Source organism: Trachurus trachurus, assembly GCF_905171665.1.
Source record: "Trachurus trachurus genome assembly, chromosome: 24".
NCBI classification, from domain to species: Eukaryota; Metazoa; Chordata; class Actinopteri; order Carangiformes; family Carangidae; genus Trachurus; species Trachurus trachurus.
Genome location: NC_139910.1, coordinates 15,950,236 through 16,022,324, shown reverse-complemented (window position 1 = coordinate 16,022,324; position 72,089 = coordinate 15,950,236). Strand labels below are relative to the sequence as shown.

At 41.1% G+C, this 72,089-nt stretch overlaps 3 protein-coding genes across 6 annotated transcripts; 2 read left to right on the top strand and 1 right to left on the bottom strand.

The window, feature by feature from the left end:
- Positions 1-6,950: 6,950 nt before the first annotated feature.
- On the top strand, positions 6,951-18,193 carry jdp2b (Jun dimerization protein 2b). Of its 4 annotated transcripts, XM_084000522.1 has the most exons (6): positions 6,951-7,132; positions 8,404-8,456; positions 11,116-11,199; positions 16,015-16,232; positions 16,859-16,963; positions 17,260-18,193. In XM_084000522.1, exons 4-6 carry the CDS (start codon positions 16,038-16,040, stop codon positions 17,449-17,451), a joined length of 492 nt encoding a protein of 163 aa, XP_083856648.1. In that variant the 5' UTR covers positions 6,951-7,132; positions 8,404-8,456; positions 11,116-11,199; positions 16,015-16,037; the 3' UTR covers positions 17,452-18,193. The 4 variants fall into 4 exon arrangements, with proteins under 4 accessions (XP_083856648.1, XP_083856647.1, XP_083856646.1 ...); XM_084000521.1 differs by lacking the exon at positions 11,116-11,199 and having other exon boundaries at positions 6,953-7,132; XM_084000520.1 differs by having other exon boundaries at positions 6,953-7,132; positions 8,404-16,232.
- Positions 18,194-19,877: 1,684 nt separating this feature from the next.
- LOC311007179 (uncharacterized protein) lies at positions 19,878-22,833 on the top strand (the record flags this gene model as incomplete). The annotated part of the gene is made up of 12 exons (XM_084000267.1): positions 19,878-20,013; positions 20,286-20,461; positions 20,582-20,689; positions 20,851-20,944; positions 21,067-21,116; positions 21,231-21,312; positions 21,590-21,675; positions 21,773-21,967; positions 22,071-22,166; positions 22,251-22,379; positions 22,506-22,610; positions 22,744-22,833. The coding sequence occupies 12 exons, from the start codon at positions 19,878-19,880 to the stop codon at positions 22,831-22,833; spliced, it is 1,347 nt and encodes a 448-aa protein (XP_083856393.1).
- A 3,930-nt stretch (positions 22,834-26,763) lies between these two features.
- ylpm1 (YLP motif containing 1) lies at positions 26,764-67,422 on the bottom strand. The gene is made up of 36 exons (XM_084000266.1): positions 66,515-67,422; positions 65,544-65,765; positions 64,459-64,647; positions 62,973-63,487; positions 59,884-62,508; positions 59,648-59,771; positions 59,229-59,376; positions 59,045-59,134; positions 58,773-58,947; positions 58,337-58,527; positions 57,801-57,955; positions 57,647-57,709; positions 57,333-57,452; positions 57,063-57,239; positions 56,890-56,973; positions 56,709-56,792; positions 56,538-56,612; positions 45,680-45,731; positions 45,113-45,240; positions 44,765-44,907; positions 37,443-37,591; positions 33,897-34,078; positions 31,448-31,481; positions 31,115-31,157; positions 30,690-30,754; positions 30,521-30,595; positions 30,344-30,399; positions 30,085-30,193; positions 29,461-29,598; positions 29,292-29,365; positions 29,099-29,196; positions 28,776-28,906; positions 28,609-28,682; positions 28,436-28,519; positions 27,816-27,983; positions 26,764-27,719 (listed from the first exon to the last, which is right to left on the bottom strand). Exons 1-36 carry the CDS (start codon positions 67,151-67,153, stop codon positions 27,585-27,587), a joined length of 7,614 nt encoding a protein of 2,537 aa, XP_083856392.1. The 5' UTR covers positions 67,154-67,422; the 3' UTR covers positions 26,764-27,584.
- Between the last annotated feature and the right edge of the window lie 4,667 nt (positions 67,423-72,089).

The window sequence follows — 72,089 nt, the reverse complement described above, 5'->3', positions numbered from 1 at the left end:
ATGCACTTAATGTGACCGCATTCAGCCCAAGGGATTACGTAAGACATTTACGTATGACAGAAAACCTATTGTTTGACACGCAATTAAAACACACAATGCGTCTCAGTGCGTGACTCTGGCTCTGACAGAAGTGTAGTCTCTTTCAGTCCTCAATAGGGGGAGCTGCAGAATGAGCAAGAGACAGCACCAACACACCAGAGTCCACAGGTTTTCACTCTCAGTGGGTCCCTATAGCTATGTATCCACTATCAGGCCTTTACAAATAACAGAACCAACAACTACACACATCTGTAACGGTTATTAGGTTCATGTGCAAGTGTTTGAGAAAGTGCACAGTGTGAAATCTCAGTCCTCTCCCCTCAAGACGCTGTAATCAGTGTGTGTAGCTCTGGGCTTCATTAACACACTTGGCTCCATAGGTTTACTTAATTTTTACTCACTGTCAATGTGAATTAAGTTTACAACAAGGGCTCATCTCTGTTGGACTGTATGAGTGGCATAATAAACCAAGATGACAGCATGCAGCCACTGCTATCTAAACTGACTGATTTGTCCTAATAAAGACAGTAATTCCAAATAATGACTAAATTATTGACTAAATTATATGATTATATTAAATATTGCTGTGGGCTGAATAAGTTGCCGTATTACTTGAGAAACATTATACATTACAATCTTAAAACTACTGAACAATAAGGCTTATACAATAAGACAGACTACTTGGTGTTTGTGTGACAAAACGTCTGTGTGTCTGAAATCCACTGCCAAACTAACTACAAACCAAAATCGAATCATTCAGCTCTGAATTGCTTCAATATTAGAATATAAATATGTTGTCAAAAATGTTATTATAATGCTGATAACATCAAATTTCAAAAATAAACTTTGATTTTGAAACCTTTTGAAAGGCCAATGAATGTTGGAGTACTTTGTTCCCTTCACTGCTACGCCACTGTTTCCAATCAGCCGTGTGTGTATGCGAGATGTCTTGGTGCTCAGCTATTTTCGAGCGATGATGGATAGGCCTGTCAACAGCTCTGATGCGTTCTGACTCATTCTCTGTCCACTCCACTTGTTCTGTCGGATTCTGTGTCCAACAGCGTGATGCCTCTCACCTCCATAGCCTGTTTCAGAGTTGCAAAATATCACATACTGAGAGTTGTTCACAACCAACCATCAAGCCACAAACCCGCTGTCCAAGATGTGAACTTCTTATTTTACAGTGGGGATAGAGACCTCCGCCCGCTGTTACTCAGCTGCATGGGGAAGTATTAATTCTCATTTTTTACTTTGAGAACAAAATAGAAACAATTCTGCCAAAATCATAGTTGATACAGTGGCTCAATTGTGACTTTGGAGGTTAAAAGCATTGAATAACAAGCGTGTCCTTATGCAATATTTCAGTGTCGTGGCTTTCCAGGAAGCTCATCATCAGCATATTTGGGTTGTTTAATCCCTGAACATTTGAGTTCCCCTTTTCTTTTGTCTCAATTAATTTTAAGGTTGTTAAATCATTTTATTACACTCGTATCATGTATTGACCCTCAAAAGTAACTTTGGTAACTTGGAATGGTAAAAATATTGTCATTATTATAACATTGTTGGATAATCATTACTGATGCATTAGTGTCAATGCTGAATAATTTTAGTTATTTGGTACTAGGTTAATACATTTACAGGATTTCATCGACTGATGTTTTGCATGAAAATTCAAAACAAAGAAAATAAGCAATACAGTGCAAAGTTTCATAAAGCAGAAATAGTGAAGTGAAATATAAGTGTATAAACACTATATACTGTAGGTAAATGCAGGTTACACAGGTGTTTTCAATGACTGACTGATTAAGGCTCCCCTCATGTACGTAGGTCCAGACTGCTTGATTGACAGCTCCTTTATTCTCCCTGTTGCTCTAGTTGCACCTGTTTCACCTTAATCTTCATTATTATTACCTCATAAAGTTTTGGGGGAAGTTACACAAGTCAGCAGAACTGTCAGAGAACACCTGTGTGAGTAACATTAGTAACATTTAGACTGAGGCCACTTAACTGAATTCAATCTGAATTTATTTCATAAACCTGTTTCCTCATGTCCTCAGTGAAAGAGGCCTATAGTTTCACTTTACACTTGGTGCATGAAGGCTGTTTTTAATTGGATGAACTTAAATTATGACTCCTAAAATCTAAAATCCCAGTCTAAGCATTAATACTTTTTTGTTTTACCACTCCTTTTTGAAGTTTGTATTTCTGTATCTCTTTGTCACCTTGAGGTAATGTGAATTCTGTTGTGAAGCACTGGCTTGATATTGCTAATTAATAAAATACATAACTTGGAGAGGGTGGAAGGGCAGTCTCCCTGCTTACTGCAGTATTTCAGATTAAAGTTACTCCCAGCATCATCAGCATCCTGTTATATGTCTCACATTCTCCAGTTACAGATCTCTATTCTTCTGTTATTTGTTGTTTGGTCACTGTTTCCACCTCTGTTATCTCATCCTCATACACCTCCTGACCACTCTGTTTCCTGCTGGCTGTGATATTCCCAAGGAAGTGCTATATTTACATGGATAAATCAATGTCATAGGGGTTTGGAAAGGCTGGGTCACCTGACATGAGAACAACCTTGTGGCAGTGTTAAAAAAAAATGGTACTGAAATGAAACGAACGGTATCCAACTGGAGATGGCACCTCCAGTGATAAGGTAGGAACAAAAAAAGATCTTGTGTTTCATTTTGAAAAGACTCTCCTGTTTTTCCAATATAACCATACCATTAAATTAACATTTCTAAAATTGCAATGATTTCATTTCCATGTGCAGCTGCAATGTACTTTTTATAGAGTTTGATGCATCAAATGGTGAATCCATTTCTCATGGCATTAAGACAGTAACACTGGAAGCTTTTACTGAAATGGAAATGAGGGTGGGGTCAGGGTACTGGCTTCATAGATGACAGCTTTTTTGCTGTGAGAGGGAGATGAAGATGAAGATGAAGATGAAGAGGGTTTAAAGTCAGCCACAGCACGCAAGTGGTGCACTAAGTGATTAGGAGTCTGCCTCAGCCTCAATCCATTAAAGAGAGCTTGTCCTGTACATCTGTCATGTTCATGTAAATAACTGGATAGGAAAAACTGTTTTGGTTAACAGCCTGATCACATTAATCATGTAGGGTATCTAATGCATGTTATCATTTTCGTGTATTGGTGGTATTTATGCATGAATCTTTTCTATACTGAATCTGCAAATAATAGCCTGAAAAAACAACATTTGTTGATGCTTGCTGAATAAATCACAAAAAATATGTTTTTCCATCTAGTCCTGAAGTGTTTTAGTCATTAAAAACACTCATTCTATAGTCATACACTATTTCAAAATCTAATACCCAAATGGCAAAATGCAGGGAACCAATCATCAAAGTTTTAAATAAACAGACCTAAAATGTGGATGTTAAACGCGTTACTCCACGTATTTTGACGTGATCTACAACTGTCTGGGACTAATTGGGAAGATGAAAAAAGGAAGGAAGGAAACTTATAAAATAGAGCATTCTCAAAAATACAGTTTGTCCATAAGCTCCGCAGTGTGGTGGATGATGAGTCAGGATTGTGTCCGGAGGTGTCTGGTACACTGGGTATTTCCCAGAGATGCGATGGATAATATTGCGACAGTACACATTAAGTTAAAATCAACAGGTTTGAGTCAGGTTGATCTTTTGAATAAGATAAGAAAACATGACGTGTGTCACATATCATTCAACCAAGAAGATAAAGCTCATGTCAATGCACCAAATGTTCTCCTGAACACAAGTTGCTAAAAAGATAAATAAAACAGAGAAAAGCAGTTATTTCTGGTGCAAAAAACAGTTACATTGTTTTTACCTTGACTCCTGACGCCCACACACCAAGAACCGTGCATGAGTTTGGAAAAGATGCAAACCACAAACTGCTCTCCCTCTCCATTCATCATTTGGGCAGCTGTTAGAAACACAAGATTAAGTTTTAATGCAAAGACTTTCTGCAGGATTGGAAGAAACCAAAACAAACTTGATATATATGTTGAGATGGGACTCTGAACTTCCAAACAGATCAAACCAACTTCGAGCTTTAAACACTTTGTCTTTGCCACATTGTGAATCAGACCCTGATTTTCCATAACAGCAATGTTTCTACTTGTCTTTGTGTATCCTTGCACGTTCACAACTTGTTTCTCTAATGTTAAAAAGCAACTTTTTTGTAAAACAAATTAACATGCCCTGCATACTTGGTCTGAATATCCAGACGGGTGTATTTTTTTTTCACTGTGTCATTATCATGGCTTATTGTTCTTGGCAGGGACAATTCCCTCTTAAAGGCTTAAAGTGCCAAATGGGCCTGCACCATGTGTGTTGATGTACTGAGTGACATCTCTGGCTGCCTTTGTGCAGGCCCAGAGGAAGTCAGCTGAAAGTCTACACCTGGAAGGGGAAAACCAATGTCTTGTCTTGAACATCGATGGCCAAACACTCTCCGGTTTTATGAAATCTGTCTGCTTGTCGGTTCAGTTCTGCTTTATTATGTCTCCCCTAAAATTTGTCATCTATGTTAAGAGTGACTGTGACGCACTGCCTGCACCCCCCCTCCCTCTCCCCCTTCTCCCTTCCCTTTTCCCTCCCCTCCCCGACCTCCCCTCTTATGCGAGACATAAATCACAGCAGAACCAAATTAGAATCTAAAAAAAGGAACACAGTGGGGTATTTTTGTGAGCCTTTAATAACTCGGCTGCTTGTTCTAGATGGAACAGTTGAGATGGTATTGTGTAACAGCAAACTGCTTCAGATAAGTCAAATAATACAAAAAAACCTTAATAAAAGGTATTAAAATAATGCTAAAACATACTATTTTATTACATTTGGGGATAATACGCCAAAATCTACATTTGTGGATATTATATTGCAGCTCAGTTGTACTTGGGTAGGCTATTTTGTGAAAGATGTAGACCTTGGCACGATTTATTTGACTATACGATAACCGATGCATTCAGAACCCTAAATGTTACAACCAAAATTTGATTTAAATAAATACACAACTCATTATATTACAGAGCTTTTGGTCTTTTTAAGAGTATAACTGCACGTACCTATAAAGTGCAGGGTTTTAGTTTTCTTGCAGCAGTCCAGAGGGGTGTAGTTAGATCCGTCCACACTAGAGGGAAGCAGCAGGAAGAATGAGGATGAAGTTTTTTCTGGAAGTTTCTGGAGGCACCATCTGAAATACTTAGACATGATTTGGTGCACATGTGTTGTAGTTCTGTTTTTTTTCTCATTCAATGACAGCTTAATTAAGGTGCATTTGAGGAAAATAAAATAGGGTTTTAAAACAGCCAAAGCCACATGTGTGAATATTCTAAAAGATTTACTGCAACAAACTTCCTCTACCAGCTGAAATAATAAGATTTCAGCAGCTCGTCTCCTTCAAACATGTGTAACAGCTGTGATGAATCTGTGCAAAAGACATCTGAAGATAAAAGGACAAATGACAATGGGGCACTGAGTAAAAGGGTGCAATAAATGTATTTAAATGAATTCTTAACTGTAATAATAATAATATGGTTTTAAATTCCACTTTTTTCCTCAAGAAAAACAGGAACTGATGACTTATCTTTGTTTGGAAAAAAGGGAACAGGCAGCAATTTGATGTAAGAGGAACAATCTGACACTGCTGTCATACTATAGGACTTTAGTGAAATGGATAACATGCTTATTCTTTGGTTTTACAGTTATTTAACATGTTAGCCATCTTCTGAAAGCAATCAGGCACTAAACCACATCCTTCCTTGTACTTAAATAATCACAAGTAGTCTGATCTGAGGGAGGAACACATAACGGCATGTGCTCCAGAGGAAGGTAACCCAGTGCTACACAGCACCGATTTGGGGGTACAGGAATGAGAGGTCACTAGATAAACACAGGTGAACTAGATATTTCTGTTACAAAAAAAAGAAAAAAGAACCTGACCTCCTTGGACCTTTTAAACACTACAGATGAAAGCAGGGGTCACTGGAACAGGCTGATTTGTTTAAAGGCCCCACAAGCCAAACACATGGATGGATACTGTCACATTTAAGTATTCAAATTACCTGCCCCTATTGACCTTTGTCGGACTTGATTGTCACCACCACCACTACTACGACAATAATAATAATACATTTTGTCTATAACAACATCTATTGCACATCTGTCCGTCCTGGGTGAGGGATCCCTCTGTTGCTCACCCTGAGGTTTCTCCGATTTTTCCCTGTTAAAAGGGTTTTCTATGGAGTTTTTCCTCAGTCGATGTGAGGGTCTAAGGGCAGAGGATGTTGTTGTGATGCCATGTTAAGCCCTTTGAGACAAACTGTTTGTAAAAACGGGCTATACAAATAAAATTGCCTTGCCTTGCCATTTTATTTCATACTGTAGGCGCCTTTCTGTCACTCAAGGACACCTTGCAATGAATAAAAGAAAGCGCAAAATAAACAATAAAAACCACAAGAGGTAGGCTACACAAGATTAAAAACAGGTTCAAATCAGAGGGAAAGGGCAATCTGAAACCAGTGGTTTGTGAGAGTGAGTTTGTAGAGGGGACAGACAGTCAAATGAATGGAGGAGGATGTTGTAAGGGTGCGAGATGTATTATAGGTTATGACAATTTATAACCAGACTGATAACTTTAAGCCTTTTATTGTTGTCAATGGTTCAACTTTGTCACCTCCGCCTACTGCAGCTAAAGTGAGTGTGTTTATAGCCACTTATTTATTTATTGACTCGTTTGTGTCTGAAGGCGTGTGTTTCCCATGTTTGTCTGTCTGTCCCTCAGCTAAAAACTTTCCTCTCCTCCAGTCTGTGTATGTTTTTTTTTTTTCTCTTTTCTTTTTGGTTGCTAGGGGTGGAGCAAACAAACCTCTGTGTGTGTGTCTTCAGCAGCAGCACCTCCTCTTACATTATTTTCATCCATGCTTACGTCTGGGACAGCAGTTCCGCATTCCCCAGCCCTCACAGACAAGCTCGGTACTTAAACGGGCTGATGCAACGACTTCAGCTAGTCCCCTAAAACCGACATCCGACTCCTGACTCCCCGCCATTATTATTATTACTACTGCGGCTTTTTGGACGCACAACAGGTAAGTCCGACTGTCACACACCGAGCAGAGCAGTGCTGTTGTTTTCTATTGTATGCTAAGTTGTTAGCTTCACGTCGGCTTAGGCTTTAAATATTTGCATATTTTTAATACTTTTTTTTTTTACTCACCACGTTGTAGGGACTCACACCAACACGTTTGGTTTAACGAGTTTCAGTGCGGCATTTAGCGTCAATTAACGAGCTTCTTGTATCACTCCGCGGTTGTTTTAAAGTGTCCGACGTTTAAATTAGTTTTAAAGTTTTCCGTCAATTTGTTGCTGCTGCTGCTGCCACCAACGACCGTTAAGTTCGTTGTTGTTGCAAGTGTTGTAGCAACGGTCGCCTCTCGCGCCGGCTTGTTATTTACAGAGCCGCTTTACAGCTCTCAGACAGACACTTTACACCAGTCAGACAGTGTCGGAATCGAACCGGAGGTATTTATTTCATCTCGGGATTCTTCACGTCGGCGTTGCTAAACAGGAGAAGTGTCGGTTATAGCCTTGTGGAGACGGTTATGTAACGCCACACTCGCAGCACATCCATCGTGGGGCTTCCTATAAGCTAACGTCAGTGAGTGTGGTGCACGAGAGAGAGAACAAGGAGCTGCGCGAGCTTCTGCCGTTTCACACACAGGAGGGATCGTTCTGATTTACACTGGAACGTTCTGCATTAAAACTTGAACGTTCAGAATTAAACTGGACTCAACAGCTGTAGCATGCTGTCAATAAATCGACCTGTACGACTACAACAACATCCGCCTCAGTATAAATCTCAACTTCAAAGACCACACTCGTGCAACTGCCAGAGAGATAACACGCTGAGAGTGGCAGATTTGCAAAATCACTGATAGAAGATAATAATAATAATGATAATAATAATAATAAAGGATGGATTCAAGACATAGCAATGATTTGGACTGCTGCTAAAGGCTTAAGTTTATTTATTTATTTATGTAAATCATGGATTCATGTTTTTTTGGGGGGATCAATCAACTAATATTTTATCCTAAAAACTGCATTCCAGAGCTTAAGGTTATAGTTTTCATTTTGAAAAAACAAAAACAAAAGAAGTATCAAATACTCACATTTATTTGTGAAACAGGAACCAGTGAATGTTTGGTACTTCTGCTTAATAATCAATAAATTAATGAACTGTCAACAGTTTTTGGATCATTTCCTCTCCATCAATCAACTGACTAATGTTTCAGCTCTAATACCAACAATAATACTTCTTCTGTGACTAACAATATTTTATGTTATTACCTCCCTATAGCGTCCAAACCCAGTTGCATCATTGACAGAAGACGACTGACAAGTTTTCTCTGAGTAAGTATAAGTACTGTATGCATGTAAAGCAGTTTTAGAATTAAGTAAGCAGGGAGGCTGGAGTATCACCTCCTGCTGCACTTAAAAAAAATCTTTTCTTGGCATTAGCTAGTTCATTTTGAAACATAAGCGATGTAAATGAAGTGTGAAGTGTATTTGGCAGCATGTTAGTGCTGCAAGAATGTGCACTCCGATTGGCTTATATCTGTAGTCTTTGCTTTGGCCCATGATATTTCTCATGCTCAGTATGTTTAACTGCATTTTTATAGATACTGGATTAAGGAACCTCTTTGTTTCTGTGTGTGTGTGTGTGTGTGTGTGTGTGTGTGTGTGTGTGTGTGTGTGTGTGTGTGTGTGTGTGTGTGTGTGCACGCCGGCCTCCCATGTGAATTTGCATACTACCAGATAAATGGACACCAGTACAGTACACGGTGTCGTTGTCACAGCAATGGTTTGTTTCAGCCGCGTTGTTGTGATGAGCCAGTAAATATCACTTCGGGGTCTTTTAAAAGATTTACACTTTACTGTGTAACAGTAACTCTATCTAGCCCACAGATAGGTCCAGTTATCTGACCTTGTTGACCCGGAGGTTTAAGGCCAATCATGGAATGGGAACTATGACTGGCAGAGGTGGATCGTGTGTGTGTGTGTGTTTGTGACTTGCAAGTTCATGGGTTCAGTGTTTTCCTATATAGTGAGGGCACGCTGCTCAGCTGGTGCAGTGCTTGCCCATGCAGCAGCGTGCCACACGGGGGAAACTATTTGTGTGTTCTTTATATATGCGTTTCCTCTGTGTCTTGATCTGTGTTTGCGTGTGTCTAAGCGAACAAGCGTGTGTTGCAGAGGGTTTAAATGCCCCAGCGCCTGCCCGGGCACATCCGTAGGATGGTTTCCGCATAAATGGAACGCTGCAGTGGATTAATGGGGAAGGGCTGGCGAGCCGACAAGCAGTGCAGGGCCGACAGGGCTGTGAGGCTGGACGTGGGCGCACAGGGTTTATTTTAAGTAGAAATGCCTTCCAGTGCGTCTCCGGAGAGCTGAAATTGCCAAGCTGCACCCCACTACACTGAATAGACAGCAGACGCATTGCAGGCGAGCAAGCCAACTATGCAACAGCCAGGCTCAATGATACTAATACTAATGCTGGGGGGAGCAGCTATTCACTGCTGTGGGTATCACATTATCAGTATCACATTGTAGTTCCCATAAGCCTTTCCACATGGTTTGTAAAAACAGTGTGTCAAGACAGACTAGATGTACACGGTGGAAGCAAACACCCAAATGTCCAAAGGTGTAAGTGAGAGAAGAGCCATGACAGCCTGTTTTTTTTTTTGTAAGAAGAAAAGCGCACAGTAACAGCTCCCTCCTAAAAGGGCTACAGATACTTTATGAATTCCAGATTTCTTGCGGACCTGAAGCCTGTTTTCTCTGTTGACACAGAAAACAGTGTTGTCACTAAATGTCGACCTAAGCGCTGACCTTTCCCTCACAGCCTCCGAGAACAACAGAGTGATTGAACACATTGTACAGTGTGTAGACACTGGGGCTTGTTTGATCAGAGCAAGCGTCTGCTTGACGTAGGACAGATGAGGAAATATCAGAGTGCAAAGTATGAAACAGCATTAAAGTGACAACCACACGTTACATAATAACGGCGATTGCTTCAGCAAGGGGCATTAAATCTAATTTTCTGTGCACGGTTGACCAATTTTTTTCATTGTCAGGGATTGCACATACAGTACCATGCCTCGGATTTGTCATAGACGCGAACCCCATACATTTGAAATAGCCTTTGTCTGCATTCTGCATTTTGATTCATTTAATCCATGTCTGAGACAAGCCAAAGCTCTGCGCCCTGCAAGGTCTAATCCTGACTTACAATGTGGAGAAAAATAGTAACATTATAATAATTCAACCAGGACCACCCAGATGCAGAATATAGTTGTGTGACTGTCTGAATGGCATGAAGCAAGCCAAGTGGGAATCCAGCCAATGATCACATAGTAATGTTTGCATGAAGGCAGCCACAGTCCTCATGCTTTGTGCATATCTGCAGGTGCTTCGTGTTTGAATTTGCCTGAAAAATGTCTCATTCTTGTGCTGAAGTCAACAATAAAATGTAATCGTTCAACTTCCCGCTCTCTTGTGTAATTTCCTTGCGAACAAAAGATAACCCCAGCATGCACTGCACTCCAGCTTTTTGCTCACTGCTGCCGCATCCAGACAGCGATTGTGAGCAGAAAACGAAGCTTGAACATCACCATCATCGACAATATTGTGAGGTTAAATGTTCCTAATTGTGTTGAATTGCTGTGTGAAGGTTTTGCTATTTTCACAAGAGGAATTTAAAAAAAAGAAGAAAAAGTCTCCCTCGGTGTATGGGAGATGTTGAAAACCATAAGAACAGCCAAAAGAGAAATGAAAGCTGAAATGAACAGAGATCCCATTTTCTGTTGTGATAATCACTTCCACTCCCACATACGATCACTCTTGAGTTTGATGGCCAGAGATGACCGCAGCATGATCCAAACAACAGCCTTTATCATCACGGTGGCTCCTCTCTGCCCCTCCCCGTGTCCTGTCTTGTCCCTCCAATGAAAATATAATGAGAGGTCGGAAGAATGTTGATATTGTATATTTGGACTGTCCTGTCCTCAAGGAAAGTTGGTGCCAACATCCCTGGTTTCCTCTGAGAATTGCGAAAGGGCTGTAACTCAACACACGGCCTGACTGAATGCAGACGGTAATGATGATCGCTGAGACCTTGGCCAGAGATTGAGAGAGTGTGCCTTGGCCCGAGCCTCCCTGCACATTGTTCACTTTCAGCGCTCGTGTAGAGGCTGGAGCTGTAGAAGCTATTTGCAAGAGTTTTGCAAGATGCTGGTGTGTGGGCTGTGCGATGTCTTATTAGTCCAAAATTAGACTTAAATGAAGTACACTGACAAAAAGCGGTCAAATAGCATCTTGGAAAGTGTGCAAGTCTTTCCCGTAACACTATGATCCAGTGATTTAAAAGTTGAGCAGTCTTGGCATCACAAAAATTTCTACTTTTAAGACTTAGGGAAAGATAAATTGGCCAACAAATACTTCTGACTCCTGCTTTCAGTCACCAAAACTACTGTGCTGGTCAAATTTATAGCTGTAAGTGGTCTCCTTCTTAAAAAGCAACAGTATATAAAGATAATGAGTAGCCTTTGAAATGCCCCTGTAACCCCCCCACCCCCGCCCCCTCCCATACCTCTCCATCACCGTCTCTATAGGGGTTGAGAATAATAGGGCCTCCAGTCGTGCTGCTGGCGTTTGGTAAGGGGCTGAATTCCTCAGCACAGCTAATTGCTCTCAGGAATGACTCAGGAAATGGACACATTTGGTCGAGCTGAGGACAGATACAGTATGTGAGCGAAGAAACCGGCGGATTGTGCATATGTGTGTGTGTATATATAGGCTACACTGACATGCTGGCATGTTCACGTATAGGAACCGTCACTCTCTTGACACGCTCTCTTCACAAACACCTCCAGCTATCCACAGCTCACATGCCGTTAGATTAGTTTTGGGCCGACGCCAGAACCTGCGTAGAGCACGGTCCTATATTTCATAAGTAATACATGACATTTCGGCTCCCCGCCCTTGGCTTCAGCCCGTCTCCTCTCAGTTTGCCCTGAGAGGTTGCGGTGCCCACACTGCTTCTGGGTTGTGTAGGTGTCTTTGTTTGAGGCCAGTGTGGGCCTAAAAGCTGTGGCACTGGCTTTTCTGCTCGACTGCAAAAGCACAGTTACCGCGTTGCATCATCAAACGCTGACCACTAATCCTCCGCCACAGGCTGCTGCTGACAGAAAAAAAAGGAGCAAAATACCCCTGTTTTGAAAAAAAGAAATGTAAAAAATCATTTTGACTCATGCATTTGAGTATAATTACACCCTGCGACGCATGCATCAGCAAACTTTCCCCTGTGTTGTAGAGATGAGACCTCTTCGGGGTTTCATGTCTCGAGGCTTGACGGGGTGTCGAATTTGCAAGGGGGATTTTCAGTCACTTGTGTGGCAGGTTGAAAGCAACGGAACAGATTAAACATAAAACCAACTTTCTACTCAACTTTAAAGTCAGGCTTTATTTACCGGCGAGGCACAGTGAGAGTCTGTTATGTCAGTTTACAATGAGACTATAAATTGTCTTGAATGGTGTGTAACTCGCTTATGTCTCGTAATTGTTAGGCATCTTGCTTCACACATGATTTCACCTTTGTGTCGGAGGCTGCTGGCTGGCAAAACCACCTCTGTGGTTTTTTTGATTTATGGGATCTGATGTCATGCAGACAAATATGAGGTTTATATATGTTTATGTGCAGAAGAGTATTACTGTGTGTGTGTGTGTGTGTCTGTGGCGAGGTCTGGCCTCAGCTGCATGTTTCAACAAGCCATAGTGAGGAATGGGGGCTTTCCTTGCAATATGTCTGACTGAGCAGGGTTCAGTTACAATGTACTGAGTACGAGCCAGTCTAATAGACATAAAATAAGATTATTCCTGAACAAACTTATTTTTTCAGCGTCACTTTCCATTGAAAAATCGTGTTTCTCCAGGATGGAGCCTAATCCGAGTCTGTAAACCAGTCCTGGGTGTCTGGCCAGCTTGGATATTGGACTCCATTTTGGCTCTGAAAGCGATTCGCTCAGTCATTCCTAATGGGCGCTTCAGTTCCTGTGGCTGTTTTCTCGGCCCAGGGGTTAGTTTGGATTGCATCTTTTGAATTCCAGCGCCGTTATTGGTCAGCAATGAGCGAAATATGAAAAAATATGGCACACTCTGTTGTCACGTGTCGCAGGACGGGGGGGGGGGGGGGGGGGGGGGGCTTTCGCTCCTGTTGGACAGATTTCTGGATAGATTTAGTAAAACATACAGATGTTTGGACACACGGAGGCACATTCTTGTAAGTCTGCACAGGCCACTTGCTCTGTCAAAAGACTTCATAATAAATGCAGCAGTTCAGTCACCTCCAGTCCAACAATTTACACTATTGTCTGGCTATTTTTTAACAGCCTCCGCTCTCACTCACCCCTGGATCAGCTGCCATATGGTTTGCCTTGTTCTTAGCCTTTACACAGAATGAGAAGGCCTTGGCACCTTTCATTCCTCTATGCCCCTCGGGAGTTTCAGAGAGAGAGGGAATTTTGTCTGCGAGAGATTTTTACCAGGGCTGTCTTGTTCTTTTCCTCTCCAGCAAAAACAACAGGCCGCTGCCAAGTGCAGTGTAAATGGGAGTATACATACAGTGGGAGAGAGGGAGCGAGGGAGTGAGGAAAGGGAGAGAAAGAGGGGGAGAGGGAGGGGGCAGTTAGGATTTAAATAATAAAATGCCTCATTGGACACTGGCTCCACACACCAACTTGTCCTTGGAGCAAATAAATCATGCAAACTGGAGGTGGAACAGCTCAGGAGTAGTAGGGATATTAAGTAAAAGACTTTTGGCTACGGATGCACTGTTTCTCCCTTTAGATGTAAAACAATATCCATAGTTTCATTAATACAGGAAGGTTAAATGCTGCATGTAACAACCTTCCCCCCCAAAAAATATGTGAGAACAACAGTTTGTGGTTGTATATGTGCTTTAGATTTTATTTGCTTGACTGTTTTGCATCATATTTGCTACCTGTCACTTCAGGTTGTTAAACTAATGGGTGAAATGGAAACAATACGGTGTGGACGTTGAGAATAATGATCTATATATCTCTAAAGCCACACCAGTTCGCAGAGAAATGTCAGGACTACTGCTCAGAAGTGACTTCTTTTTGCCACAAGTGAGCAGGTTTGGTGGCTGCCATGCATGACAGCAAACCCCGGCCCAACTGTAAAAACACTCTGAGACCAGCCCAAGAGCAGGGTGGAGTACATTAGAATAGAGTTACATAACCCTGGTTTTTTCATTACCTCCTCTATGGCTTTGTAATAGTTCAAATCTTTCACCTCTGCAAAAAAAAAAAAAAGAGAAAGCAAAGAAAGGAAAACTTGGTATAACTTACAATACTCTGAGCCCCGTCGCCTGGTCAGCCACCAGCGAAGTCAGCTGTTTTTTTCGCAGCACCTCACAATACACTTCTTTGTTGGTTCCATATGAGAGGGGCTTTGTTCGGTTTGTGCCCAACCTGTAGAGGTTCAGGTTTGGCCAAATACTCTGGAGGCAAATGTGAATTAAGCTGTTAAAGCAGAAGTCACACTGATATCATCAATCTCTTTAAAACTCCTCATAGCTTTGGCCGGTAATCCTAGCTGACCCCCTGTCACCGCGCCAAACTTACTGAAGTATCAGTTGTTCAGTTGTATCAGTCATGCAGAAGTTTGGTCCAAAACAGATTTGATCTATGCAGAGATTGTGTCTCTATAAACAGTGTTCGCCTCCATTATTCAAACTGTTCCCATTTATCTACTGGATATTTTTCATTTTATGATGTATTTCTATTTATTTTCTACACAAAATACTGGACAGTAAAGGAAACAATTTCTTGTCAGACTTCTCTAAAATTCTCTCTTCTCAGTCTGCGTCTCCTCAAGAGATTGCAGGGATGGGCAGGGTAGAGGCGGCTCATGTTACACTGTTCCCATCTGTAACATTTGTTTTTTATTTGGCCATCAGAAGTTTTCCAACTCTTGGTCTTACAGTAATTAGAGAGACGTCTTAATTCTCCAGCCACTTCCTTTAGGCCCGCACAAGTTCTCCTTTTTCCTCCTCTCTGCCCCTCATTCCTCCCTGATTACATTAAAAAGTGCTGCGGTCAAACCCTCTAAACTACCCAAAATTGTTGAAAGAGGGTGGCGGTGGAATGTATGAGTGTTACCCGCTCTGTTTTGACACAAATGCTTTTGATATCCTTTGAGTCCTCTTTACGAGAACCGAAATGAACATTCAAGATGAAAAACCCACTGGTGGGTTAATGGTCGGGAGTGTAAGAGTAGAAGATAGTCCTCTGTTTGTGTGATCAGACCCCGGGGGGTTCATGACATTCTCTTTGCATGTGAAGCTACAGAGATGAGTGTGTGGCTGCTGACAGTGTTCAGTTTGTTTTCTCACCGGCTGCTGACTAAGAAGATAACACAGCTGTCAAAGCTGTCAACGTATGAATGCATTCTTGGAAATGGCAACATGTAGTTAGAAAAATGTTTGATGCCGAAGATGGTTAATTTTTTTTTTTTTTTTCTGAAGCGGTGCCAATCCTGAAAGATCATAGTAGAGATAAAAGAAAAGATCCGATGACTGCAGTTTGTTACAGGGAGAAGGAAATAATTACATGGATCATATACACATTTTGGACTTGAGCGACTCAGGGATATCCTTTTCTTTCTTTCAACGGCTTTCTATCACATTTTGCAGAATGAAATGGCCATTAAATGGTTATTTTAGGAAAGAGGGCAATAAAAACTAGAGGATTTAAAAGGGGTGTGTCCACTTTTGCTTTCCAGTATACTAAAAAAAAGTTAAATTTTCATCATCAGCAAGTTCTTTTTTTGGCTTCTTTCTCTTGTCCTAATTGCTTCTGCTCTTCCTGTTTTCTCTCTCTCCCTACAGCGGCGGTGGTGGCCGGGTCGGACATGATGCCGGGACAGATACCTGACCCTTCGCTGGCGGCGGGCTCTCTGCCCAGCCTGGGCCCGCTGGCGGGCATCTCGGCCACCACACTCACTGATCAACTCAAGCTGGCTGACTTCCGCCAGCTGGGCTCCATGTTGTCCCCGCTGCATTTCCTGGGGAGGCTGGGGAAGAGGCCGCTCGCCATCAAGACAGAGGTGAGGGGGAAGAGAAAAGAGGAGAAAAAGGGGAAATGGTGCATGAGTAGGGTGTGTGAAACATGCTTATCAGGCCAAAGGGCAGAAACAAGAAGGATGGTATCAGTTTGAGGATGTTTCAAAGGCCCCACCTCATGAACCAAATGATTAATTTGGGTATTACCAAGGCATTTGGCTTCATGTTTGTAATCTGATGTAACTGAAGGAGCTGCAGATAACAACTGAAGAGATGTTATTTGCTAGTGTGAGTTGCTCAGCAACTGGAATTATTTGTTTGATGCAATAAATGTTTTCACTTGATGACAGAAAATGCATGAAATCATAAAAAGTTACATATTGACAAATTGGCCTGAGCTGGTTTAGGACACTGTATTTTCCTTTATTTCTCAGTAAAATGCTTGATTTAAATTGCATGCAGTATGCACTTGTTATACTATGATGTGATAGTATGAGTATAAAGATTTTGCTCCCTCTTGTGCTTTAAACAAGAATTACTAAAGAGGTTGTGGTGTAGTGATAACTACTCTGGGGTGTAGGTTTATATAATGTGTTTCATAATTATCAGAATCATATAAAACAGCCACATGATATTTATGTCTTATACTATCGATGCTTTGTGTTTGCAGATGGATGAAGACGAAGAAAGGAGGAAACGGAGACGAGAGAAAAACAAAGTAGCAGCAGCACGATGCCGAAACAAAAAGAAGGAACGGACCGACTTCCTTCAAAGGGTGAGTTCATGACACAGCACTGCATACTAATGAGCAGAAGAAGAGCAGCTAAGGGCAGTAGCCAAGAGTAGCCTGGTTTAAAATGACCTGAGCAGTTGATCTAAGTTCAAGCCCATTCTGAGCCAACACAATCAGGCTAATTCAAGCCTGGTTTAAACAATCTGGATTACTGCACACAAGCTGAATTTAAAGTCATGATGGTCATAACTAAAATGAACCAACCTAAATCGATCCAAGAACTTTGAAGTACTATTTATTTGCTCTGTAGGGTCTGATAATGAAATGTTTCCATTCAGGAATCGGAGCGTCTGGAGATGGTGAACTCAGACCTTAAGGCCCAGATCGAGGAGCTCCGTATGGAGAGGCAGCAGCTAATGGTGATGCTCAATCTCCACCGGCCCACGTGCATCGTCAGAACAGACAGCGTCAAAACACCAGAAAGCGAGGCCAACCCTCTGCTGGAGCAGCTGTCCACTGACACCAAGTGAAACCAGGAGAAACAGGGACACCGCATCCCTGAAGCCCAACCTTGCACCACAGTGGCAGCCATTACAATGAAAATATAACTGGCAATAACATTTCTAAATAAGCACTTGAGCTCCAAGCTGGAGACTTTCGGAGACTCTGCCCAAGGACCTGAGGTTGTGGGGCGTCCTCAGTACTGTTACATGAGCTGGCTCTGTCCATTGGAAGACTGGAAATACCCAGTTTCATCTCTGCATTAAGAGTTGTTGTCAACACTTAATGCGCTGTGCCTAGTTGTTACTTCAACCACCTCTACGTAAAGGGACCAATGTAAACTGTAGAGTACGACTGGAAACAACGCCGAGGAAACACACTAATAATGAATATGGTGCTCTGTTACAAAAGCCCTGAGTTAACTGTGTGGCATTGTTTCAGTGCAGAGGCCCACAAAGGCTTAGTGTCCTGCAGTTTTCCTTTGTATGCTAGTTGAATATACAGGTGTAGAGTTTTTAGGATATAATACTCAATACAAGTACACCAAACTGAGTAGAGTTTTTTTTTGTTTTGTTTTTGTAATGTTGATTTCTATACCCTGCCTTGACGATGGCAGATACCGGTTGATCCGATTTGTGGTGACGCTGGCGTCATGAAAAGCACATATACACAAAAATGTTTACACCCTTGTTTTTGTACTTGTTGTCTGTCCATTATTGTACTTGTTTTATACTGCTTTGTATACATAAACATATATGAAATGCTTGTTAATCACTTGATGTGATTTGTCTCTTCAGTCTTTCCAGTCTGTCTGTCATGTTGCGCTGTCAAACAGCTGTGAAAACAAGCAGAAATCTTTTTCAGCTGAGCAGTATTTCAATGTCTGTTCTGGGCCTGTATCTGCTATGTATGACTCTGTTACCCTGAATAGATTAAATTTTATTTTCTAACTACAAGAAAGATCATGCTTTTTTTCCTCCACTGAAATTAATTAAAGTGATTTTATTTGTTCCAGTCATGACACCAGAAGTACCAAATGACAGAAGTTGTGTAATCATGTTTTCAAACAGCTGAGGCATGTTGCCAAAGTCAGGGATTTACTTCAGTTTGCAAAACTCAGAAAAGGTCATTCATGCTTTTATTTCTTTCAGGCTCCCTTTGTTCAGCACTCAGCAGGGGAAATGTCTCCCATCTATGGAGCTACTGAGTTTTTGACAGGATAGATTTTAAGATATTTCAATAACTACTTTAATGCCACCAAACAGTTTCCTCCGATTATCATGAAACTATAACTTCATTGTAATTGTACTTCCCTTTATGAGTCACATCTTTTGTTTTTACTCGATATGTTAAAAAATTTTGTTCTGTTTCCTCCTGACTTTTGGTAGTCAGCTTTTTACTGAAGGAAGGGCATTTAAGATCCCCACTTCCCTCCTCACACTGACAGACATTTACTTATGGATGGCAAGAACAATTTACCATTATGGGCCCCCTTTTTTTTTTTTTTTTTCATTTCTCACACTCATATTTTCTCCCTGGATGGGGTAAAAACACACTCAGGCAGTCTGATTAACACATTAATAATTATGGGCTTATAGAAACCTGAGCCATTCTAATATTCCTGACAGCAACATAGGGTGGACTAAATAAAAATAGTTTTTTAAAAGAGTAATATAAAATGGAGTGAAATAGACACATAAGAGTAATAAAGCATGTGGGTTGAGTGTGGTGTGTGAAGGCATCACTGACCTGTATCTACCAGCTTTGCCGTAGATACAGTGTGGTGTATGGAAGTATTCATGGTCAACAGCGCCACCTACTGGCCATTTTTGTGAACTGTATTGTACTGTACTCGACTTGATAAATCAAATTGTCCTCACAGGACTGTAAAAGTCATGGATGTATTATATTCATCCATGGTAAAAGTGTAACGATTCGTGTGTCAGGAAATTTAGGAAGGGAAAAACGTAATATCGTATTTACGTACAGCTTTACGTATTGACGCATTTACGTCGACGATTCCAGTGCCAAGCAACTGCATTCTGTTTTTGCGCGGTTAACGGTCATTTATTAATTGATTTATTTTGTCATTTTTACACGGTCACAGAACTGGCTTAGGTAGGCTGTCGTCTTCTTTTACCTTCAACTGTGGAGGTAATTTTACATTCCTGCTAAACGAAGAACTTTAAACTTTTAAATGAGATTTATTTTGGTCCAAATCAAAGGTTACAACATCCGTAGGGACGTTGGGTTGTTCTAACGTAACGTAACTTAGCCCGGAAACCTCATTCACCCTCAGTGTGTGTCTGTCCAGTCTCATACTAGTGTAGGCAATGCCCTCAGCTTTTCATGTTCACACTGCAGTAGGCTATGCTAACTGAAACACTCACCTGTCTCGCTCAGGACTTTGTGCAGGTGTGTTGAAAGAGCTAGGTCTCTAGCTTCTTGTGCGATGATGATGATGGATCAGTTTGAAGAAGTAGAAGCAGTCCAGCAGCCATCTGATCAATCAGCAGCAGTCCAGGAGGGACAGACCCAGGGCCAAGAGCAGGGCAATGGTGAAGACTATGACACTGATCTGGAAACAGACGGTAGGTTAACATGGTCATTCAGTCCAGTAATGATGGATATCCCCTCACCTTCTCAGGGTTTGTCTTTAAAAGCATTGATATAAGTTACCTCCAAAATATCAATAGGTTCATGATAACTTGGTAACTCTAGGCCACATCGTCAAGACTGGTTTTCAATTTCACACTTACATGTACTTTTATATAATTAAATTCCATTCCATGTGGTGTTTACAAGCCAACGAGCAGAAGCCCTGTCTCACTAATGCTGTCCTACTACTCCTTTTTCACTCCAGATGCCACAAATAAGAGAAAGAATTTACCATGTGCAGACATTTACCTGCAGGCCTGCCAGCGGTTAAGAACCACTCCTATTTTCTCCTTCATCCGTCATTTGAATGAAGCCACCGTCAACCTGAACCACTATGGTGTGGGACCTTTGGGCGCCAAAGCTCTGGCCATAGCTCTGCAGGTATGGATGGCCATTCATTCCTCAAATGTGTACAATGATCAGCAAATCCAATGGTTGAGATGTAGAGAGAAATGGTATTTGATATTTACTTCTCCAATGTCAAAAATTTCATTGATTCAGAGTAACCAAGATATCATTAACCTGGAGCTGGAGGACTGCCAGCTGAAGGCACAGGGGGCACGCTATCTGATGGAGATGCTTCAGTCAAATATCACCATCCAGAATCTGGTAACCGTTCTTAATCTATCACATCAGCCCTGGAAGAAATGTCTGTTTACAAGTTTAATACATGGACGCACTTATTATTATTCTTTTTTTTCTTTCTTTTTTAAACATCTATGTATATCACATGTTTTTATCCCAAAAATGACTTAATGTCTTAACTTCAGAATCTTTCCAACAACCAACTGTGCCTAAAAGGAGCGGACGCCGTCTCCAAAATGCTGTCAGACAATTATTACATCAAATCCCTCAAACTCTCAGGTGTCTTTGACCTCTCAAGATTAAAAAAAAAAGCAAATCACTGTAATAAAGTAGAATTTAAGAGTGCTCTAAGTGAACTTTCTGGACTAGTACCTCAATTATTTTCCCTTTATTCCCCCTAGGAAATTATTTTGACGATTCTGCTGCTAAATACTTTGCTGATGCTTTAAAGGTCAGTCTGACCCACTGTATTTATTTGAGCGTCTACATATTTCTCATGTTCATATCAGAATCAAATGGCTGTCATATGTAATTGCACATTAACGTTTTCTGTGTTCTCTTACAGGGTGACTATGTGATCAAAGAACTGGACCTCAGTCACAACAGCTTTGGTAACACAGGAGGAGAACACCTTGGCCAGATGTTGGGTACTGCAGTTCATCTGTTTTGTTTTTTCATTGCAGATACTAATTGAATGAATATACAAAGACTTAATCTTATTAATTCAAAAGTAATCACAGATATTGCCCGTACCTCCAGAAAGCTAAGCAGAAATATACAAAGCCTAGTTTTGTAACGATAACACTAATTCCCACTAAACATTACTTTTCCAGTTGTACATTTACAGTATGTATATAAACAGAATATATGTGTGAGGAGTACTGCAAAAACACCAACACCAAATTTGTTTTCTTTCTCTCTAAGCCACAAATGTAGGTATTGAGGTCCTAAACCTGAGCTGGACTGGTATTCGCATGAATGGTGCAGTGGCTTTGAGTGCTGGGCTCAAGGTAACAAAACAACACACTGGCACACAAACCTGCAGCGTGTGTTTAACAGTCTGTTTCCTATCAAATTGGTGCATCACTCACATTTTTCATACCTCAGGTAAACTCGACTGTGAAGGAGCTGAACCTGTCCGGTAATGGTTTTGGCCACGTGGAGGTAGGGCCACTTGGTCAAGCGCTGAAACAAAACAAAGCTCTGGAGCTGCTGAATCTCAGCTGTAACCGTATATACGACGAGGATGTGCCGCTGCTTTGTCAGGGTCTGGCCATCAATGACACCCTCAGGGTCCTAAAGGTGAGGGGACAGCTGGTATTTTATGTTGCAAGTTTCATCATTATGTTGATCGCAGACTGTGCAAAACATGAAGGTTTTTTCTGGGTGTATATATTTGTTCCAGCTCTCCCACAACCCCATCACAGAAGTTGGAGCTCTGACGCTGCTCCGAACGCTTAAAAATAACACAAAATCAGCAGTGGTGGAGATTGATATTTCTGTGAGTGCAGTAAAATAGTGTAAATAATATAAAAACAAAGCATTATTTTAAGTTATGAAGGTGCCTGTGTATGTATGAGTGCAGACAGTGTATGTGTGTGAGGCCTTTGTGGAGCTGCTGGAGGAAGTCGTTCAGAGGTGTCCTGCTATGAACGTCTGCTACAAGGTCATGCGCTCTGTCACCAGGAACTTATCCGCCCTGCAGATCTTTCAGGTCGGTGGTCTGTAGGAGAGAAATTTGTGGTTGAGTTGGATATGAACAAAATAATTCAGTTATAAAGCTGATGATCAGAAAAAAGAAACTGAAATGTTTCCTAAACTGAAACATGGTCTCTTATAGAAATTCTTAGGAGAGCGAAACGAGAGCATCATGGATTTCTTCCAGGCTTTGGATAAAGAGGGAACCATGAAGGTCTCGACTGCTGCCTTCAGGAAAGCTGTAAAGGTCAGGCTGACTGTTTTTCACACTGCAATGAACAGCATTTACTAAGAAACCAACTGTTCATCTAAGTAACAGTCGGCTGATATGCAATTGTGTGGAGTGTAATGGAGAAAAATGAAGTTTTTTCTGCATACAGGCAGCCAACATACCCCTGGATCAGCGACAGCTTAATTGGTTGGTAAAAAAGTTTGACCAGAAGAGCACAGCCACCATAAAGTACAGGTAAACTTTGAACTAGCATATGTAGGATAATTATAACATATAGCCGATATCCAATATTAACCATGCAAACAAATTATTATTAATTCTTTTGCAGGGCATTAAAGTTAAGTTTGGATTGTAGGAAACTGTAGTTTAGACAAAATAATCTAAACTCAAGACCCATCTCACTGTCTTAGTCAGTGCAGCTTCGTTGTTATGGAGATGTTCTTCTTAGGGTCAAATGAACTACAGTCAAATTACCTTTAAACATTTTTAGAAATTGTGTTGAAGTTCAGATAAATGTCAGATATATTGTATCTCTTTGTTGCAGTGATTTTGCTGAGCTGTCATAGATCCAGACTGACAGGATCCAGGACACACGAGACACTGTCAAGTAATAATATGACATAAATATGATTTTGCAAAACCAGAATATGCTGCATTTTGTTAAACAGCACAATTTTTAAAAAAAATAGTTTTTATGGGGAGGAACTGACATCACAGACCTTGTGGCATTGTGAACAGGTGTTCGGTGTCACCTTACAGCAGCTTCCTGTGACATCAGTGGCTCCCCGGCTCTTCTTCTCCCGCTGTAGTTCTTACCTCAGCCCAATTCTGTCCAGTGTGAATAGTTGAACCTCTGACACCAACCAGCTGCACCCACCTCAGCACTGCCAACTGGGTCTGCAGCTGGGCCACGGGGGTTTTGCGCCTCATTCTCCCCCATCCAAAAATAATCTTCTGGTATGACAACAGAACAAGAGGAGGAAGAAAAAGAGCTGGCACCCATATCAAAGGACCGAGAGGAGAGAAAGAATAGGGCCAGATGCAAGCTAGTTGTTTCGCCACATCGGTTAGCTTTGAATGAAATGGCGTGTAAAGGAAACGGCACGCTTTTGAATATGCATGTGCAGCATTACTTATGCAGGCCCTGCAGAGTGGGATTATTAAGGGTGTGCGGATGAATTGTCTCAAGGTGTGATATCGAACAGAGCAATCTGTTTCAGTCAGGTGGCTCCAGTGGTAACCACAGAGGAGACAATGACATGACGCACCATCTCACCTGCACATGTCCTGTGTACCTATTTGTAAGTGATTTAACACAATAATATTTGGTCATCAGGACCTTTTTAAAACCTTTAAAACATCATATTTCAGTCAGATTCATCAGTTCATATTTTGGGAGAACTGAGCATCACCACTGTCTAATATCTAAAGAGACATAATAAAGAAGTCTAGTCAGGGACAGGTGTTGGGAAACATGTGGAGGGTTAGGTTCGGCTCAAATGAAATTTGATTATTACACAGTAACAGCTGTGAATTAAATTAAAGTCCTTGTTCGGTGAAAACACTTTCTGGTGTAAGAGAAATGTGGTTGTTGAAGAAAACTCACTCCACTAGATCTACCAAATGTGTAAAACTTGAGCTGTAAATATGAAAAATCCCACTTTCCATTTCAGGCATATGGCTTCAGTGGGTTACAGCAGCAGAGAGATTTGATTCTTAGAGTTGACTGACACCCCTCTGTGATGGATAAGATGATGATAAGAACACTTATTATTAGTTGAATATTTGTTGTGAAAATCACATTTCAGAGTTTCAGTAACACAACAAAATCAGTTTCTCAAGTGCAGATAATTAAAAAATTTGACTTTGCCCAATCACAATCATAGATTGACCTTAAAAATCACGACAAACTCTGAGGCGCTCTTCTTTAAAACTTTTTAAAAAGCCTTGTTTGAACTCCGATGAAGGCTTGACGCAGAAAACCATCAGAGTTTGTTGATTTTTTTAGGTCTTACATGACCACGCCATTATAATACAGGCTTTTAATAGTTTTAAAGGAAAGTGTCTTGAAGTTTTTTGTGATAATTCCCTACCCAAAGAGCCCCTAAACATATGCACATATGTGACTGGTCTGATGCATTACTTCTAGTATGCTTGTGTTCATTGCCTCAGGTTTAGACCGTACTAACAATGAAGTAGCATGACACAGTTGTTTTCATAACCATTGGTAATGTTTAAAAAATGTGAGTCATGGATGTGGAAATTGTGCTTTAGTTGTTGAACATCTTCATTTAACTGGAACTAATGAAGCTATTTCATGCTTTTCTGTCAATATCTGAGTCCAGATAGAAAGCACATAAAAATATTCGCTCTACGCCTCTGTGCCTTTGATTTGGTGCATTTGTTGCTGCCATTGTTTGCCACCCATGACTAAAATGATAAATTTGTCCCGGGTCTATTAGTAAAAAAAGAATATGAAATAATTTCATTTGACTTAATCCAAAAGAGGATTTTAGAATAAGATACAAAATACCGGTATGTGCATTTGACAATATGTTTGACGATAAATGAAGAGCACTTTTCAAACTTAATAGGGTGCACTTAACTTTTTTTAAAGCAAAACTGTTTGAGGATAAAAATATAAATGGCACATTTAAATACGCTAATTGTATCAATGTCATTATATGAAGAACTGAATTTTAGTCCAATTGGAAAAACACAGAAAAAAATAACAGAATAATTTAGGTAAATTATCTCTCTGATGTGGCTAAATGAAAACAAACAGCTAGCTGCCAATTTCTAATGGGCCATCTTTCATGTGAATGGACACAAAGACTTGAAAACCCACATCTTATTGAGCAGTCCAATTGGAAATTCACAGATTTGGCCAAATTTTGAAGACGAAACAAAAACCTGCCAACAAACCCTTCAGATATCTATGCACCCACTGGCACACGCTGCCAATTAACATGATCTCGAAAGCGCTAATGGAATCTTGAGCGGTAATAAAAGTAAATAATTAAATTAAAGGAACCCTTGTGTCATTGTTTGCTGTATTCAGGCCCATTAGGACCTCCAGTATTCTCATGGTAATCTAATATTTTGGGTTTTTTGTGTTCTCATAATGAATTCTGTGTTTTTCCTCCAAACAGTGTTGCTCAGACATTTGTGTAGGTGCTGGCAGAGAAACAAAGACGTACATTAGGACCCATTGTCCCCTGTGATTATTAAAGTAAACAGAAATACTGAAGGGGTATCATACACAGCTGCACACACTTGAGCCTGTGTTTGTGAAGTGGGAGAAAGGGCCAAGCAACCCTTAAGACTTTGTCAGAGATGATCCCATTATTTGGAGCTTCTCAAGAGCCGAGATGTAGTGCCGGCTAATGAGGCTTTGAAGATCAGTCTCTGGCGTAGAATTCATCTGCAGCAGAGAGTTTCGGAGCAAAATAGACTTGGCACGAGATAAAATGCTTCGGCCAAGATCACGAAGGCAGCCGCTAAGACGTTCCCTGTGTGCTTTTATTTTGCCGTGGTCAGATTTCTGATTTTCTTTTTTAAAAAGGATAAGGGTCTGTTTTTAGGAGATGAAAGCTAAAGTGTAATGTGCAGCATCTACATACCTGGCACTACATGAATCACGATAGGGCTGCAAATAATTAAGAAATCCGATTATTGACTGATTGGGGCAACTATAGGAAGTAGTCAAAAATGCCCATCACAGCTTTCAGGAGGCGGATGTGACATCTTGTCTTGTTTTGCCCAAACAGTTGAAAACTCAAATATTATATTTTCTATCACACAGAAACTTAAATACATTTTTTTTGCTTAAAACCTCTATAAAATAGTTAAACTACTATTATCAAAATAGTTGCAGATTAATGGATTAATCTACTGACAGAGACTTAAACCGACTAATTGTCAGGCTGGAGATAGTGTGGGTTTGTAAAGGAAATGTACAAGACAAGTTTCAGTACATAAAACTCTTTGAGATGTTTAATGTTTAAAATTGATTCTTTAAATAGATACAAGTATTTTATATATATATATATAGGATAGCACAATGAAAATTCCAACAATGGAGCTTAACATAAAAACCTGCTGCCAAATTGTGCGTTTTGAACATATTCCCCAACATAACTGCCCAGAAACTAACATACTATATGTTAAAAAACAAAGTGTCTTGATTTGTACGCTTTCTGCTGATTAGCCATGATTTCATTTGTGTCTTTTTAACCAGTATTTTTAGATGTGAACACTTTAAACCAAAAATCACATGCTCATCAGACAGTCGACTTGGGTTTAAAGGCATGGCACTGACACGCATGTGTTCCATACAAAGATCTGGCTTCCTGTTCGCTGAGCCCTTTTTTCCAGACTGTAGCCAGTAACGATGACCAGCAGCAAACCAAATGAAATCTCTCAGTTCTATGTTAACATTAAAACATCTTGAACTCATTTGACTGAGCTCTGTTCTGGAAAAAGTGGCTCATGAGCACCAACTAACAAGCAGGGGAGAAGGTCTTGCAGCCAACTGTTGCCTGGAAAAGCCATTTGTATTTCATGATTACTGTGACAAGGATGCAGCGAGTGTTTATCTACCGTTTCGTGTCCTTCTGAAGAGCACATGCTTGGAATAAAAACACCCATATGCGAGTTGTCCTCAACATTTTCTGACTGTGTATGTGATTCTCTTTGCTTAATCCAAATGTTTGGCTATTGGATTTAGACAGGCAGAGGATGTTGAGCAATCTTTTTGCTTTTTTGATTTCATAAAGGCTGATGCTTCAAATAACTCTCTACAGATAGCACAACACGTTTAAGCTCCATGTGAGTGTTGGAAAACATCCTCAGTATCCTCCTGCTCTGTGCTTGAACAGATATAAAGACATCAACAGTTGTGTGAGTGGTTCTGTGCAACTTGTGCGTGTTTTTTGTTGTGTTGTGGAGTTCATTTTACGCAGCTGAGCTATATAATATATAGACATATTACATGTCCAGAAGCAGAACTCGTGGATCTTCAACCACAGCTTTTATCTTGCGTAAGAAAGTGACTGCTTCTCTACCGTCAACGAGTCGGTGGTCGTATGTCAGTGCCACATACATCATGGGCCGGATCTCAACCTGCACAAAGCACAAAGCAGTTTATTTAACCACATGAACTCCTCACGGTTTTCCTACTCACACAACATCTGTATTTATGGCCACATAATTTCTCACCTTGCCATTTATGGCCACAGGTCGGTCGAAGATGCCATGCATGCCCAGAATGGCAGACTGGGGAGGGTTGATGATGGGTGTACCAAACATGGAGCCAAACACACCACCATTGCTGATGGTGAAGGTGCCGCCATCCATATCTTCAACAGCAAGCTCATTGTTGCGAGCCTGAGGTGCACAACACGCAAGATTTACAGGTTAAATTTTATAGATACTGATTTGAGTCTAGGTCGTGTGGCATTGTTTAAGATTTAAAGGTCCAGTGTGTAATATTTGTCAAGGTTTATTGGCAAAATCTGAATATACTACCAATGAATATATTTGTATAAGTATATAATTGCTATAAAATAAAATCTGTTTGGTTTTCATAGCATTATAATTCTTCTTTTATAGATACATATAGCAAGGGTCTTGCTTAGAGAGTGTCACCATCTTGCGTCGCCCTGTTTGTACAGAATGGATCCAGCCAACCAGAGAGCACGTTTCACGTTCATAAATAAACAACAGAATTATTTAATAGATAAATAATAGAATCAGAATGCTAGATGTCACTGTTGTACCCTCATTTTACACACTGGAGCTTTAAAAAGAACACTTGTGTATTCCTTTTTTCTGTTTACCTTTTGTCCCAGTGCATTAATGGCTTTCTCAATGTCAGTGAAGTTCATGGTCTCAACATTGCGGATCACTGGCACAACAAGCCCCTGCAGAAATGACAAAAACGTCAATCATATGCTATAAAGCAACATTTTCTGCACAAAAACGTTCAGTCTACCAGAGTCAAAAGTCTTACCTTTGGAGTTGCCACGGCGACACTGATGTCCACATAATCCCTGTAGATGATCTCTTTGGTTGTGTCATCGATAACTAATAAAAACATCGTGAGAGTAAGGTTTATTTAAAAAATATATACAATATTTGGCTTTTTATACACTGGAGACAGGTCAGTGTTGTCTTTACCAGCATTGACAGCAGGTTGGTCAGTCAGGGCGTGAGCTGCAGCCTTCACAAACGCTGACATAAAACCAAGTTTGATGTTGTGCTTCTTCAGGAAAGCATCCTTATGGAGTTTCCTCATGTCCGCGATGTTGCTAAAGATGATGGCATGTTTATGATTTTTTGGCGAGGAAACAGCTTAATAAAATAGTCAAATAGATCCTAAGATTACAAGTGACTCTGGTGTGCAAGTAGTTCTGCTATGAAAAGTCAGGAAAGGTAATTGTTGTGTTTTTAATCCTGACTGTGCGGGGTTGTAAATATGATGAGTAATCACCGAATCTCACCTCATGTCCACCTCATTGAAAGTGGTCAGCATGGCGCAGGTGTTCTGAGCCTCCTTCAGCCTCTGGGCGATCCTCAGCCTCATTCGGTTCATCTTCACCTGGTCAGTGGGAGAACAACAGGCTGTGTGAACCATCTCCTTTATCTTGCTGGTAGGCCATGACAAAAAACTTCACTACTTCCAATTTCTGTTACCCTGTTTTCTCCTCTGGCTCCTGCTGCTGGAGGAGCCGCTGCTGGAGCTGCAGGAGTGGCCTTGACGGCAGCAACTACACAAGTAGAAAGACGGAAAACTGTTTCAGACACAGCTATAAAGATCTTGTAAGAAAATATATAAAGGCAACCTGCGGAAGGGGATACATACCAGGTTTGGCTGGGGCGGCCTGTGGTGCCACTGGAGGCATGGCTGCGGGGGTCGCAGCTGGAGTAGGTGGAGGTGGAGGAGGAGGAGCTGCAGCCGGTGCCTCTGCAGCCGGAGTGGGAGCAGCTTTAGCAGCAACAGCTGAGGAGACAAAAAGAAAATAACAGCACTTTGAATACATGTTGCTTCTGTGCATTCATAGTGCTCCCTCATTACATTTTCAATTTTAAGTCTTTGTCCGTTTAGATTAGTTTACAATACACAGTTACGGTACAGTTCTACATGAACAATGTGGTGAAAAGCATAGCCTGTCTTTGCTTCGCCAAAGTATTACATTGAACTATTCTTGGATTGTAAAAAATATTTAAAATCATAACAGCGTTCTTGTTCTCATTGTATTTCATGAAGGTGAGCAACAGCTGTTGTGTTAAGACAGCACTCTACACTCTAAAATGTACTTAAATAAAAAAGTCTGTCTGTACAATGAACAATCAAATATTGTATTGTTTTTGTGGAGCGACTAACTGGCAGATAAACAAGAACCAGGACAGAAAAAACCTTTAACAACCCCAAGTTCTTCCAATTTATTATACGTGATTAAATGATAAATGACATTAGACTACACACCTCCTTTCCGGAGTTTGAAGAGCGGCGTTCCTCCTTCTACTTTCCCTCCGTCGGGTACCAGCAGCTCCTCAATTACACCGGCTGCTGGAGCCGGGACTTGTACTGAGGTCTGGAAATAGAATATACGCATGATTTGCTAAGATTTTTCTTATCCTAAATAAAATGAAATATATACACCATATATATATATATATATATATATATATATATGTAAGTGAAAAATTAAATCATGCAAATTATTCTAGTTTTTTGCTCATACCTTGTCAGTCTCAATTTCACACACCACCTCATCTTCTGTCACCGAGTCACCAACAGCTGAAGGAAAAACAAAGAAAGAACATTTTTACTTTCAATATTTGACTCACTGATGATACAAAAAAATACAACACCTGTGAAATTCTGGTTACTACAGTATTGTGCATTCACAAGTACCAACCTTTCTCCCACCTCACATCTCCCTCTGTAACAGATTCAGCAAATGCAGGAGTTTTGACTGTGACGACTTCATCCCCTGCACAAACACAAAAACAATAGTTACTATGAGTTGAACACTGAGCAGTGAGTTGAGTTCAGCAGAAAATGTTGAGACCCGCTGCAGTACATACTGTGAACAGCAGATGTCTTGAAGTATCTGATGTGGAAGACATTGGCTGACGATGGAAATTCACATCTAAATGTCAAGAAAACAGACTATTACTTTTATTTCTGGACTAACACAATCCAACAAATTACTTTGGATGAAATTAATTATATTCCTGCTAAATAATATTTGACTTTTTGATGTTTAGTCCACAAATGGTGAAAATGCTCATTCCAATCACATTATGTTTTCATAACACTCATTTCACGAACCGAAAAGCAGCAAATGCACACACTAGAAAAATGAACTGATAGTGTTATACAGTGGTATATTAACTTTGTTCACAAGCACACAAAATGATTTATCTTTAGCAATTTCACATTTAGCACAAATTTCAAGTTTACTGAAGGACAATCGAAGGTGAACATGAACACAGGAGGGAGCACTTACGGCTGAGAATTCCTGTAAACTAGCCGGCTGCAGACGGAGACGCCTTAAAAGGTGGAAAAAGAAAAGAGAGAAACAAGAAAGAAGATCAACAAACGCTGCTTCTGCTCTGCCTGGCACATGAGATGTGAGTGCAGTTAACCACTTGTGGGCTCCTCAGGCATCTCAGCCATTCAATGAGCATTACTCATTCTGCTTTGAATGACCCACTCGTAGCGCTTGTTTATTCATGAGCAACAGAATGAAGACAGCTGTCTTACATGTTGAATCACTGTTGATGCTCTCAAATACAGCCCAAGCACTGGTTTATGTATGCAAGTGTGGAAGCATATTTACCTGATACACTTTGTCGGACCAGCACATTGTTGGCCTGAACAGATAAAAAAAAAACAAGATTTATTTATTAAGATGTTTTTGGATGATGCACATGATTCAGAAATATCTATCTATCCGTCTTTAGATCAATTCCCCTGCGCCGACATAAACACATTAAAACTACATCGCAAAGGTGCAGCTGAATGTTTTGAGCCTACTTAATCTGCCGTGGCACTGTGTTTGATTGTAAACAGACAAGCCTAAGCTGTAAGTCTCCTAAAGAGATTCACCAGTGATCACAGATGCGTGAGCACTGAGCACACACAAAAACCTCTAAGTCTGCTTTACATGCACTTCATGGGGTTTTCTGCTGGGTTATATTAGCAGAGAGAAGTATAGTATATAAGTGCATAATGCAATCATGGATGTGTGTTGTTGTCTTTCAATTATGTATATAATAATGTGTATAGAATGCGTTACCTTTTTTATATGTGGTATTTTATTGTTGCTGTCTTTTTTATATGATGCCTTTTAACATTAGGCAGAGGGTCTACCGATGGAAATTAGGGTTTTAGCTAACTCGGGTACATTTACATTTGTTTTTACAATGTTTTATTAATACTAATAATCATTAGTTCACTGTCCCTTTTAAAATAATCTAATAAATGAAATGATCATGAAGAGCAATGAATGATCTCAGTACATCTAAATAACACACAACACTAGTTACAGGTCATGTGCATTACTTATTGTATATATGTAGGGAGAGACATCCACAATACGAACAACTCTGAAAAACCTCACTTTTCTTCTTAATGGGAAGAACATAAAAAATGTAGCTTTGTAGCTTTAACTTTGAGTTGAAACACTGGATTTTCCAATGTTGGTATGGTTAACTGTGCTGTTTTGCTGTATGTGATGAGTCATGTGTGAAGTTATTTTGAAGGCTGGGCCTCTAGTTCTGGCTGAGGTTTGTCAAAGGGGATAAGAAGACAGGGTGGAGTTTGGACCAAATCATCAGCAGGATACTAGAGCAGACATGTTTGTGCAAACATGCAGCTATTGAACTGGTACTCTAGTGCTGATAATGCACCATAAAAACCACTCGATCCTCTTGCATTAACTTTTTAAAATGTATTTCACTCAACAACCTCCCTGCCAAGACTCAAGATGAATTCTTATAAAAACTATTTTTTCTTTGAATTCTTTAAAAACTCTTTAGTGCCATTACACGGACAGACAAATGAATAAGAAAGTAATGCAGCGACACCTGCCTTGCAAGAAATTCTTGCTTCTGTAATCCAACCTTCTCCATCTACAACTGCTAAACTTGTTTGGTCCATGGATTTAAAGTGGTTTAAAGCAAACCAAACGCAAAAAAGACATTCATTGGTTCAAGTTCCTCAAAATAATCCAATAGACAGGCCTAATGAAAATAATCATAAACTACCACCCCTGTAGTCTAATACAGCCAACTTTAATTTTAATTTCACATAGGCCAGTTTTCAATTTATGAGGCAACAAACTGTGATATTATTCAGTTGCACAGCATTTTACTGACAGGTGTTACTACTATTTTGCCTACCTAGTAACTCTCACTTACCCGTTAATTGAATTCAAAAGCATGACTGACTGAAGCCTCTAAAATGATAATGAGAAGTTCAATCAGCAGGTCTAACAACTCTGACTTCAATCTATATAATAAAATCAGCAACATGAGCTACCAATTAAACCAAAATGACGTTGCAACGCAAAAACCCCATGAAATAAGTATTTAGCCTACAACAGAGCTGTTGGATCACACTGCAGTAGTATCGACCCAGTGCACTGATAGTTGGGTGTATATCTGCTGTCAATGATCAGCTGGCAACACAAGACCCAGGGAGACACAAGTCATAACTTTGGTGATCGTGTTTCAGTTTCACTACCTGCTCACTGACAAACCGGTGAGGGCAAAGCCATGATGTCTCCTCACTGCACTGACATGTCTACAACATGACACGGGCTATTTCTGTCTTCAACCACACGAAACCACAATAACATACTAACATTAGCCTGGCACACCGGGGCGTGTCCTGTTGTACCAGCGAAACACAAAATAATACAGAAAACAATTATTAGAGCTCGTTAACAGAGGTTGTAACGCTACTCTATTAGCGTGTTAGCTAGCTAGTTTAATGCAACATGCTAGATAAAGATAATAATAAACGCGGTTTTTGACAAATGCATTCAAATGCAACTAAAATAACATTTCCAATGGTTAGGTAGTTATAATGGGGACTTCTGTCAGCTTCCTGGACAGCCTGTGCTGCCCCTGAAGCTGTCTCTGTCTGTCTGCCCTTGGTAGCTGCTGAGGCCCACACAAGCTAACGTCTGCGGTCGGCTAGCAACCACCCAGCTGTCCATTATTAACACTTTTTTTATTTTTTTACTTACACTTTATTATTACACTAAAGGTTTACAAACCTACCTGACTCACCGCTGACAGGGAGCGGCCCAGAGTCCGGTACACACAGCAGGACCGTGATAACATAGCGATAGCTGCTGGCGGCTGCTGCTGCTGGTGTGAGTGTGTGTTGTTTGACAGCCGCTGTTGGTGTGTGAGCCGCGGCCGGCGAGGGAGGGTGGAACCACCGGGAGGAACCACTGCTGCTAGGCGGGAGGGGGGAGAGGGGAAAGCGGAGATGGCGGGGGAGTCGATAAAAACGAAATAGAGACTATACTGTAATGTAGAACATGATAATTATTATAAATAGGTTGAAATAAAAGGGATTTTCCACATGATGAAGATAATAAAAATGTACTCGCTAATAACAGGACTGTACCATTACCTGCTTAAGGAGAGTAGTCGAAGTCTTTCAAGCAAACTTGTACATGCACAACCAAAGCCCTTCTAGGCTCTGGCACAACCCACAGTTAATTCAATGAGTCAACAGTAGGTTTCAAGTGTTGTAATTATGATGTTATTATGAGGCAGGCAGGTAGGGATGGGATAGGTTGCCATGTTTGACCACACCTCCTGGCTTCTGAAGTGGCTCTTCTCTGGATCAGTACAAATAACAGGAGTCATTTCTCCTCCTACAAGATGCAGACCTGCAGCCTCATCTGGTCCTGACCTGCAGGCAACAGGTACGTGAGTCTTTTAAACTACAGCTAGTTTCTGTGATATCTCAGTTAGCCTGCATGTTATAGGTATCATGCAACTACGGTTTTAATTTTGAATAGAAAATAAAGTCAATCAGAAATTGTATCACTGAAAAAAAAAATGCAAGTGAGAAACTTTCAATCTGGTTTTTAGTGAAAAACATCCTTAGCTGTGCTATAATCTGCTACATATAATACATCAAATGATCAAATCACATTTAAAAATATAGGCTATATTTTTTCAGAAGCAGTATTTCAAATTGTTTGTTTAATTCACTTAAACAGAAGAGGTATGATATTCATTTTATTATAAACTAGGCTACTATATTTATTTGAAAAGCAATTCAGATCTTTGTGCAATAAAAAGGTAGCTGACCCCTGTTAATGTGACAGTTACAAGAATTCCAGGAAGAATTGTAATTTCTAATTTCTGCATTATATAATTAATTATAGTGTTTTTTCCCACTGTTGTCTTTTTAATCCAGGAAGCATGAATCTGAATGCCTGGAGTAAAAGCATGTATTCCACTAGCAACATTTGTCTTGATGGCTGCACTGCCGAGCACCTCTCCTCCTTCCAACCTGACCCTGTGCCGTCAAATTTAGATGCATCAGGCGTCTCTATTCATATAGACACTAACACGAAAATACCACCAGAGAGTGATTATTACAGCAGCAATGAAGCTGGTTCAGGTTTGATCTGTCCCAGCCGACCAGAGCTGGATCCACCCGGAGACGGCACCTCAAGACGGCACCCATCTCCTGCATCCAGTTCTTGTGGTCATAATGACTGGAACCTGAGCAGTGGCCACCAAGCAAAACGAGCCAGGGTAGAAAATATCATCAAAGGCATGACCAGCTCTCCTGGTGCACACTGTTCAGATGTGATGACAAATCAGAACGATGAGACGGACTGCATGCAGGGAAATGAGAGGATTCATCGGGAGCACATGGAAAGAAGTGGACCTGGTGGCACAGGTCACGGCCAGGCAGCGATCAAGCAGCTTGAGAGTCAGCAGCAGCACCTCCGACAGCTCAGAGCTAAGTTTAACTATGTGAATGAAGTAAGTGAAGCCACAGACGGCAACACGAAGGAGAAATATCCCACCTGTGCTGAATCTCCTGATACATCTCCAACTAATGCATTTACAGATTCATACGGTGAGTTTGAGAGCAGCTCAGGTAGAAAATATCAAGGCTGGAAGAAGGTAAAGCTGATGAACTACTTCCAAACCAAACCTGAGAGAATAAAATTAATGTCAGATGTGTTAAAGTATGAACTTTCCAGAGCTGTCAGTAGAAGTGTTGACTCCGTCTTTAAAAGCATGCCACTTCTACAGGCATCACTAAACAATGAAGGGAACACGGACACTGATATCCCTTTGCAGTCCATAGTGTGTGATGATAAAAAATTGAGACTTTCATGTTGCAGGAATGCAGAGGTCCCAGATGTTCAAACTGAAGCTCTGTCCCTGGTCGTGCAAAAGCCTCGACTGGACCAGTTGATCCTGCAGTCCAGATCTAGAGCTCCCCATCGCCCCAAACCCCAGGTCCCCTTCAGTCCTGACCTCGCTCTACACGAAGACCGTCGGCCGCCACAGACAAATCAAAGCTCTCCCCACCAACACGGCCTGAGATGCCTGCAGGACAGATGCTCTGATGTCGGCCAGGCGAAGTTTGAGATGTTAGACACACGTTGGAATTCAGTCAAGGTCAGGTCGAAGGTCAACTCCAGATCGGTGAGAAGCCCACAGACTCACACAGTGTCTGTGGATCCCATGCTTTTAGAAAGCCTGTGCCTCCCCCACGTCAAGATCGAGTCTGATTCCCTGGTGAGGAACAACCTGTACATGCTGAACGTATCCTTTCTAATAATAGTAACATCCAATATTTCTTTCCTTATTGTGACCTCTGAATCGGCTGATACTTTAGATACAAGTAATAATTCTTCCTCTGCTGATTTTAGGTTAAAATAAAAACTCATTCTGTGTCATAAACCTTGTCAACACTCAGGGATGTGCTTAAAAAAGACTTAGTCAATTTGACCTTTTTTTAAGAAAACAGGAACTTTCGCACCTTAGAGAATCCGATGAGTTTTCTCCTTGATCCCGGAGACTGTGAAGAAAGCGGCCGTCTTTCCACCTTGACCTGAGCCATAATGATTTCTTGGAGAGAAAATGTTTCCAGGCTCATCAACAAAGAAAAACCAGGCTGTTTAGTTATGTTTAATATGTGTGTGTATTTCATCCTTAACACTTGTATGTTTTAGGAGGGTCTGACCACAAACCACCTTAAGAAAGCAAAGCTTATGTTCTTCTACACTCGCTACCCGAGCTCACTGGTACTGAAGATGTGTTTCCATGACGTGCAGGTAGGAAAATACTTGCAGTGTTCAACACAGGTAAAACTTCTTCCACATGATGGTATCAATTAAGAATAGATTCTCAATGACTAGAGACATGACTTAGTTTTACTAAAAGAATACAGATGTATAACATTAATCAAGATCTCACTCTGGAAAGTTTCTGGAATTTGTATTTTAGCAGGCATAATGGTATTTCTTTTAAAAATAAAAAAAAGACTTTTACCCTTAAATCAAAAATTGATTTCTAACCAATTTTGTTTTTGCAGGATGCAACAACACAAACAGAATGAAAAAACAATCAAGTCCATTATTTTAATATTTTATTTGTCAACACCATTATAATATTCAGGCAATAAACGTCACTACTGGATTTCTAGACAAAATGTGCAACAGTGAGAACAGAAGATAAAAATATATTCAGTTTTATTTAATTCATTTCATAAAATCATTTCTTTTCTTTCATTACCAACAGATTTTAATAATCTCCTTATTTCATCAGCTCACTTACCTGCTGTCCGTGTCGTCCTCAGTTCACACGCTGCATCACCTCTCAGCTCATCAAGTGGTTCAGTAACTTCAGGGAGTTCTACTACATCCAGATGGAGAAGTTCGCCCGTCATGCCCTCGTGGAGGGAGTGGCCGATGTGAGACGTCTGACTGTGGGGAGAGAATCAGAACTTTTCAGAGCTCTCAACATGCACTACAACAAAGCCAACGACTTCCAGGTGAGTCACACCTGTACAACAAACGGGGATTCATATTGTTTTGAATGTAACCATTATTATTAGCCTCTAGAGAGGTCATTTTATTTATCATGTGCCATCCATCATGATTTACTTGTGTGTTCCACTTCATATTTAATATTTCCCGGTAGAGTCTCACACTCCACATTTTCCGATCAATCCACTTCACCACATCTCCTCATTTCTCTCCGATACGTATTTTAATGGGGACATAAGGTGTACAAGATGTATTTAAGATACCCATGAAATAGTGAACTACTTTCATAATTTCTGTTATGTGATGCAAGTGTAGAGATAAACAAAAAAAAGTAATGGTGCTTCAACATAATCAGAAATCCTGCATGCATCCTACATCAGGTATTAACATTTGCATAACTCCAAGATGATGCATAAACCACAGAAGTAGGTCATTTTTGAAATATATTTAAATTCAAACATATTGTAACATGATACAAGTCGCAGTACCCAACAGCATAGCAACTATTATCTGAATTATACCAAACAAGTAGGAAAAGAAATTTCAAAACTGGGTGATAAAGATTCATTTATGGGTTTTCTGCTTCATTAAATAGGTGACAAGAGGAGACTGAATTTAGAGAAGGGTGATTTTAGAATTAGGGTGCCTCCGATCTCATCTACTTCTTTAACTATCATATAATATTAGGAGAAAAATACCTTTCACGTTCTTTCCAGGCATCAAATAATAATAATTCAAATAATTTGAACACCAAGCAGAAAACAGCCCCGTCCCTTCGTATTTATCAGACGACGTATCATTAACAGTAAGGACCAAACACATTATGGATAAATGCTCTACAGCTGGTAAGTCAACATGTTAATTAATCACATATTAGTATGGTGACGTGTCTAACTGAAACCAATACAAAGGTTCTGTCATAAAGTCCATTTTTATGATACCCCTTTGTTGACACTGTCATAAACTGAGTTGATTAATGAATCAATGTCATTAACAAGGCTTACAGGCTGTAATGGATGATTCAGCCTTTCAGCTATAGAGGCATACTGTAAAGTTTGTCACTGAGTAGCATTGTTTGAGATTAACAGTAAAAATGAGTGCATGAGTGTCTCTGAGACATTAAATAATATTTTTTTTTATACATATGGAAATTAGAAACATCATGTATTGTAATCAGTGATCAAAACTGCACTTAAATGCGACCCTGGTGCATGTAAACTAAGTTCTATGAGTTGAGTTTACATGGGATTTAGGAGGGCATCACTTTTGGCCATAGCTTACCAAGTGAAATTTAAAAATAAATGAAAGACTAAATTAATACCACCATTTTATTGGCCTAAGTATGAACATGTAATAGAACAGCAGTAGGGACACCATGGCTGCGAAATGTTTTTCCTTTAGCCCCCAGCACTACACAATATAACTGTAACGGGTAATGAATTAATTGTGTTATTTAAATTGGACCCAAGGAAGCACCTGAAAATTAATAAACAAACTGACGACAATCTCACATTTATTGCTTTGACAGCCTGTACGTAAAAATATTTTATAACTACCATTACTGAAAAGTTACTAATTTAAACTTGTAAAACACTGTGGATTTAATGTGTGGTTTGGCTCATTGTGAAACTTCAGAGGTCCAAAAATGAAAATATGCCAAGAGGATCAATGAAAAAAATAAAGAACTTAAAGTTAGTTGTTAAAGCATCACCAGAGAAACTGAAGCTTTATCTGTTTTAAGAGACCAGTGTCAAAAACCAGGACAGCAGCAGGTACAAAGGACGGAGAGAGGACAGGAAGGTTAGAGTGAAATGCTCTTGAGTGTATAAAGTCCCTCTTCCGCCAATGTGCACTGAGTAAAAAGGATTTTTCAATTCAGTGCATGTTTCAAGTTTTACATGACATAATCATCATCAAAGTCATATCAGATTAGTTTTTATACCATTTACATCCCTGTCAGGTATCAGCTAAAACGGATCACACTGATGAAGACACCCAGCAGTGATGCTGTGTTCATGTGCGAGCTGGAGCTGAAATCAAACATGCATGTCCGATATAGTGAACACAGAGGCCGTTGCTCTTTGTTTCAATCCAGTTTTCCGCTATTCGACTTAAAGGGATAGTTCACCCAAAATTCAAATTTCACTCATTATCTACTCACCCTCATGTCGACTAAGAGCTGTGAGAATTTTCAGAGTCCTCCGTGCCTTCTCTGAGTTACAGGGGGGGGGGGGGGGGGTCCGCGCAGCAGTATTTGTCCATATAATGGTTGTGAATGGATACCACTTTTCTTCGCCCAAAAAGACACACCAAAAAACATCCAAATACCTCCATACTGCTCGTCTGTAATGTCCTTGTATTGAAGCCCCGACATGAGAAATTGTTCCACCGTAAGAGCAGTGAACTGAGACACTGGGAGCTTCAGCTACAAACAAGCTTAAAATATAGACTTATTTAAAGCAGAAGTAAGCGATCCGGTCGTTTTGGCTAACTTCTTGTCAGCCGATGGAGTTAGCAGTCCCCGCCCTCGTCCCTACGTCACCACATTCACGCGCATCCCTTGGCTGCACACACAGAGAGGACCGCCCCTTTATGCCGTTCTCTCTCCTCATTGGATAAAGGTTGTAGGATACAAGGAAAGTTTTCTCCTCGGCTTACAGCGGAGCAGAGTGACTGACAGACCTGTGTTTCAGACCAAACACTCATATAAGTGATTGCCGTCGGAAGATATAACTATTTAAGACTTATATTAACACAAACATTCCGCTTACTTCTGCTTTAATTTTTTTTCGGAACAATTCACAATCATGTCGGGGCTTCAATACAAGAGGGACATTACAGACGAGCAGTATGGAGGTATTTGGATGTTTTTTGGTGTGTCTTTTTGGACGAAGAAAAGTGGTATCCATTCACAACCATTATATGGACAAATACTGCTGCGCGGACCCCCCCGTAACTCCGAGAAGCCACGGAGGACTCTGAAAATTCTCACAGCTCTTAGTTGACATGAGGGTGAGTAGATAATGAGTGAAATTTGAATTTTGGGTGAACTATCCCTTTAAACTGTGGATCCTCTGAAAACATGTGTGGCTGTGACTGGAGACAAGTCTGTTGTTTGAATGCGTGACATTCTGTATTTGCGTTATGTTTAAACACGGCTGGACTGGAAACAAAAGCACCAACATGGACACACAAAGCCCATAAAGGGTAAATGCTCATTACATAGCCACCAAGGCAACATTATCTCATGTGTTAAGCTGGTATCCTGAGATAAGGTTGCCTGTTAGATGCATCAAGCCTCTAGATTCCTCTTTGATGAAACTTATGAATCTATATTTAACCAATATGTTATCAATGCTACTAAAATTGGAAGAAGAAAACAAATATACCAGTGAAAATCCATCATTGAGCAGGTAAGAAAAATGTATAGGTTTAAATTAATTAAAATCACCAAAAAGGTCCTGCAGTTCTAAAAAAAAGAAAACAAACTATGAAGTATAAACGAAATAGAGGGTTCATCCTCTGGGAAGCAAGAATGCAACAAAGTGCTCATTTTTGACAAAATGGTGGTGAAGCAGTTTAATTGCCAATGCCAATACAGTTTACGATTCTTCATCAATGGTGATCAGCTGAGAGGAAGACGATTCCATTGGTTTGGACAATTTGGAATAGATTCTTACAACTCCCATCTGTGGTCACAGTTACTGAAAACATCACAAATCATCCTCTGAGGACAATGAATATCTGGACAACAGTCCACAGGAATGAGGCTGGTGATTGTTAAGTGGAGAAACATTGAGAAAAGCAGAGGCAGATGTGTGTACTGTTCTTGAAATTAGCTATTGATCATTTCTACTGATTAAATCTTTTTCCCCAATTACTCAAGGTCCTCTCCACTTGTTACTTACCTTGATTTGACAGACCCAAGCTAGATTATCTCGAAAACAATGTAAATCTACAATACAATACACACACACAAAAAGAACTTAGGGTATGTGTACATTTGTTTGTTTTTAATCCTGTAATTTCCATTCACAGGTTCCTGACAGGTTCCTTGAGGTTGCTGAGATTACACTGAGAGAATTTTACATTGCCATTTCGATGGGCAAAGATCGCGATCCATCCTGGAAGAAAGCGATCTACAAGGTGATCTGTAAACTGGACAGTGACATACCAGCTGAATTCAAAAGTCACCACTCTGGATAAAAGCCAACCTGGAGACAGAGGGTACTGTAACAATGTGGACTAACTCTTGAAGAATTTGAGGAGTTCATGTTTTATTTCAGACAAACATTGTAAATCAGATTATCAGGTAAGTAGAGTCCATGCCTGCACATCCAGTCTCCATGTGAGAGGCAGACTGATGGCAGAGTTTGTAATTCACTGTATCTGTGTTTGCTTCAGGTATCACCTTACGTTATTGTTGCATCATTGGGTTAATTTGACATATGTATTTTGCTATATCAGCCATATTCTATAGCAACAATACATATATTTTTCTGTTTTTGTCTTTAATAAGAACAAAAAAAGGTCCAAACTGTAAGAGAGAAAATGTTTAATATTCAGCAGTTGGTTATAGCATGTATGTACAGGGTATATAAAACAAATCTAACATTAATGCTAAAAATGAATCAGTGAATTATGTTTCACCCACCCCTTACAGTCTTCAAAAATACAAGTATTGATTTCTGTCTTCCATACTTACCAAATGGATCCATCCATCCACTTTCCAAGTCATAGTGTAGTTGGCCATCAATGGACAATACAAGCTCACTTCATCAGCAGCGCTGTGGTTTCCACTCGCAACTGATCCTAGCTTGGGTCTTCAATGGTGATGCTCCAAATGAAAATTATTCCATGCGCGAAAATACTGGATTCTCTGGTTCAAGTGTGAAGTTTGTGGATGTGAAACGTGAATACATCTGCATATATTGCCACATATTAACATTAACCATTATAATCATACTCAGTTGGACTGAATCTGATTTATTTTAATATTATCCCATGTGCTCACAGGCATTTGTATTGATCAGAGTTCCTTAGAAAACTCATGTGGGGTAAGACAAACCCATATATCTGAACATACCTCTGTAAATTTTAAATTAATCATGTTAAGCAATCACAGATATTATATATAAACCAGGCTCTTTCGCATGGAGATAGTCCAGATAAATTTAGTCACTTGTTTTGAGTCTGCTTAAAAATGTAACTGAATTAAGTGGTATTGAGATATGTTTTATATATGAATATAGAACAAAACAACATCATCAAACAAAAACAACAGCATGTTGTACTTTTCTGTAATATTATGGTTATCTGCAGTTATCTTAATATGGTACAGGTAACATTTTTGTGTGTGTTAAAACAAAGCCAAGATTTGAAAATGGAAATGAGACATTTAATCAAAAAAAGAAAAACACAGTCCTGTGGTGAACAGCTATTGTCGACTAAAAGAACAGGCTTCAGCTATTTGATGTTCTTGGGTTTACTTCTCTGTTGTTTGCCAAAACACATCTGTGAAACTGGCAACTCTCAAAATATTGTAAAATGCCCATGCACACTGACATTATACAGCATCAGGACTTTTCTAGTATTTACAATCCTCAATCGCCCACTGATCCCATGACTCTTGCAAATCTATTCAAGCAACAAGCTGAGACAACAAAAATACTGCAACAAGCACAAGTAATCAAATTCATTTGAACTAAAAGCTTGTGCCGGCCCATCATTTAATCTCATTCTTTTTAAAATGAAAATTTAAGACAGAGAGAATGGCAAGACCCCTGTCATTATTTGGATGAGGAAGTGATACAAAGAGGTGTATAACTATCAACGGATGTGGATACTAATTAGCAATATGCCATTTTATCATATTTTAATTTACTTTGTAAGAAACTTTCATGTTAATGGTCAAAGCCAACGTAAACATGACTGGCACATCATAAATATGTCATGCTGCCATTAATTCCCCTCACTTAACTGTGATAAACCTCATTACCTTTAACACAAGGGCAACACAAGTGAAGTCGGGCTCACTATTTCTCAGCCCATGTGATCTGCGCTGTCATTTAGCACATCCTGCCTTCATTGGTTTGTAAACACACACTTTTACGGCTTCTTGTTGACAAAGCACAGGTGACATCCGCCAGTAAGACTCCCCAAGTTGGTGACATTGTGAAACTTTATTGTCTTTTTCTTTTCAAGTATCCATGGACCAAAAAAAACAGTGCTACAGGAATACAGTACATAAAGCATGAGGAGTATAAAACAGCAAGAATCATGACTGAATATAGGATACATGACCAGAAGTAGCACAAAATTATAAACTACAAATTAATTGGTGAACAGCCAGAGAGGCCTTCAAAAATAACAGGGAAAATACTATACTGACTCCTTATCAATGTAGAAGTAAGAATTTGATATCTGTTGGTGATCATCACCTTGAAGAGTCTCATGTTTTATCACGAGTTGGCTTCAGATCTTTCACATTCTGGACACCTGCAGAAAGAAAAAAAATCAGTCTCAATTTGGCCAAAGACAAATGAGTGTGAGGTATCCATACAATTAAGTCAATCAGATTTATATAATAATCAAAGACATTGCCCCCTATAAATTAAAGTAAATGCAAACTGTTCCAGTTGTCCTTCCATTGTCAAAAAGTTACTCATTTTGTAATCGGTAAAATATTCTCCAATTAAAGAGCTACTTCAGAATCGTTCAGAGCGTTTTATTTACTTTTTACTGTGTTTAAGCTTTGAAGTGTAAGTCTCCTCAAGGAAATGACTGGCTGAACAATGGTGAGATAAGGGATTCAAAAATATTTTCTAAAATGATGTTTTGTCAAATGGAAATTTCCGTCACTTGTATTTAAGAAACTATATATTTTCAGTAGAGGGCATGTAATAAGAAACAGTCTCAAACATGTCCTCATCAAAGGTCATTACAAGTGTATTATCATTTCAGATTGTACAATCGGGATATTCAGAAGCACCACATTGGTTTTCTAGACACAAACACTCTTCTAAACAGCCATTCAAACATTTTAAAGAAGAGTAACGAACCTACCTTTCAATGAAGGAAAAAAAGGGGGGGATACGATTCTCTTCTTAGAAATACTTAGTACGGTTTAGAGCTCTTTGTGCCAGCTGACCGCTCTCATCCGTTATTCTCTCCCAGTCCGTTTGACCCACCACAAAGCCGATAGCTCGCTTACGATCTGCTTCCTTCTGCTCTTCAAGATCAGCCCATCGAACCTTAAACGGGAGAATAAGCCATGTGTGGTGTTACAGGCAGGATCAGGACAAGCATGGATCACTGACATTAATATATAATAGTGTCATCTATAGTTCAAACATCCCTGTAGCACTTGAATTCTCACATAAAACGTGACGTGTTGCCTTGCAAACAAATAAATACACTTTGAGACGACCCAAGCTATGTTCAGCATTGTCAAATTACCCGTTTCTTTCCTGGCTGTGACTTGCGTGTGGCATAATCGTCTGGCAGCTGAAGGTAGTCCTCCAGGCCTTCCGAGTCATCACCTTCTCGTTTCCGCTTCCCACTGCGGCCCACACCGTCTAACTTGTCTGTATAAACGGAAGATTACTGTTCAGCTCATTTTGGCCCTCCTATAAAAAGTCTTATTTCAACATTGAGAAATCTATAACCACTAAGCCAAATTCAGCCAATCGACAATGTCAGTTTTATTAGGCTCTCCATTGTAATGACATATGAAAACAACTGGCAATTGCCACATTAAGAGCACATCATCCTATAGAGGAGAACGTTTTTATTCGACTACTACAATATTTGTGTTTATTTGGACAAGTTAAAAACAAAAATCATATTATGGAGGCTCTGGCTATTGTAAAATAATTCTGAAATATAATTTGATACATAGACAGTTATACAGAAGAAGAGTATTTTCAGGCTTTAAACAGTGTGTTATCTCTGTATAGCAGATAAAAGACTCAGTTTTCAGCCGTTAATTAGGGACTAGATAGAACATAGAACAGAAATACCCACCAAGTTTGGCCTCAGACGTGTCCATCTCCCATTTGCTTTTTGGAATGTAGCCCTATATTATATAAAGAAACACTGCAATGGTTAAACATCTTGGAGAGACAGGGAGAAGGGAAGGAGAGAGACGGCAGGGGAAAGGGGTTGGCTGAAAAGAGAGGATACTGGTTTATCAGAGGTAGAAAAAAAGACAGACAACTGAAGGATGAGTCTGCATGAGAAACGGTCCGGTTAAGACACATAATGCAACACTGGCATAAAAACATTTTCATCTTACGTAAAGAGAAACTAATGTGTCTCTTTTGTAGGCCACATGCAAAAAGAAAGTAAGGATGGACAGCAGCTGTGCTCTGCCTTGGAGAACACACATCTCGTATGTCAGGCAAACTCTTATCTGTTCTCACGTCAGGAGATTCAAAAGCAAAACTAGTAGTTCAGTCTCCAATCATGTAGTTTATCTGTGCTAATACTCATGGGATCAGCACATTAACTCTGATTCACATTTCCCCCCAAAATGTCACAGAACAAATTCCTGTGAGTCTGTGTTTGCAGTTCTGCTGCTCACACGTTTGTTCCAATGAACAAGACAACGTTCATGGACAATAAGAGCAGCATGTGCGTTTGTGACATGGCATCTCTTCGTTGTAACCCTCACACAGCTGTCCAGGTGCACTGACTGGCTAGCTAACAGGAAATGGCTGACAGTCAACTGTCAGCACTCTGCACTTACAAAGTAAGGAACTTCATTATTATTTAAATATATTTAGTAATTTACTCTTAAAGACCTGCTTTTTAGGAACTTACGAGGATAGTTTGTTGTTCTTGGTGTTATCTCAGAGAGCGGCACGCTCAAATTGTGAGTGAAAAGCAACACAGGAGTCAAAGCTATGTTCAACAATCATGTTACACAGAGGACTTGTTTTTTAACCAGCTGGGCTGGTGTTATTTAAGGAAACAGATAAACTCCTTGACTTTTCTCTGAATAATAGTCAGAACATAAAATTACTAAATCTAATTAAAGTTATATCTAAAGCCCAACTCCATTGCATTACGATTTAACAAGTTCTTTATATTTACACATTTTAGTGAATTTTTCTTTGGGTTCACATTTGTTTAGAGTTTTTATTAACAGTTTATGTCTCCATGTATATGATGAACACGGCTTCTGGCCGCTCTTAGAAAAAACTGGCACATAGGGTTCATTTCATAGATGAGCTGAAAATGACTGAGCTTTAATTTTATCCTGCTTTGGAAAAAGAAAAAATTATAAATAATCCAGGTACAGACAAATACTCAACAAACAAATCAACAGGAACGTTTTAAGAGAAGGGGTCATACAGTTTGTTTATTTGTTTAAATGCTGGCTAATGAGTTCAATGACAAATGAATGTCAGATTTAATTTAACTTAATTTATATATGAATATTGATGTATTTTTACTGTGTTATTTTTATGTATGGCTTGTTGTTGAATAACTGGTGAATAATTAGGGCCCGAGCCTGTGACAACGTCCCAGGGAGGACCCTATTGTAATTCGACATGCACATTAGTCAACGTGCCAGCCGACGAGTAACAACAAGTAAGCAAGCAAGTAATCAAGTACTCCACTGACCTGGCGCAAAATTCCCCGAAATGCAAATGTTTATTCTTATTATTATTATTATTATTATTCCCCGAGTTCGAACGCGATTTCGACCCCTTTCCCAAGCCGGGAAACGGAGGAAATTTAACACGCAGGGGGGGAAGCCCAAAAATTGCGATTCTGTGGTAGTCTCGCATGTGGGCGTGGCGAAATGGCACCACAGCGCCCCCTAGACCGCGCATAGGAAATGGCAGTCTGCGACACCGATTTGTCCGAAACTTGGTAAACATATTCATCAACCCAAGATCTTCAAAAAATCTCATTACGGACATACCCAACAACCAACAGGAAGTTGGCCATTTTGCTTCAAAGTTGGTTTACGCAAAACGAACTCCTCCGAGGGGTTACGCCCGATCGGCTCCAAATTGGGTAGAGAACATCGTCAGACCTAGCTGAGCTTATCTTGTACTCCGCAGGTCTGTAGCTCAAAGCGCTTGGCCTCTGGCGTGCCCCGAAGTTTGGCGACTGTTTCGGTGCTCGCCATGTAAATACGAAAGGCTCTCATGCCCACATACTTGATCGTAGACGCTTCAAACTTGGTGCAAAAATCTATGGCGAGACCCTGAACGATCCGACATATTATTTGCCTACGTCGCTCATAGCGCCCCCCGGTGGTAACAGGAAACGTACAAAAATTCGGTAAAAATACGTAGTTGACCAAATCGACTTCGTTCCACTTCTAATACATGCAGACCCGGATGTTGAAGCTACATCATCAACGCTTTGACCCTACGAGCAACAACGTCCGTGTGCCGCCGCGGCGAATGTGTATCTTCCCAATTTAAATTACGTTTGCCAATTACGCGCACATACTTCGTCGTAGCCACTTGAAATTCAAAGGACATGACGTTGGCTCCTCCCTGAACGTTTTGATGTATCGACTTCCTGCCTGGCTCATAGCGCCCCCCGGTGGTAACAGGAAGTACGCAAAAATTCATAAAAAATCCATACTTCACCCGATCAACTTCATTCCACTTCTAATACATGCAGAACCAGTTGCTAAAGCTACATTATGAACGCTGTGAAGATACGACGGACGGCGTCCGTGTGCCGCCGCGGCGACTGACGATTTTTTATCGTACAATTACGTTTGCCTTTTTCGTGGCTTTAACGAAGTCGTGGCCTCACGAAATTTCATCCACAGGTCAAGAATGGCGAACTCTTTCAGCGGATACAGTCGTTTCCCATGGGCGTGGCTAAATGCCTCAATAGCGCCCCCTTGAAGTTTTTCCGAAATTCTCCATAGACAAATTTCGCTTACTTTGTCGTACACATACAAAACTCGACACACACGTGTATCATACCCAAACATACAAAAAATTGAATTAGAGCCACGCCCTAAACCCAACAGGAAGTCGGCCATTTTGGTTAGCATTTCTTTGACGCAAAACGAACTCGTCCGAGGGAGTTCGCCCGATTGACTTCAAATTGGGTACAGAACATCTCCAGACCAAGCTGATTACGGCTTGTGCTCCGCAGGTGTGTAGCTCAAAGGGCGTGTCTGCTAGGGCACGGCCAAGTCCCACGAGTCAGCTAAAAAGGTTTAAATGCTAACACGCCCACAGATTTGATCGCAGCGGCTTCAAACTTGGTGCACATGATGAGGGCGTGACCCTGAACGATCCGACATATTATTTTCCTACGTCACTCATAGCGCCCCCCGGTGGTAACAGGAAGTGCGCTAAAATTCATTAAAAATACATCGTTGACCCAATCAACTTCATTCCACTTCTAAAACATGCCGAACAAGTTGGTGAAAGTATTTCATGAACGCTATGACGCTACGGCTAATGGCCCCCTTGTGGAGGCGACAGGAATAGCGCTCCATCGTGAACTGCCACCTCCCACGGATTTTGCCCGATTGACTTCATATTCGCTACAGATCATCAGGAGACCAAGCTGGTCAAACACTATTAAAAGCTTTTCTCTACGTCAAACGGCGTGGCTGCTAGGGGGCGACAAATTTGGTCAACTGCTCGTTTAGTCGCCATGCTATTACGTTTGCCTTCCACGCCCACATACTTGATCGTAGTCACTTCAAAATTTCAGTACATGATCAGAGGCCCGCCCTCTACGCCTCCATTTGATCGTACGCTAGCTCGCTCAAGACGCCCCCTTGTGGACACAGGAAATGTCGTGTTTTGCATCAACATTGTCCGATCAGCTCGAAACTTCACATGTGTGGTGAGGTCACGACCCCGAACACAACGGCCCACATCCCGTTGCCGCCCCCTGGTGGACGAACCGTAAACCTGCCGTAACTCCATCGTACGTTATCCGATTTGCTCAAAACTTCACGTGTTCGACGAGGGGACCGCCCTCGACGCAGCCGCCCACGTCCGGTTGCGCGCGGGGGTTTCGAAGAGCGGCCCGGGGGTAGCGGGGACGCCGAGTGGCGTGGAACGAGGGCCCGTCATAGCCGCTTGCGGCTTTAATTATTATTCTTATTCTTACCATAAAGTAATCGCATTTTTGGAGGCCTGAACATGCTCTAAAACGAAGGATTTTTGGCATGGACATTGGGACGCGCAAAAAATTTCGTATTTTAAAGTCGTTCAAAATGGGCGTGCCCAAATGGCTAAATAGCGCCCCCTACAAAGTTGGAAACGGCGAGCCCCACTTCTGTGTTTCACCTACATGCATGAAATTTGGTGGGGTTGTAGAACTTGGCGAGACACACAAAAAATCCTCTTGGAGCCACGCCCTAAACCCAACCGGAAGTCGGCCATTTTGGATTGAAATTTTGACGTATTTGGACGAACTCCTACATAGTTCACCCCAGCAACTTCGTTCCACTTCTGATACATGTGAAACAAATCGGTGAAGCTACATTATGAACGCTTTGAGGCTACGGCTAATTGCCCCCGTGTGGCGGCGCCACGTATTGCGGTCCATCAGAAACGAACTCCTCCTAGGGGTTACGCCCGATCGGCTTAATATTCGCTACACATCATCCTCAGACCGCCCTGATTACAGCTTGTGCTCTGCAGGTCGGTAGGTCAAAGGGCGTGGCCACTGTGGCCGCCGCCATTTCTGATGCCTCGCCATGCATACACGAGCTGCTCTATCTCCCATGTACTTCGTCCGAACTGCTTCAAAATTTATGTACGTGATCAGACACCCACCCTCTACACCTCTATTGCCTCGTATGCAAGCTCGCTCAAGTAGCCCCCTTGTGGACACAGGAAATGACATATTTTACATCGACATTGTCCGTTTTGCTCGAAACTTCACATGTGTGATGAGGTCACGACCCTGAACACAACGGCCCACATCCCGTTACTGCCCCCTGGTGGACGAACTGTAAACTTGCCGTAACTCCATCGTACATTGTCCGATTTGCTCGAAATTTCACGTGTTTGATGAGGGAACGACCCTCTACTAGCTGCCGACGACCGGTGGCGCGCGGGGGTTTCAAAGAGAGCCCCGGGGGTGGCGGGGATCGGGGGGTCGTGGGAGCGAGACGCCGAGTGGCGTGGAGCGAGGGCCCGTCATAGCCGCTTGCGGCTTTAATTGGGTTTGGTTCTCTTTAAAAACTTTAAAGAAATGATCCACACAGGTCAATTATATATTTTTACCGTTTGAAATTTTGACTTCAAATTTTGTCCTTTACACCCACAAAAGTGTTTTCAATTACTGTTCCTCATTAGACTTGTGTGAAGGCTGATGATGGGCGGAGCTTTGCTGTCAGATCCGTTAAGTACAGTCTGTACACGCCCACTCAGTCCTGACAAACAGTCCAATCAGATGGAGTGAGTGAAAACACCAGTGTGAGTGTCTGGTTGGTGTGTATGAGCTATTTTTATTTGCTAAATATTAATTTTATTGTGACAATGTTACCCACAGAGTGGATGAAACTATGCTGGATATTATCAGTATTGCTCAGATTGTTGTAAACATGCACATTTGAAAAAATTATCAAAAACAAAAACATGAATGATAAAGACACACCACTGAAAATTCAACTGGGTGGGTTTGAGCCACGTCCAGGCGCTAAACACACAAAACAAAGCCTCATGCTTAAGGCTGACAAAGCAGTACTCAACTGCCACATAGGCCACCAGCCAAGATATGTTTTGATTATTCATAATAAAAAAAATACATATGAGACACACTTTCTCACTGCAGACTTTCACTGAAAAATACTTAAAACAACCTACAATAACTACATTCAGGTTGGTTTCCCTGCTTGTACTGCTGCTGCATGCCGTCCACACACTCTGCAGTAAAGCTCTTCACAACATGCTGCTGTGCAACACTGCATCACCAGGGTGTGGTCATGAGTATGACAGATCTGACGGTACTGTAGCATGTTGTTAACTGTACTTATGGCGCTTTTCCACTACACTTTCACGGCACGGCACTTCCACTATAGCCGAGTTCTTCTAGTTCCTCCTCAGCGGGGGCGGGGTCAGCACGGGGGTGATCGCGGAGTCTCTCTTTTTTCGATCCTCTCATCAGCTCCAAACTCACTCGTCTGCACCTCAATTACGGACCACAGTGTGGTTTTACACACAACATCATTTAACTCGAATGAAGGACTAACAACAGTCTCGATACAGATCAGCGGCCACTGTTGCCGCTCTGTTTTTGAAATTTCCGGGTTTGATCCTCATGTCGGACGTAGCGCTCACACTCTTCCAGTGACGACGCTCTGCCCAATCAGTGGAAGGCAGTCGGCTGACGTCACGTTATAGTATTGCTTCGGCTCGCTTGGAACCAGGGCCAAGGAGGTACTAAAAATAGTACCTGCCTGGTACCAGGTACTAGGGCTAGTGGAAAAGCAAAAAAAGCGGGCCGTGCCATGCCGTACCGTACTAGTGGAAAAGCGCCATTAGAGAGGGGTGATGGTGATAAAAAATGGTGTAGCACTATTATTTCTATTATCTTTGTTTCAAGAAAAGTAATTCTATAATCTCACCCAATTATACTGATGAACATATTTTAAAAAGTGTGAGGGATTTTTTGATGTAAGTCAGTTTACCCATAGCCAGGATATAGCAACTTGAACACAGAAGTCACCTTTCCAATTAGAACAATTAATGGAGAATCAACTTCATAGTGTTGTTTTGTTATGTGCATGTAGCATGTTAGCATGCTCTGCATCAACACCCGAGATAGCACTCAAAATAGAAGTCGGCCTGTTGCCCCTGGAGTTGGTGTGGTGATAAATATGAAGCATTATCAGTATGGTCTTCATGTGTCTACTTTCCTCAAGGATCAATATAAAGAACTATTTTGTACTTGTACTTATTTAGGAAAAGTATTTTTTTGTTGTTGCTGTATAGCCCTTGAAGGGGAACTATGCAAGTCGGTCGCTTTTAAGAGACTACAGATTACCGGTCGCGTTCGTTTACGTAGCGTCGTAAAGCAGTCAATGTTTCTCGCAAGACGAGAGCCGGGACACCGGGTCGGAGGCCGGATCTTGCAAGGCTGGTTTCCGGCAAAGAGACCCTAGGTGGAAGGCATGAGAGCCTCAATTCTGGCCATAACAAGTCATTGAACCATCACAATTACTCTGAAGCTGTTTAATTAAGGTGCAAATCTTGCATAGTTCCTCTTTAAATCTCCCTAGAGGTCGACAGGGAGACAACAAAGCCTGCAGCACAAAAACCTTTTTCCGAGGTCATTATTTTTCTTTTAATGAGGCTGAAAACGTGCCCGTCCCCACTTTACCCATCATCAATGAGGTTGAGGCTGAGTTTACACCTTCCATTTTGATCTAAATTATGACTATGAGGAAAGATTTCCAAACACAAGTCAAGCTCACCATACAATCTACAACAGTCCATTAACACGACATGATTACATTTCTTAAAATGTTAGTTTGTTTATAAACAGAAATATGGATTAACAGTTTAGGAGTATTATCTTCTCAAGTGAAACAGTTTACATACATTTGACTCGGAGAAAAATGTTTTTCAAGTTTACAGACTATTGGTCGATTTTCTCTTAACAACAGACCATCAGACCTCCTCATGTTTCTCATTGGTGATAGGTGTGTTAGATGTGGTACTCAAACACTGGAGGTGCTTGAGATGTCCCATGTTTTTACAGGTGTTTTTGTATGTATAACTCTGAATATTAGAAACTGTAATGGTATTAGTAGTCAAATTTCAAAGTCATGTCCAGTGGGATTTATCTGTGGAGCTATGTGGTAGTTTTAGACCTGCAGTTCAAACAGTTAGAGTCTGGTTGAAGGTTTTGGTGGGAGTGACTTAAGATTTTGAACAATGTCAAAATCTAAATCAAAAGGCGTTACCTGTACACTGTGTCAAACGGCAGGTCTGAACTGGATTACTAAACAATGATCAGAGCAGCTTTACATTTTCATTCTTGAGCCCTAAGAGACTACCGATAATTCTCATGGTAGTCTCAGGTCAACAGTTTTCAAAGTGTGAGATGTGCCTTCCCTGGTGGACAGCAAAGAACCTCAGAGGAGACACAAGGTGAGAAAAATAATAAACCAGAGAGCAAAACCATAAACATCAGGTTTGGTAAAAAAAAGAAGAAAAATGATCTATTTTAGTAGGTATATTGAAAGGAGGAAGTATGATCTATGTTTATTCAGCGCGAGTCAAAGACGCAGGGCTCTCTCTTACACTTTATGTAAAGTAGTGCAAAAGACAACGCAAGTGTCTTCGCTAATTTTCAGACCAACACAGTTGCTCTGTTCCCGTCCGACAACCTATGATGTTTGTACAGAAAATACACCTGGGCTCAGTGACTGTTGTCCTCTCTCGGGGGAGGCTCGCTTTCTCACACTTTGAAAACACACATCTCGCATCACAGTGAGAGTTTAATACACATAGGCTGAAACATTTGAGCAAATTTTAAATTCTGTGGGAGGTATATTTTCAGGCAATGACTTAGTGGTGGAGCTAATGCACCAAAAAACAATGAAGTGTCTACTTTTCAAGTCACATTTTCTACTTTAGATATCTCCCAAAAGAGTTAATTATGTGTCACTACATGAGTGCATTTAGCACAACCATATATTAAAGAAAGTTATAGATTTTGTTTACACACACATTTCAACCATGCCAAAGTGAACTCATGAAATGTGCTCATCACAAAAGCAAAAAAGAGCAGAATCAGGGCAGAGCTCAGGTATGTGATTCTGAAGTAATAATAATCTACAAAGAAACGTCTCATCACAACAGCATTTTCATTGATAATGCTAGCGCTGTACCATATCAACCGATGTGCTGTGAGGTACTATTTCTCAACATGGATATAAAGTAGGGCTGCCCCCAAATAGTCGACCAAGCACTGGTCGACCAAAAAAATCATTAGCCGACCAAAATTTCATTGGTCGATTGGTCACAGAAAAAAAAAAAAAAAAACATTTGGAGCCCTGTCTTGTCAAAATTAAGCCAACATCAATGACTGAACTGTATATGAAAGGTTATGGGGCTTTTATTTTGAAGGGCCAGATACAGGAAGTCGTGACACTTTTTTTTTTTTTTTTTACACGGCACTGCAGGTCTCTCTCGTATCACCGCTGTTTTCAACCGTTAGCGGTGCTGTCTGAGCCCCGGTCCCGTCCCACAGCGCTCACCGGCGGTCAGTCTCAGTGTCACGGAGCGGATCCATGATAGTCCCCGCTGCAGTCAGAGACCCACACCCATAGACATATGTCTATACCCGCACCGCTCCACGCCGCGGACCCCCACCCCCGTCACACAGCCTGAGCTCAGTAACTTTTTACCCTCCTCATCTACTGTGTTTATTGGTGATAAACGGGCATTCTGCCGGTAATAACGGTGAAACCCGACTGGCTTATTGTTGAATCTCGGACCCAACACGGCCGGAGTCACGAGCATTAATTAATTAATTCTCAACCTGACAAAAAAATAAAAAATAAAAAAAAATTTCCCCCTCAAGGTGGGGGGTCGATTAGTCGACTAATCGCCATAATTGACGACTACTGGTCGACCAACAAAATCTTTGGTCGGGGGCAGCCCTAATATAAAGTATAAAGAGCTAAAGCATCTACACAACTTAAAAAAAACATCTGGTATAAGGAACAAATGGTGCAAAAACGTTTCTTACACTTGCAACTCGCTGAAAATAAAATTTAAAAATTAAAATAATAATGTTTTAAATTAGAAACTGTTTCGCAGTTCAAGCTTTAGTGTTTTTAGATTAATTATTGTCAACTGTAATGTACTGCCGCATAGGGAATCCATTTTCACTATTAATGCATTTAATTTGCTCCTACATTTGAAGAGCATTGAACCAGAGCATCAACAGTCAATTTTAGGTTAATCTGTTTATCACATTTGGGGACAATCCCATTGACGGTAGCACCGCAGGACAGATTTATCTTTTGAAACTTTCAAAACCTGTAAAAGGTGCTACAGTTTTTAAGTTTTCATCCAACTGTAAACAAGTGTGGAGAGTCTTAGAAAGAAGATCTTAAAATTTTGAATAATGATAATAGTAAGAAGAAACTAAATTAGTCATGCAACACTGCCGATGAATACTACTGTAACCATCTTCATATTAAAAGGCATTATTATCCTCATGTTTGTGAAATCCATTTGGCAGATTATTAAATGTCATTGTATCATTGATTCGGAGTGTAACATTTTTTTTTTTTGTCATTTTGTAATAAATTAATGTGCAATTTATTATGGACAAAAAAAATGTAAAACAAGAAAAGACATGTTTTTTCTTGTTTTTTCAATCCTGACATTGTGTGTATTTTTTCTCTTTCTTTAGATAAAATATGCCTTTTTAATAATATAAAATGTAAACTGAGTTAAATAGATAAGCATCACCCAAAATGGTGCAGACTGAAGTTTAGGAACACTTTTTCTGATGGTGGCTCTACGGCAACTATGTGAGTTTTTTCTTAGCTTGATTTTTTTAGGGGGGCTGATTCATTGTAAAATAATATTTTGGCTTTCTCACTTCTATTTTTCCCTCTTACTTCTACTCTTCTTTGTAAACCTTATAACTGCCTTATTAACACACAACTACATAGACAAATAAACTATGACAAATCTCTCTGACAAAGGTAAAATAAATGAACCTATGACTTTCCATGAATTTCATCTATTTATCTCCTTCACTGATGTAAAAAAAAAAAAAAAAAAGAAAGATGGTATTTGAAGACTAAAGGTTAATACTAACAGTGTGACAGATGGGAATACAAATAAGTGGAAATGATTCTGACATCTACGTGGCTATAGATACAAGGTTTTTCATGTCCTACCAGATCACTCTCTTCTTCCTCCTCTCTCTTGGGTTCCTTGGGCTCGTCATCAGGGTTGAAGTCTTCCATTTCAACCTAGTAACACAAGCACATTAGTTGACATTAATTTTAGTTCATAAATGAGAGACAAGAGTAATATTTTTGAAAACTGTTGAGTCTTGAAGACCTCACCTCCTCTATAGCAGCATCCTGAAGCAGGGACCGAACATCTAAGCGCACCATATGACGTGGTGAGGACTCCCAGTTGTTGGACATCTGAGTACAAGATGCTTTGTTATACAGTGTTTGTTTTATGTTTACGAGACAGAGGACATTCATTATTGTAATTATGCCAGGCAACCGATCTACAAACCTTCGTTATGTCTTTCAGTGTACGCCCATGGACATTTCTCTTTGCACAGGTCTGAGTGTCAGTAGTGATTTCAGCCAGATACACCTTGAAATTTAAAAAAAGATCACAGGATCTTTTTAGCACAGGAAAAATAGGAAACAACATTTGTTCTGACTTATTCGTTAACAACTCACCTCAAAGCCTTTTGTTTTGGCAGCGCTCCAGAACTGATCAAAATGTTTGACCCTGTCATTAATAGTGTCTAAAATGATGAAGGGGAAAAAGCCATCATCCAGAGTTTTCTTGAACGTTTTGAGCATGCTGCTTCGGTAGGTGTCCTCCATCTCTGGCTCATATTCATATTCAAGAACCTGTAAAACAGATTTTAGTGTTACTTTGGTTCTAATATTTTCGATAGTAACTGTAAACTGTGTCCTTTAGTAACACTTCTGTGACGGACTCACCTTGTTTTTGACCCTCCTGCCTGTGTCTGGGTCTTTCTCAACTTTCTCAACCTCCGTCATGAAATAGTCATCCAAAACAAGGACTCTCGGTGGGGCACCGCCACAATCCACTTCTTTGTCCTTGATATTATTAATGAGATGGAAAAGACATGTTTTCATATTTCTATTGTGTTTGTTAAAAAAATGATGACAACTGATATCAAGAAACATTTTTAAGGACACATTAACAGGCTCTATGAATGTTGTTCTCATTGTTGTGGCATCCTGTAAAGTTTGAGTTATAAAGAAGTACATTGAAGAAGACCTTTACTCACCCGTATGAGCTTTGCAACATGACTTTTTCCACTTCCAGGAAGTCCTCTCATGATGATGACAATCTGTTAAAATAAAATTTTTAAATGAGAACTACTAAACATTATGTAAATTAGATATTGATACATTAAGAAACACTGAACCAGTAATGCGTACCCTTTCAGGCCGAGACGATCTGCCAGGTGGTTTGAGGATATCATCAATATTCTTGATTTCTGGCTTCTTCTCGACTCGTGGAGGTGGCTGAGGTGGAGGTGGTAGAGGTGCTGCAGTGGGAGGCCCTCTTTCCTCTGGATAACTTCTTCTGTCCACTGTATGATATTATTTGTAGTTCAAGTTTTTCTCTAAATCACACTATTTTTCAATTTTAAATGCACTTTACTGGTTAAAAAACGTTTCTACACGTTTTCTCTATCATGCAGAAACATCACTTAAGTCACGAAGAGAAAACACTTGTGATCTGAAATCTGAAATTTTCTTTTTAAGTTTCTACTTTCTTTAAAATCTTTTTTTTTTTTTAAAAGAAGTCCACCATCACCTTGAGCACTTAACGACTACGATGACCTGAATGACTGAGAACCTTCACGGACAAAACACTTGTGACTTAAGTGCAAGAAGTTTCAGTGGAATTCTACCAAACACAGTTGTGTATGTGAAGACACATCAGGTAAAACATCTAGTACTGAACATACCATAAGGTGAGGAGCTATGGCCGTAACGTTCAGGCCCACTTCGGTCAAGTCCAGAGCGCTCATACGGAGGTCTATCATAGCTAGGCCTTCCGTAATGTTCATCTCGATCGCGACTGCCACTTCGGTCCCTGTCTCGGGGATCCCAGTCTCTCTCCCTGAATGCCGAGCGTAGGTGTGGGGCCAGTGGAGATCTACACAGAGGAGCAGTGGTATTGAGTTTCATTTTCCTCACCAAAGTTTCTTGTTTCAAACTGGCACACACAGATGACTAATCACAATGTACGACACAATGTGATATAGTACCTTTCTTCAACCAAGGACTGTGTGCTTGAATCAGAACAGACAAATAGAAAAGAATATTACAAATGTACGGAAGCAGCACACTTCCCCATAGTTTGGAAAAAAAGGTTTCAGAGCCACAGAGGAAACATGTTACCTGTCATCTCGTTCTCTTGGGGGAAAGCGCTCCCTCTCAAATCTTTCTCTTTCGTATTCGAGTGGCGGCTTTTCTCTGAACACCTCCCTGTCTCCCCTGTAGTCCCGACGGTCCATGTAAGGGTCTGATCGTCGCTCATAATATGGATCTCTGCTATAGGGATCTCTGAGAGGTTCTAAGAGGAGGATTAAATAATGAACAATGGTTAGAGAGATGCATAAGCTTGCCCCACCTGAGTGGAAAAACATAAGCTTTACAGTATCTACTCTCACCTTTTTCATAACCTCTGTCTGATGGCACCGGGTCAGGCCTCAGCACAATTCTCTCACCATAAGAGATCCGCTCAACAGTGGCACCAGGCTCTGAAATTAGTGTCAATATCAGCAACAATGTCTAGAAAGTTAAACAGTTTCATCTCTTAAAGTGAATAAATATGTTCTTCTTTGCAGCTCATACCATGTCCATGCCCATAATCCACAGTCTTTGGAATCACAGCTGGAGCTCTGGGTAGAGCAGACGGGGCTGGCTGACCTGCTGTGCCAACAAGCTTTGAATCCCAAGACACAGGCTCAGTTGTGGACGTCTGTGCTGCTGCAGTCATGCCCTGAGGATGACCATTATATGATATCATATAGATCTTACTGTTACGTATGAAATGGCAAAGTAGAAATACAACCAAGATAGAATTTGTGAAAATACATGGGAGTTTGACTTGTGCCCTTTAGTTTTTATGCTGCTCATTCCATGTCACATTGCAGATGATTTGGAAGCAGCTTGGACAAAAACAATAGTCTTGTGAATCTGACATCAATGTTCCTTTGGAGTGAGGCTGTTAAAATAGCAAGATAGTTAAGTGTTGATATTTTGGCATTTACCTTCAGAGCATTCCTGACCTCCGCTGGGATCTCCAAACCGAGAAGACCAGCAGGTAGTTCAGGCATGACATCAGCTGGTGCAGGCTGAGGTTCAGTGCCAGTGGTCTTCCCTTCCTGCAGCTCCCTGTAAGCCCAAAATAATGTTATATTGTAGATAAGTTCTCCTTGAAGTTGCACAAGATCTGTTAGAGCATGATGTAAAGTAGGCTTACAGTTAAACTTGAAGTTGAAATTACCTTATAAGTTTAAGTTCTTGAGCAGCTTTCAAGATGATCTCGTGCTGACGTTGAGAGAGAGCCAGTACATTTGCTGCACTTTCTGCTGCAGGTTCAACTGAGCTCTCTGGTAAGTTTGTCACAGGAACAGCGGGAAGTGGAGCTTTATCCAAAGGAAGTTCTTCCCTGTGGTCATCATAACGAGGTCTACGATCTTCATAGTCAGGAGGATATCCTCTTTCAGGTGGTGGAGGGAGTCTTGAAGACCTATCCCATTCTGAAGAAGGAGGTGGTTGGTATGGTGGCTCTTCTTGTCGGTATGGTGGCTCATCCCTGTATTCACGGATTCGGAGTTCTCCTCTACCCCTATCCAGCTCCTCATATGGATATGGGCGACCCCTTTCTCTTTCTCTTTCTCTTTCTCTTTCTCTTTCTCGTTCTCTTTCCTCTACCCAGTGACTATCCCTGTAGGGCTCCAATGGAGGCATGCGGGGGGGATAATCCCTCTCAGGAGGCGGACGCTCTCTGTCCCATTCAGACTCATAGTACTTGGCCTCTTTCTGAAAGTCATCTGGAGGATATTCCTGTGGTGGCCGCCAGCGATACCCATCTTCTCCATGACCATAATCCTCAACCAAAACCTCATTATACCCCTCCTCATATTCCTCATGTGTTGGTCCTGGTCCTGGTCGCCACATACCTCTTGCCATTCCTCTACCCATAGGTCTTCTCCTTATTCCGCCCCTGTCCAATATCTCATGTGGGGGCATAGGAGGACCTCTACCATGTGGTGGTCGCCATCCCAAGTCTCTCTCCATTCCTTCATTGTACGCAGACTCCTCCATAGGATCCATCATTTCGTGTGGCGGTGGTGGCACGCGACGCCTGCCTCTCCCTGCATCAGGATGCATCAGGTGGCCGTGAGGGTCATGTCCATGGTAAATAGGGTGTCCTGCTGGATCAACTTCAGCGTCATCATTGTCCATTTCATGGCCTAATGGCCCATGATCCATTGGCCCATGTATTGGATGAGGGGGACGTCCTCGTCCTGGGTGCATGAAACCAGGATGACCACGTGGAGGACGACCTCGGCCAGGTGGAAATGGGGGTCTCATTCCTCTCATTGGAGGGGGTCTTCTTTCTCCCCAGTAAGGGTCTTCTTCCTCTAAGTACTCCACTGATTCAGGCTGTTCCCAGTGTCTGTCCGCTGGATCTACTCTTCCCATGGGTGGTCCTCCTCTTCCCATGGGTGGTCCTCCTCTTCCCATTGGGGGACCACCTCTCATCATAGGGGGACCACCTCTCATCATAGGTGGACCTCCTCTGACCATAGGGGGACCCCCTCTACCCATAGGTATACCTCCTCTCCCCATTGGTGGTCTACCCCTTCCCATGGGCGGACCACCTCTACCCATAGGTGGGCCTCCTCTTCCCATAGGGGGCCCTCCTCTCATCATTGGGTGCCCACCTCTCCCCATATGGGGTCCCCCCATTGGCTCTTCATAATATTCTTCCTCTGTTGTGAAGTGATGTTCCTCTGGCAGCCACATTTCTTCAGGGGGCACCTCAGTCTCCTCTCCTCCGAACTCCTCATAAGACGGATCTTGCCAGTGATATTCTTGCTGCTCCTCTTGCATCCCCATCTCCTCTTCAGGTGGCATGTAATCGTAAGACATTTCGCCCATCCCTTCCTCGAGCGGGACAGTGTTTGATCCTCTGAAGTCTCCACGACCCCTCTGCCCACGACCTCGTCCATGTACCTGAACAGGCACTGGGGGCTGGCCTCGTCCCCTTCCAGGGGGAGGCCTTGGAGGCTCTGGTCTTGATTGCAATTGGCCAGAAGCTTGTGGCTCTGGTGGGATTCCTGGAGGCTTGGAAACCACTGTGGGTTTGTTGTTTGTCAATGGTCCATCTGCTTTGACAGGATTTTGAGGAGTAGTATTTTTTGATGATGAAGAAGCAGGTACTGAAGGCTTACTATTCACAGATTTGGGCTCCTTAGCCTTTTCAGAAGCATCAGTGTCATCTACCACAGGGTTTGTCTTTACTGTCTGAGGAATGGGGTCACTTTGGACAAAAAACCCACCATTTCCAAGTAAGTTGTCATCTGTCATGTCCTCGGCATTGATCTTCTCATCTTTTTCTGATTCACCTGTTTCTTTTTCAGGCATTGGTGGCACAACTGGTTTTCCATCTGTCTTGGATTCAGTACTGGCTGTGTCCTCTTTAGGTTGGGGTCCTTGCTGTTGTTTTTGCTGAGGGACAGGTGGGCGTTCAAAACGAGGTGGGGGGCCAGGTGGTGGGCCAGGTGGCCTTGGGGGTTGTTCAAACCTAGGGTGCTGACCAAATCGTGGTTGGTCAAATCTAGGGGGACCATCAAAGCGTGGGCGTGCTTGGTCAAATCTGGCAGGACCGTCAAAGCGCTGACGTGGTTGGCCAAATCTAGGGGGTCCATCAAAGCCCTGTTGTGGCTGGTCAAACCGTGGGGGACCATCAAAGCGCTGCTGGGGCTGGTCAAACCTTGGGGGCCCATCGAAGCGCTGTTGGGGCTGGTCAAACCTTGGGGGGCCGTCAAAACGCTGCTGTGGCTGATCAAATCTCGGGGGACCATCGAAGCGTGGCTGGTCAAATCTAGGGTTGTTTCCTCTGAGACAAATAAGACAACAGAAACTGTGAGAAAATGTTGCTAGTGTCCTTTAGTGGTAGCATATAAATATAAAACATACACAATATACATTTTAGTCTACTGCATTGACTTAAGTCAACTGCCAGTAACCCTAGTGAGGCAACCAGGGTACCGGGAAAAAGGTGACACAGCAGCATCTGCTCAAAATAAGTCACCGCGAGTGAGATAGCAAGCACCAACAAAATAGCAAGATTTATGGGGTCATGAGTTTAGGAGAAAATGACTTTAAACTATTTTGGCATAAGGATAAAACTTAACAAAACACGAATATAGTGAAAAGGTCTGGACATATTCTGAATGCATCAGGCGTGCCAGTTTAATTTTGACTGAACTCAAACTTTTGAAAAAGTGACAACCCCGTCTGCAATTTAATTTTCTAAATTAAAAAAGGCAATCACAGTGGTACAAAACAATCCATACTGACCGAGGACCTCTAATGCTGTTGAAGTTTGGTGGCTGATGAGTGGGAGGACCTGGGGGTCTGACTCCTGTGCCAGCAAGGCCTCCTCCTCTTACAGGGGGTCCAGCAAGTGATTCCATTGGTGCCCCAAACCCAGTGGGACGTGGACCTTGTGCTCTGGGACCAACAGCAACTGGAGAATGCTGCATACCCTGATTTAGTGACTGCTGCTGCATTTGCATATCTTGTCCAGAGTACTGGCCATATTGTCCCATCATCCCACTATTATACTGGCCTGTGGGGAATGGCACCATGGCAGTCAGAGCGGCTACCCTTTCTTGAAGGTGGGCATTGGTGGCATTCATCTGTTCCTGCCACTGCTTCCATTGGTGCTCGTAGTCCTGTAGCTGGTCTTTGTGAGGATAGGTCTGGAACTGCTCATACCACAGGGCAAATGAGCGATCCCAGTCTTGGAATAAAGGGATGAACTGCTGCTGTTGCACTTCATAGTGCCTTAGTTGCATTTCAGCAGACATTGACTGCAACAAAGGACATTAAGGAAAGGATGTTATACATTTTTTGTTTCAGTGTTATCATAAAAGGTACCGTACATGTAGAATGAAGAAAAAATTACAGTTAAAAATGAACCATAAATTACATATAAGCCTGTGAAATGCTGCAGCAGGGGGTTGTAGTAGTTATTCTCTTATACCAGCTTTGGTTCAACTAACATTCTATGCTTTATTTTCACCTTTCATTTTCTGGACAACCAGTGAAAACAGTCAAAGAGTTAAGTCAGAGAGTTAAAGGGATAGTTCAACATTTTGGCAAATTGGCCCATTGCCATAATCGCTATAGTCATAACAGTAGGTTCATTACCTTTATTTGTCGGTGTAAGCTATTTTTAGAACGGAGGAGCGGAGCGGCGAGGTGCTCAGAGCTACGCTATGGAGGCTAAAGGAATTTCTTGGTTTCCCTCACCAAACTCATCAAATACAAAATCCCAAAACTCCAAAACGCTGTCGTGGACAAGTTGTGACCTGCAAAATCACCACGCTATGAGATAATAATGGAACGTTACGAAATGGAGCCGTTTTCGAGGTATATACAGGCTAAATACAGAGTCTGCTTGCCGAAAAACTGTCCCTGAACGCAACGCGCATCAGCGGTTTTGCATGAATTTCCCTCTAAAACAACTCTGTCTCGTAATGTTCCATTATTATCTCATAGCGTAGTGATTGTGCAGCTCACAACTTGTCCACCAGAGCCTTTTGGAGTTGTTGGGTTGTGTATTTGATGAGTTTGATGAGGAAAACCAAGAAATTCCCTTAGCCTCCATAGCATAGCCCTGAGCAGCCTGCCGCTCCGCTCCTCCGTTCTAAAAATAGCTTACACCGACAATTAAAGGTAACGAACCTACTGCTATGACTATAGCGATTATGGCAATGGGCCAATTTGCCAAAATGTTGAACTATCCCTTTATGTGTTACAGAAACTTCAATTTACTTACCTGAAGGTCTGCAGGTTGCTGAATCAGCTGTTGGTATTTTTCCAGGATCTGCTGAAGCTTTTCATGCTGTTGCATTAGAGCCTGATACTGTACGCTCGCCCTCTGCTGTTGCACCTGCTGCCACTGTGCTGCTGCAGCTTGTAACTGCTGAAGGCGGGCAGCCTCCGCTGGGTCTTGTGGGACTTCAGGCTTAAAAAAGAAACAAGGCAAGAATGAAGCAAAGTGTGGCTCTGTAACTTGCAAATAATATTTATGATAAAGGGAAGTTTGTGATGGAGGGTGACACATTTTTGAGATGGAGGCAAGCAGAATGTATTACACAATCACACAAACAACATTATTCTTGATGAACGTATTTACAGGACTCATCTAAACCATTTGGTATAGATGCCCTCAAAGGTATACCAGTGCACTTTTTGTAACTTACACTCAGCTAGTCTAGAATTACTTCAGTCTTAAAAAAAAAAAAAGGGTGGAGAAGGGGGTGGAAGAAATAAATGAATGTACTTGACATGGAAATTATCACAAGAATTGGAGCCATCTATACATGTGATGGTAATGATAGAGTGGGGAGTGAGACTTACTGTATCTGTAAATATTGGTGTTTTTTCACTCTGAAAATGTATGCAAAAATATAAACCAAGTTTAGATCTAGTAATATTCCAACCTGTCAGGTATACTCCATTTGAAACTGGATTTTGCTTTGTTTTTTTGTTGTATTCCGTACAGTGAGTGTGAAATAAATAATTGACAGTAGCAAAATTTGCAACCCAACTATGAGAAGGGAACACAGTGACCATAGACATCTGCAAATGTCAAAATCATGACATACTGTTGCTGGGCAGTTGAGAGTTTTACATTCTTGTACAAAACATTTCAAATTCATTTTATTTTCCTTTCATGATAAATGAAATACTCCAACGATTTCGCACTAAAATTCTACAACAATATCGGTTTGATCAAATTTGATGCAGCAGGACCCCACAGGTTAGATCTTTTTTCTTCCTTGTCAAGACCGCCTACATTACCGACAACAAAACTCAAGTCGAGATGAGGAGCAGAAATCAGATATTGGGCATGCTTACCCTCAGCTCGTCGGGTGGTGGAGGTGGGACAGGGGGCTCATCTTTTGGAGGGGGAGGAGGAGGTGTGTTTTTTGGAGGATCCGATGGAGGAGGAGGAGGAACCGACAGGCCCGCGGGTGACGGCCCATGAATGTCACCCTCTTTCTGATTCTGTTTGGCTTTTTCTTGCTTCAGCTTCTGTAGATTCTGAAGATGCTGTTTGTACCAAAGTTGCTGCTGTTCCTGGATAAATAAAAAATCACATGGACTTGTCAAACAAAGTACATGAAGTACCTCTGACTTTTTATTTCTCTATTTGTTTATACCTACCCAGTTCAGTAACTTTCTGAGGCTCATTTAGTAATCAAATACCAACATTTGACAATTGCTTTACAACCCCTGTTACAGATCTGTTCTTATGAGGTATTAATTACAAACCAAACTGTAAGAATGTGTTAACAAGCTAAAATATATTAGGCACTACGCAGGTTTGTCAGAAACACAACTTTAGGCTGTACAGGTGTGTGACATCGCAGTGTGTATTGGGACAAGAACAGTCACCTTTTTCATCCAAACAAAGACCATTTTTTATTTTTCATTGCCTATTATCTGCTCTTTGATCCTGGTATTATCTGCTAGTGTTGTTTGATCGGAAGGAACAACATTGTTCCTGCTGTTTAAACCTGATCCTGATCAAAAGTCAACTCAAAAAGTCAATTTGGTAGTTTTTTTTTTAGCAGTGAGCATATTCACGGTACAAACTGAGTTCCTGTTCCTGTGGTTAAGTGTCACTTCTCTAGTTCCCACTAGCAGTGATCAAGAATTACAGTTGTCTACACAGGATGGCATCACTGAAGACAGCACAGGAAATTACTAACAACACTAATTTAAAAAAAAAAGTTTGTTGAGGTGATATGAGGAAGTAAGTTCTGGCTGCAGGTGATCACCCAGTGATGTGATTTAGCATCAGACATATCAAAACAAAGCTGTACCTGCAAAGGTAAGGCTTTGTCCTCTTCTGTCGTGGAGGAATCCTTCTTACTGACCTCGGAGGCTTTGGGAGCACTGTTGATCTCCTGCGGCTTTGATGGCAGAGGCTCTGGAGGAGGAGGACACGGCTGGGGCTCTGTGGGGTGAGGTTGTGGTGGAGGCGGAGGAGGCTGCTGCTGCTGCTGCTGCTGCTGCTGGTGACCCTGCTTGGGAACGGGGGGGCCTCTCGCCAGAGTCTCGTCTTGTTGATTATAGTAGGACTGAGCCCCAGCACTACTGTCTATTTGTCCTGAGGGGTCTGAATGCCACGATGACGGCCCTGAGTACCCACCACCACCACTGCCAGGGCCAGCTCCAGCTCCACCAGCTCCACCAGCACCTCCACCGTACGCTCCGCCGCTGTTGCCGTGGTGTAACACGGTCTGGAGCTGCTTCTGGTGCAACATCTGCAGCTGCTGCATCTGCTGCAGGTGCTGCTCCTGCAGGCTGGAGAACATGGTGCCGCTGCCGCCGGACGGGGCCTCGAAGCCGCCGAACCCCGGGGCCGGGCCGGGGTGGGCCGGGCCCGGTTGTTTACGAGGCCCAGGTGCTCCGTAGTTTTGTGACTGAGGTCCACCATAATTCCCCCAGGAGGGATACATTGTTTTAAAAAGAGAGAGGTGGGTGGTGCACGGCCTTTGTGCTCACCCACAGCCGGGTCCCGGTGGTTGCTAACAACGGCTAACAGCTAACGTTGACTTACCTGTTATAAAAATCAATAGCTACATTTTCATTTCCCGACCGTGGCTGCCCTCATTAGGTAAAGCTTTTGATTACCACGTAAACGGTTAGAGCACGTTATCCGTTAAAGACCGAGATTTGCGTCCGTGGCCTTGCTAAAGTTACGTTAGAGAAACCATTCAGACACACAGGCCGTGTCGGCGAACGTCTGATGACGGAAACACGTCACAAGACGTTGGTGACCACTTCCGTTTCGCTCCTTTTTTCTTTCTATCTTTCTTTCTTTCTTTCTTTCTTTTACTTTTTTTTTTAAATCTTAATTTAATTTAATTTAATTTGCTGTATAATAAAAATATATATCCTGATTCTCTACTTGTGTAAATTATTTTTGCTGAAACTGTTTTTTTTGTTTTGTTTGTGTGTGTGTGTGTGTTTTTTTTGTTTGTTTGTTATTTTGGAGTTTCCTGCCTTGTTTGTCACCTTTCTCTCTCTTTTTATTTTAATTTTTTTTTTTTTTAATTTTAAGACATTTTAGTGGTCCACTGGTTACTGAATATTATGAGTTATTTTTTGTTGTTGCTCACAGCACATGCACAAAATAAGTCCAACAGCTGACCCTGGACCCCTGATTTTACCACAAGAGGGAGACATTTACAAAGGTATTTGTACTCAACAAGAGGAACATTTGACTGTAACAACATTACCATTATCATCAATAATTATAATAGGCTAATAATAATAATGATGATGATGATGATAACAACAACAACAACAAGAGGAGATACTTGGCTATTAAATATAGGACTATCAAAATACATTTCTTGGACATTGACAATTATCAGATGTAACATTATTTAAGTTAACAACAATAATATATGTAAATACATAGCCTAATTCAATTATAGGCTATATGAAAACTACATGAAAAAGACCTGTAGAGTTTTTTTATTTATTTTTTTTAGGGCAAACCTATAGTAGCCTATATGTGTCCTTACAGCCTACAGTAGTTTGTTGACTCAGGGAGCAACTGTGTGAGTTCAGACTGTGTGAGAGGACTTTGTGTTTAGAAACCGAGGGGGGGTAGGGTGGGAGGAAGCAGTGGGAGGTAAAAGACCAGTGACTTTAGGTTGCCCTTGAGGTCTGATACACATAAGAGTATTTTTTGTCTTAAGATCACCAGTAAATCTGTATTAATTTTGACCAGAACCACTTAAAAAGAATCGTTAAAGCGGATTAATCAAGCCCGTCCTGTTTAATGTCTCCCGTTAATTAGTTTGTCAGCAGTGTTTTAATATCGCCTAATGACTTCATATTTCACTGATGACATTAAAGGGGTGTTAAAAGAGGGGAAATGGCCCATTCAGGATTCAGTTCTTTCGCTTAAGACGCCCTCGATGAATAAGACAAGGTCACGGAGGCCTAGCCTTTAGGGAGAGACACATTATCAGGGGATGGGGGTGGTGAAATCCCATAGAGGAAGCTCTCTCCCCTCTAAAACAGCATGACGGGCACAATGTGATACAGTTCTGTCTTAGAACAATACACTGCACAGGGAATTCATGCTACAGCTTAGGGCAGCCACGCTGTATAGGATGGCAGGATAGTCCAACAGTGTACAATAACACTGATGCTGGGGCCTAATGCCTGGTGCTGTTTGGAGGGGAGGGGTGAGGCTGATTGTCATAATGTTTGGCTGTGCTGTGTGTTAATAAGTATAGCATTTTGAGGTGATTATTAGTTATTGACCAGATGAATGTATGAGAAAAAAAACAATAGCCAAATATTTTCAAATCTATTTGAAGTTAGCCCTTTTTGATCTTCATCAGCACTTTCGAAAGCTATCTAAGCAAGAACAAAGAAATCAGAAATCGTAAAGTTGTAGCTCACAGTATTGAGGACACTGCATTTTCTCTGTGATGAAAATCCTATGTTAAACAAAATGCTCAATGGAGGCTAATGGATCCCGAACAAGTCCATGCACTGCTTCCAAAATGCTTTGTTTGACAAATCAATTTTCCCATAACCCGGTGAGGAGAAAAGTGATGCGGATTGATCGCCCCCCCTGACTTTGTTTCCAGAATATTGTTTGATGGCTGGATAGATTAATTGGTATGACATTTGAAAGCCTTCTCTTGACTGTCAGCATCCAAGCCCCTATACGCCAATCGAACCTCGGTCTAATTGTCTCTTCTATAATACCTCACTTCACAAATTAGAGACGCTGCCTCTATAAACTATTCCCAATGTAAGACCCCAAACAACATCACCCTGCTCAATCAGACATTGGTTTGAATAGGGGTGATGCTGGGCTGATAAGATAGAGCACATTAAAGGGCATCACCCAAAGCGCTGTGCCAGCACATCTTCCTCTCAGCACAGTACATCTGAAATATACAAATCAGACTCCAGCAGCAGCTCCAGGTAAACAGGCTCCAGACTCATCAATCTGGAGTAGTTGAATCTTAGTTAGGAGCCTAATTTGAATTAGGGCAACTACAACGAGGAACACAAAGAGAAAATCATCTAATTCAATGACCTTGCAAATGCTGGCTGTGTGTAAACATGTCATCCTCACATACAGAATTGAAGTGTGTTATTGTATGTGGCTCTGTGACTGGTTGAAATCTGAAGTCTAAACCATAATCAACACTCCTAAGTCAAAATATTTTGGCCGTGAAAAAGTCAAGTTGACCTCTATGACAAAATACACAGTGTAAAAACACAATTATGAAATGTTGCATATTACAACTTGTGCTGTAGTATCTGTCCATTTTCTAACCCTTCATTCTTGCATTGGTGAGTGATGTTGTAATGAGAAGAAATACTTGGCAGAAAAATTGCATTTTTGTTTGCTTCCTGCAGTAATGTGGTGTAGACTGAACATTTTAATTCTGAGGTTATTTTTCTCCTCATTTAGATGTTTTATATATAAATATATACAATGTAACATATATTGTGATGGAAGATGTTGTGCTTAGTGACCACTTCTAATTCAAACAAATAAACCCTATTCATCTAAGTTTGTTTTTGGGATCATCAGTTGTACAGCACAATACACTATTATATAGCCTACATATGAAAACACAATACATTGTTACTTGTATTAAAGAGAAAAGTGAAAATACAAATGCATGCATTTAAAAAAATACATGATAACATACAGTTAAGACTGTGGTTCAATCGTGAGACATTCACACAAAACTCCATTTGTGTCAGTAAACAAGGGGAATAGAAGATACCGATAAATTAGAACATCATCTGGTTGTGCTTTCTCAGTTGTGTGTACTTTGTGTGTGTGTGTGTGTGTGTGTGTGTGTGTGTGTGTGTGTGTGTGTGTGTGTGTGTGTGTGTGTGTGTGTGTGTGTGTGTGTGTGTGTGTGTGTGTGTGTGTGTGTGTGTGTGTGTGTGTGTGTTTTACTGTTTAGAGACAGTTCTGCATTAAGTTACATATCTGTAAAGCAAAATGAAGACAGTTTGCTGTAAAATATTAAAACAACCAATAATCTATGGTCTATAGTCTGGTTATGTTTCTATATAAAGAGGGGGCAAATTTACTTGAGTCGGATAAGACTGTAGTTAGTGTAGTATCTGCCCCCCACATTTCATCACCATTTATTTATCATTCACAATGACTAATTGCCTGACTTGACTTCAATTTTGTGGGCTGGGATCCTCACAGAGCAAGCTGCTCAGCTGCCCACCTCCCTTCACTCGCCGCACCTCCCTATCACCCCAACACACCCACTTGCCTTTGAAAAACTGTAATTGAATGAGTTTATGTCGTCAAATTGATTAATCATATTAATTTGTACTTATTAGTGGGATGGTTGAAAGTGATGACAATTAGATTAATGAAATTAGTTAATTCTTCCTACCCACACCACACTCCCAACTATAACGAACCACAAAAAAAAAAAAAAAAAAAGCATAGAAAGGGCGACTTATGACAAAATTGGCAATCAAGATTTGGCTGCTAATTGAATGTCTGCTTTTATTAATGATGAGGTTTATAAAAAGACCTTGAGAAAAGAATATTAATTGATTAATCAAAGTGCTCCAAATTAAAGTGGGAGTATACAAAGCAGAGGTCTGAAAATCTCTCTCATATGATTGTGAAGAATGCTGCAGTGTCTTTCACAGGATGCTAAATGAAAAAATATGGTGATATTTGTATGTGGAGCTGTTGTTTACATTTCCTTGCTGACTGAAATATTTGTGAATCATGTTTTGCTATGAATAGTCAAGTAAAAGTGACATTTCTACATAATTTTCTTTGAGTATATTGTGACTGACGACATCTGATTTGTTGACAGTTATTTTTAGTTACCAGTTATCTGTGCGTTGCTATATTTTTCAAAGACATTGGTGAAATCGTGTCATCTTTACATTACTCTGAGGAAAAGGGGTTAGTCTTTATTTGTCATGCATGTTGAGATGATGAAGAGGCTCCACTGTAATAAAACGTTGCACAAACTGAGGCTCTCCAGACTTTACAGTACGGTAAAGAAGCTGCCTGACCTCAGACCAGTTCTGCAGGGAGCCGCATGCCCCCATGGGACCGCAGCCATACATTCATCATGCCTGTTTGCCTGTAGTGGAAAAACAAAATCCACATAAATATATGTAAATCTAAGTAAACAGAGTGTGAGATCCCTTGAGCTGATAGACTGCTTTGAATTTCATTACGCAACAAGCCGTCTGACGGTTACAAACGATGCTCATGAAAAGGAAGTGATCGCTGGATGTGATAAGGATGAAATGTAATAGTTTATGCCACCATGAATCTGATTGTAACGTCCACACTATTAGAAAGGCTGATAAGAGCATTTATGACTATTTGCTTTGTGTGATAAAGGG

Coding starts and splice junctions, on each gene's coding strand:
- jdp2b (XM_084000520.1), top strand. CDS start 15,837: ATGGTTATTTTAGGAAAGAGGGCAATAAAAACTAGAGGATTTAAAAGG. Junction 16,233..16,858: donor CGCTCGCCATCAAGACAGAG/GTGAGGGGGAAG, acceptor TTGTGTTTGCAG/ATGGATGAAGACGAAGAAAG. Junction 16,964..17,259: donor GGACCGACTTCCTTCAAAGG/GTGAGTTCATGA, acceptor GTTTCCATTCAG/GAATCGGAGCGTCTGGAGAT.
- ylpm1 (XM_084000266.1), bottom strand. CDS start 67,153: ATGTATCCCTCCTGGGGGAATTATGGTGGACCTCAGTCACAAAACTAC. Junction 58,528..58,772: donor CCAAGAGAACGAGATGACAG/GTAACATGTTTC, acceptor TCCTCTGTGTAG/ATCTCCACTGGCCCCACACC. Junction 29,366..29,460: donor GGCCGCCCCAGCCAAACCTG/GTATGTATCCCC, acceptor CTACTTGTGTAG/TTGCTGCCGTCAAGGCCACT.